Source organism: Macrotis lagotis, chromosome 1 (genome assembly GCF_037893015.1).
Source record: "Macrotis lagotis isolate mMagLag1 chromosome 1, bilby.v1.9.chrom.fasta, whole genome shotgun sequence".
Taxonomy (NCBI): Eukaryota; Metazoa; Chordata; class Mammalia; order Peramelemorphia; family Peramelidae; genus Macrotis; species Macrotis lagotis.
This window is the reverse complement of record NC_133658.1, coordinates 867,765,861-867,826,808: the sequence shown is the minus strand read 5'-3', so window position 1 is coordinate 867,826,808 and position 60,948 is coordinate 867,765,861. Positions and strand designations below refer to the sequence as shown.

The 60,948-nt window shown below is 39.0% G+C and overlaps 2 protein-coding genes across 8 annotated transcripts; one reads left to right on the top strand and one right to left on the bottom strand.

The window, feature by feature from the left end:
• The first annotated feature begins 203 nt into the window (after positions 1-203).
• PNRC2 (proline rich nuclear receptor coactivator 2) lies at positions 204-14,977 on the top strand. 3 transcript variants are annotated; one of them, XM_074218131.1, is made up of 3 exons: positions 204-284; positions 8,278-8,467; positions 8,998-14,977. In XM_074218131.1, exon 3 carries the CDS (start codon positions 9,016-9,018, stop codon positions 9,439-9,441), a length of 426 nt encoding a protein of 141 aa, XP_074074232.1. In that variant the 5' UTR covers positions 204-284; positions 8,278-8,467; positions 8,998-9,015; the 3' UTR covers positions 9,442-14,977. The 3 variants fall into 3 exon arrangements, with proteins under 3 accessions (XP_074074232.1, XP_074074231.1, XP_074074233.1); XM_074218130.1 differs by lacking the exon at positions 204-284 and adding an exon at positions 7,181-7,353; XM_074218132.1 differs by lacking the exon at positions 204-284 and adding an exon at positions 7,508-7,750.
• Positions 7,799-27,184, bottom strand: SRSF10 (serine and arginine rich splicing factor 10). Of its 5 annotated transcripts, XM_074218129.1 has the most exons (7): positions 26,252-26,484; positions 24,776-24,880; positions 21,140-21,243; positions 19,940-20,102; positions 19,621-19,674; positions 19,369-19,470; positions 7,799-13,773 (listed from the first exon to the last, which is right to left on the bottom strand). In XM_074218129.1, exons 1-7 carry the CDS (start codon positions 26,350-26,352, stop codon positions 13,752-13,754), a joined length of 651 nt encoding a protein of 216 aa, XP_074074230.1. In that variant the 5' UTR covers positions 26,353-26,484; the 3' UTR covers positions 7,799-13,751. The 5 variants fall into 5 exon arrangements, with proteins under 5 accessions (XP_074074230.1, XP_074074229.1, XP_074074227.1 ...); XM_074218128.1 differs by lacking the exons at positions 7,799-13,773; positions 26,252-26,484 and adding an exon at positions 26,899-27,184 and having other exon boundaries at positions 13,780-19,470; positions 19,621-19,671; XM_074218126.1 differs by lacking the exons at positions 7,799-13,773; positions 26,252-26,484 and adding an exon at positions 26,893-27,181 and having other exon boundaries at positions 13,780-19,470.
• Positions 27,185-60,948: the final 33,764 nt, after the last annotated feature.

Sequence of the window (60,948 nt, the reverse complement as noted above, 5' to 3'; positions counted from 1 at the left end):
TGTGCCCTCCGGCTCTTTGGTCTTCCTAGATAACAATCATTTAGTATAATAATCATTTAGTAAGTGTCTACAATGTGCCAGATACTGGGGACACAAGACAATAGCAAAAATAATCTCCGCCCTAAGGAAAGTTATCTTCTACTGAGGGTTATAATACAAACAAGCCAAAATGATATAGACCCAAATTTAGATCCATCAGTCTCAGGCATGTAGAGACTTAACACTGGGAAAGAATGGACAATGTCTCCTTGGTAAATGGCAGCTGAGATGAATTCTGTAGGCAGGTAAGAGTCTTTCTCTTCTAATGTTCTCTCTATGGGATTCTGGACTTAATAAAGAGTAGGCCCAGTAATGGTCATAGATGCAATACTCTCCCCTTCTCTATGGTATTAAAGAAGTTCATCACCTTTTTTGGGTTGCAGATGTAGTAGCGTACAGAATTACTTGTTAAATTTTTAGAGCGAGCATTTCTATCTTGGGAACTGATAAATAATACAATTATGGGCCATGATTTTGTTGTTGCTTGACCAGAATTAAGAAAGCAATAAGGAAAGTGTAAATGATACAGATTAACTGTAAAAGTGTGTTGTGGGTTCACCCTCGGGAATACCTGTTGTTGAAAACTGGACCCTTTCTCAGAATAATATTTTTAAATACATAAAATGAATAGTGCTATAAAGGAAATAATTTACATTGAAATTTTGTTGTTTGGTGGTGTCTGATTCTCCATGACTTCATCTTGGGATATTTTAGAGTCTAAGAGGAATGTACTAGAGAAACTAGAGATACTAGAGTGGTATGTCATTTCCTCTTCAGCTTACTTTACAGACCGCTCTAGTATCTCTAGTTTCTCTAGTAGGTTAAATGACTTACCCTAGTAAGTTAAATGACTTACCCAGGGTCACACAATGTCTGAGTCAGGTTTGAATTCAGGAAGATGAGTCTCTTCCTGACTCTGGATCAGTACTATGTCATGTTGAAATATAGTTGTCAAAATATTTTTTAAAAGGCAATTTCACATGCTTCAGGTTAAGAACTTCTGGTTTGGTATCAAACTTTCATTTGATAAATAAAGAAAATAAGTTCTTTAAGAGAAGAGAATATTTTTATTTTTTCTTGTATTTACCATGTTGGCTGTGTAATTAGGAAGACCTGAGTTCAACTGCTATTTCATACAGCACAAGCTGCTCCATCTGGGTGAGCAACTTAATTAATTTGTGACTTAGTTTCCTCATCTGTTCAATTAAGTGGTTTCATTTTCCATAACCTCAAAGATATTTTCCAACTCTAAATCTAAGATCATATGCTCAATAATAAATGTTCATAGAACTGAATTAATTTCATTAGCCATGGTCCTTGCAGTCTTTCATGCTTTAATGTGAATTGCTTCGATCACTCATTACTTAGGTAAGGTAACTTTTAATGGATCAGGTCAAAGAACTGGAAGAACCAGAGCCTGTGTTAGAGCCCTATGCCTAACAATGAACTCCATGGTCCCTTCTTCAGAATGAACTCTTGGACTCGTTGGTATGTGGATCAGGAGAGTTGCATTTTATCAGAGATCCCTCTCCCATGATCAGCACCTCCCTTGCTAGTCCTGTGATCCAGCCTTGTGACTCTGGGGCAAGTCATTTCCTTTTCTAAGCTTTAGTTTCCTCATACATAAATAGGGGGTGGGGGTGGGGGGTGGACCAGAGATGACAAAAACAGCTTTACATATAAGACAGAAGGATCTGAGATTTAGGCTAGTAAGGAACCTCAGGGTCAAATGAGGTGCCTATCCTTATTTTATGGTTGAAGTGAATGGCCATATAGACAAATCAGTAGCTGAGCTATATACATTATACCGATAGAATAGATAATGATATTGTGAAATGAGTAGAATGTTTCACAGGACCAGTGTTTTAGAGAGTTGGGACATGTTAGTTATGGTTATCTAGTTCAAAATCATTTTATAGAGCAAACAGTATCTTGCCTAATGTCACCCAGCTCATGGGGTTCCTATTAAGATCAGGTATTGCTCAAATATCAGATACTTACATATATATATATATATTTAATTTGCTTTTTCTTTCTCTTATGGAGAATAAGAGAATAGAATCTGAGTATTTGAGTCCTGAGCCACTCTCATCAGCAACAACTTTCATGAATCCCTAAGATTTTGACTTGACTCATCCAGGGTTACACATCAATCAGAGGTAAAATTAACCTGATTAAGGATGTTCCAACATCCTACTCTTTGCTTTGAGCAAAGGGGACTTTGAAATAATTTTTTTCTGCTTAGATTTGTGAGGGACCTGAGCTTCCTTTCTAATTTCATGGAGTAAATAACTGCTGCCAAAATATATTTGATGTTACTGTTTGGTCATTTTTCAGTCAAGTCAGAAAACCTATTTGGGGTTTTCTTGGCAAAGAGACTGAAATGCTTTGTCTTTTTCTTCTCCAGTTCATTTTCAAGATGAGGAGCTGAAGCAAATAGGGTTATCCCAACACAGAAATTACAGTGATAAAAACCCAGGCTTTATGATTATGCCCAAGCACAGGTTAGGCCTGAGAGAAAATGATAAACCTGAACAATCATTAGGATTCTAATAAGACTTCTTATAGGCAAAATTATATTGGAGTGTCAGAGAAATAACTATTTTCCATATTGCAATCTTGTACATTCCTCTTAGGCTCTAAAAGTTAAAGAAAAAGTAGACTTTAATAGCATACTTCCTTCAATGTCATAAAAGTTGAACAAACTTAATGAGTCATAATCTCACAAATAGCCTAAGGCCACCAACTTTGTCAAACAAATTATAGGTAAACTAAATTGGTTATAGATTAAACAACATTTAAGGCGTTCACAAATAGGTTGAGAAGGAAGATGTACATGTTGCCAGAGTCAGACAGAGTTGTGATTTTTTTTCCTCTGGCTTCTTATCTAAGGAATGTTTAAGGTCTTAAGTAAAATTTCACAACCCATGAGATGGGTTTTAGCCAGTTCAACAGCTGCTCAATTAGGCCCTGACCTTATCATTATTATTTCATGATTCAGGTTTTGGTCGGATGAGGTCAATGTTAACTGGAGACAACTAAAGGTTGCAGAAGAATGGCCCAGAACCTTGAATAACAGTAATTAATAAAAGGAAATTAAAAATTCCCATTATAGACCCAAGGAGGGGGAAAAAAAAGAGATTCTCTGGAATTAAATGGAATTCCTCTCTTTTCAGGTTTTAAATTTTTTTTTAATTTTAAAAAATATTTTATTTATTTTCTTTTCCAACTACATGTAATGATAGTTTTTACAAATCATTTTTTTTTCAAGGTTTTGAGTTTTACAGTTTTCTCTCTCCCTCCCTTCCCTCCTGCCCTGGCCCTGACAGAAAGCAATCTCAAATAGGCTCTACATTTATAATTAGGTTCTGGGGCAGCTAGATAGCAAAGTGGATAGAGCATTGGCCCTGGAGCCAGGAAGACCTGAATTCAAATGACCTCAGACACTTAGTAATTTTCTAGCTGTGTGAACTTGGGCAAGCCACTTAACCCCATTTGCCTTGCAAAAACCTAAAAAAAACAATTAGGTTCTAAGCTTAATTAGATTTGGTCAATTCAATTAATACTTAATAATCCAAGGAAACAAATTCAATACATTATTTATTTTTTAAGGGTTTTTTTTAAGTCAAATGGGGCTAAATGGCTTGCTCAAGGCCACAACAGCTAGGTAATTATTAAGTGTCTGAGACCGGATTTGAACCCAGGTACCCCTGACTTCAGGGCCAGTGCTTTATCCACTACGCCACCTAGCTGCCCCCATCAATACATTATTATTATTAAGTATATTTAAAGCATTGTGCCTTCCATGAGGATGAGAGTCCATGATTAGAGTTCATGACAGATGAGGATTTAGCTTATGAAGAGAAAATCCACTAGGAAGGACTTTAGTTATCTGAAGGGAAATGAATGAATGGAAAATTTGATCTCAGAAGGCAAAACAAGGAGGTACTTAGTGATCTTAGCAGCAGCACAGCATTTCCAAAAAACTTTAGGGTTCACAAATGCTTTACTTTAACTCATTTGATCTTCATAATAATCCTGGAAGGTGGGGTGCTATTATTATGCTCAATTTTGCAGATGAGGAAACTGAGACACAGAGAGGGAAAAATGACTTTTCTAGGGTCATATGGCCAGCAAATATCTGAGGCAGGTATGTACTCAAGTCTTCTTGATTGTGTATCCAACATTGTCCCTTGCTAACAATAGGAGCAGTACCAAAGTAGAATAGAGTAGCTAGAATAAATATATAAAGAATTTTATAAAATCTCTAAAAATAAGTTATTTCCCAATTAATAAAGGGTCAAAGAATATGAACAGACAGTTTTACAATGAAGAACCATAAAGATAATTTTTAGTCATGAAAATATTCTAAATCATTGATTAGAGAAATGCAAATCAAAACAACCTTGAGTTATTTTATATCTATCAGATTGACTGATTTGATTGAAAGGGAAAACAATAAATGTTGAAGAGGACATAGAAAAAGTTGGCATAATAATTTGTTGTTGGCTGTATTGTGAACGGATCCAACCATTTTTGGAGAGAGATTTGAAATTATGCTCAAACAGTTATTAAATTGCTTACACCTTTTGACCCAGCAATACCACGATTAGGTCTAGTTCCCAAGTTGAATCAGGAAAAAAGGAAAAAAATCCTGTGCTTTAAAGTATTTATAACAGTTCTCTTTGTGGTGGCAGAGAATTGGAAATTGTGGAATAGCTAAACAAATTGTGGCATATGTTCATGATGGAATAATACTCTGCTATGAGAAATGGGAAGCTGAATGATTTTAGAAAAGCATGGAGAACCCTTCATGAAATAAAGATTGATCAACAAATCAACAGCAAAGATCTGATGAAGGAAGATGTGGTTTGAATTCAGAAAAAGAACTCACATACACACACACACACATTTGTATATTTGAAAGGAATAGAATAGCTAATTGTACGTAATGGATTTGCAATTTCAGATACTATCCTCTGGTTTTCTATTCCCACATTGTTGTGGGCATGTTTTATTTCTTAGATATAGATTAAAAAAAAGCATTATGGTAGCTCGGTGGAATGCCCAGTCTTAAGCCAAGAAGATTCATCTTCCTGAGTTGGTGGTGGCAGAGAACTGGAAGTTGCCTTTTATCATTTATTAGCTGTGTGACTGGGCAAGTCGCCTAATCCTGTTTGCCTCAATTTCCTCCTCTTCGAAATGAAGTTGGAGAAGGTTTTGGCAAACCACTTTAGTATCTTTGCCATGAAAACCCCAAATGGGGTCAGGAAGAGTCAAAGACGATTGAAAAATTACTAAAGCACAGCAGAATGGTTTACTTCAGAGTGAATAATAATAGCTGTCATTTACATGCACTTACAGACTTGACATATATTTTACATATATTATACATTATTTGAGTTCCTCCTCCCTGGAGATTCTGCTCAGATCCATACTGGACCCTCTGGCTCCCTTCCAGCTCTGAGATTCAGAGTTTCTCTAAGACCTGTACATAGAAGCTAATAAATGTTTGCTCCCTTCTTCAAATCCTATGAACTGCTTTAATTTCCATATAGCTCCCTAGAGACCTTGGGTCCAATTAAATATTTGTTCAGTTGGATAAGCTTGAATTTCCCAAGACCACATAGCTAGTGAATGACAGAGAGGAAGGTCGTTTAGGTCGGTCCTCATTTTACCAAAGAATAGAGTGAGGTTAAGTGACTTATCCAAAGCCACATAAGTAAGTAAATGGGAGAAAGAAGTATCCTGTATCCTAAGATTCCAGATTCAGGGCTGTCATTGAGGATTCTCGGAAAGTTAGACTGGGTTGGGGATTCTCAGTCAGTTAAAGATCAGACTAAATATGCTGAGAGGTTTAATCCAATGCTGAGAATTTATATATCCACAGACTTTATTGTGGAATGCTGTAAGTGATTAGAGCCTGACTCTGGCAGCTCATAATTTGAGACAAATCACCTCTTTCCTGGGGCCTTATTTTCTCCATCAGTCACATAGGGAACAACAAGTGATTTGGCGATCTTTTCTTATTCAATTTGAAGGAGAAGAGTGAGATTCAGAAAAGAGACCGAGGAGCAGCTGCTCCCTCTTTGTCTCTGCCCTAAGTCTCCTTCTCAGGGCATTTTGCTGTCATTCATCCATCGATCACCCAACAAAGAATTGTTAAGTCCCTTCCATGAGATGGGGGGATACCAAAGCTAAGAAAATGAATTCCTGCCATGGGAAAACTTCTAATGTGGAGGTTTGCATTGATGCATTTTGTCTGTTTTTGACGTGTCGTATGAAGCAGGCACTTCATGAATGGTGTGACTGTATGTAGAATACATAGTGTCCCAAGAGTCTATAAGCTTTAACAACTTGAAGCTGCACTTTGACTTTTGGGACACTATCCATAAAAAAAAAAACCCCAAGATTTGCTGTTTTTATTTTTTAGGGGAGTAAGCACTCCTAGCAGGAGTGTCCAATTTTTTAAATTTAAATTTTCATTTAAAAAAATCCTGAACTCGATCCCCTAAATAAGCACCTTTCCACATAGGAAACATGAGATTGTCATTACATTGTTTTTTTTTTTAAACATTACTTTCAAGGGATTCCTACTTGTCCTTTTTTTGGGGGGGGGGTGATTTTTAAAATATATTTTAAAAACCCCACTATTTTAATGCTCCTGCCATTTTCCTCTCTCCTTGGGGGAAGGGGAAAAAGGAAATAAAGTGCACGTAACAAACAACCAATTCTCAGCCATCTGTGGCCGGGAACTTCTCTTTTGTGGGGGTGGGGAGGCCGCGTTCCCTTCCGCGTCCCTCCCCTCCCCTCCACTCCCCCCCGGAGGGGGGCGGAGTCTCGGTAACGAGTAGGCGGGGCCGAGCCGGCCTGGGAATGACAGACTCTTCCCGTCATGCCCCTCTGCGGGAGCTTTTCAAACTCGCAGCGACAACAACTCTTCCCCCGCCTCCGGCGGCCACGACTAGCAACAGGAGAGCGCTGCGCCTCCGTTGGCTGCTAGAGGCGGCGCCGCGCTCCCATTGGCCTACGGGAAAGCACCTCCTTCTCATTGGCCGGAAGCGGCGTCCCGGCGCGCCCATTGGCTAGGGTGGCTCCGAGTCCCGCCCCGGGGCGGGGGCTCCCGCCATTTTGTCCGGGGTGGCGGAAGGAGGAGGTCGGAGGAAGCGGCGGCTCTGGGCTCGGTGGGAGCAGCCGGTCTTCGCGCCTCGGTCCCGCTGGCTCCGGTCCTGCCCCGTGTGGCCCGCGCGCTCGCCCGCTCGTCCCTTTTTAGCGGAGGGGGTCACCGCCGCCGCCTCGCGGAGCTCGAAGTCGGTAGGTGGAGCCGGGGCCGCCGCCATGTTGCGGGAGGCGGAGGGCGCCTTTGTTGGGGGCCGCGCGGGGCCCGGGGCCTGTGCCCTGGCCTCCCCCCGCTCCCCTCGGGGCGCCCCCAGCCCAGCCCCTTCTCTTCCTCTCCAACAGCCACGACTCGTTTTTATTACTCATTGAGGGAAGAAAAGTTCCCCAACGCCCCCGCCCCTCCCCCGCACTCGCGGAGCAGGAAGTGCCGGACTCCCGGCGGGCGGGAGGCCCAGTCTCAGTCTCCCGGGGAGCCGCTGCGAGCCCCGGCAAAAGGAGGCGTCGTGGAGTGGGATGGAGTGTTTGGACTGAACTCCTGGAAAAGCCCGGGAGTGGGATGCAAAGGGAGGAGCGGGACGGAGCTGCAGCTGCGGTGTGCGGGGTCGGGGGCCCATTCACACTCTCCTCCGGAGCGGACCGGGGCTCTGTAACAGTGATAGACCTTTCCTCGGGCCGCCGCCGTGGCACACATCCGAGCCGGGGCCTTCCGGATCTTATGGCCCAGCCCTCTTATTTACTGAGCAGGGGAAGGAATTTGGCCAAGGTCACACACAGCCAGGGATGAAACAGGCCCTGATTCCTTTTTATATTTGACCCGGCTGCTTCAGAATTTTTTTTCTTTTTAGGTTTTTTGCAATGAAAATGGGGTTAAGTGGCTTGCCCAGGGCCACACAGCTAGGTCATTATGAAGTGTCTTGAGGCTGGTGCTCTAGCCACTGTGCCACCTAGCCACCCCTGCTTCAGAATTTGAACGTAAATAAGCTAAAGTATTGTTTAAAGCCAAGTTCAGCCTTGCTCTCATATAAAATGAGAGCCTCTCTTAAAACTCAAGGTAGTGGTTGCCTCTTAACAGATTAGTCTTTATAAAATATAAACTGCTTTTTTTTTTGTTGTTTGTAGCTGGGACTTCTCCCCCCAACCTGGGTGCCGCAGAGACTTCGATGTTGGACTCAGCAGATCAGCCCATGAAAACTTCCATACTCAGACAAAGAAACAGATCTGGCAGAAAACAATACTTGTTGTCTTGGGTCTGGCAGCAGGGAAGAAGACAGGTGGTGGAAATCTTACAGTCTGCAAAGCAGACTGAAAGGTATGAAGGGAAGCAAACCTGTGGTAAGATGGATTAGGTAATTCGATATTAGATAGATTTGCCTAGTTTTTAACCAGAGAAAGGACTGATCCATTAAGAAAGATGTTTAAACTCTATTTTCTTCATTTTTTTTAGTTTTTTTGCAAGGCAATAGGGTGAAGTGGCTTGCCCAAGGCCACACAGCTAGGTCATTATTAAGTGTCTGAGGCCAGATTTGAACTCAGGAACTCCTGACTCCAGTGCTCTATCCACTGTGCCACCTAGCCACCCCTAAACTGACCATTTTTCACAAGGATTGATCCTTTAGAAAGACATTCTCTGACTATTTTCAAGTATGTAGAAAATAATTTTCTTTTTGGGGGGGGGATCTGAAATCACAAAAGGCTTCTTGAACTTAAGAAATTTAGGTAGCTGATAAATGTAAAGATCATGCAAAATTGGTAATGTGTTTAAAAAATTTCAATTCTTTCTGACTTTGTTGAGTGACCTATTGTATTAATAAAACTGCACTTTTCCTTCCTTCTTTACAGGTGACATAAAAGCTGAAGATGGGTGGTGGAGAAAGATTCAACATTCCAATTTCCCAATCTATAAATGTTAGTAAGAATCAACAACAGCAACTTAATAGACAAAAGAACAAGGATCAAAATCCCCAAATAAAGATTGTTGTTCACAAGAAAAAAGAAAGAGGACATTGCTATAATTCCTCTGCAGCTGCATGGCAAGCTGTACAAAATGGGGCAAAGAATGGGCATTTCTCAAATAATCAAAATTGGAATTCCAGTTTAGCAAATTCCAATTTATTGTTGAAATCCCAAACTAATCAGAACTATGCCGGAGCCAAATTTAGCGAGCCCCCATCACCAAGTGTTTTGCCTAAACCTCCCAGCCACTGGGTTCCAGTTTCCTTGAATCCTTCTGATAAAGAAATCATGACCTTTCAACTGAAAACCTTACTTAAAGTCCAGCTGTGATGTGAGATAATCAGATTGCTGATGTTAAGTGTTGTTTGAGAGGAGGCAGTCAATCTTTGTTCTTAAACATAAGAACTTCACAACTAGTAACTTGTCTTTCATCTATATAGGGCAGCTGAATGATAATAGTGGATAATACTTGATGCAGAATTTCCTCATGCTTATGTATTTGTGTTTGTGTACATTTTAACTTGTGACCAAGGAGATGTATGGCAGCATTAGATGGCTGTTTGAAAGCAATTATTCAGAATGTTTGGACTTCATGTCAGTTGTCTTAAATTGAGCGACTGCTTTAAGATTTGAACTTCAAATCATGGTCTGAATTGTAAAGAAGGATTTATGGTATAGACTTATGGGCTTTTTCTTAATTGGGGAAAGAAATGTATGATGTCTTATGTTTCTAGGCTAAAACAATAGTGTAGGCAACAACAGACTTGTCATTTTTGGAAAACAAGCTAAAATCATTTCTATTTTACTGTGGCTAGGAAAAAAAGACTGGGAGCTTTCTGGAATAGATGGGTGGATAGGACTCCTTTGGCAATGAATGAGTTAAAGGTTGGACAAGGAGAGAGTGATGCTGAAAGGTGTGGTGCTGGAATCAAAGGGATAAGTACAGGAAAGGATTGAGATTGGTAGGGCAGAGAATATATTGCCCTATTTCTGCCCCATCCCTCAGGGGTTCCTGGCTTTACCAAAGGAGATATGCCAGATTTTCTAGAACACCCATCTCAATTGCTCCATGTTCAGAAACTACATGAAACCTATCCTTAGGTACATAATCTGGACAAACAAAAGTACTGTTTTTTTTGTCAGGAGAATGTACCAAAATGTTTCTTAAAAGATCTTTATTCCTTATTTGGCGTGTTAGTTTTCAAAATGCATCAAGGCACTGAAAAAAAGCAGACAAAATTGGTCTGGCCTCAAATAGTAGACTCCTATGAGAGTTCTTAAAGTGGGGTAAGGTTGTAAGTGACCTAGGAAAAGAAAAAGCCATGTAAATACATGTAAAATTTGTATCATATGTAAATTTTTTGTTGGCCTTTCCTTCAAGAGTATTTTTAATACAAAATTGTTGAAGATGAGGTAGGCCATGGACTGAACTGAGATGTGACCTGGTTTTTAAAGGGATCAAAATATTTTTTTAAAAGTAAGCAGTACCCTAGCCCTAAATTGCTTGCCTGATTGCATATACTTGTTTCAGTTCTAAACTGTATTGCAAGAGACTTCTAACTTAGGGCTAATAGGAAAAAACCAGAACTGTGAAAAGCTGCTCAGAGTAGTGCTCTTATTTTGAACACCAAAAAGGATGTTTGGATAAGAATACTATTAAAATAGGCAATTATTTTTTTTAAAGGGTCAACAAGGTGATTTTGATTGAATGACAATCTTTGCCAAAGGGTCCCTTTTCAAGCAAAACAAGGTACTCCCTTTGGCTTTGTTTCTCCCATCAATGCTTCAAACTAAAGATCGATTACAAAATGATGGGCTTTTTTCCCCCCCTTTAAATATAGGTGCATCATTTTGTAAGCTTATGTATGCAATTAGGATCTATATGAGCACTGATTTTTTAAAATTTTAAATAGTAATCTAAAAGGGAAAAAATTTGGATTTTAAAGCAGTAATTTGTCTGAGAAACTTTATACAAAGTGATAGCTCCTTCTATGTCGATAGTTTTCTTCATAAAACTGATTGGCATTTTACTTTTCCCCAAGGAAAAAATAAGAACAGATGTCCAAATACATTTGGTATTTAGTCAACTTTTTGTGAAATACTTGAATATGGATATGAATTTGAAACAAAATTGAAAATAAAAAATTGTTCCCCCAATGAGTTGGTTTTCTTTTTTTAAAAAGTTTTAATGTGCCAGGCATGTGATAGCTTATTCTCAATATTTAGAAATAGAAGTGCCAGTAGTAGGGGTGGGGTTAGGGAAATTTAGGTAGTCAGGAGACTGGGGGTTAGTTGCTCTTGCCAGAATGAGCTGGTTTCTGGAAAAAAATGGGACTAGCCAGTGCTTTCCATTACTGTTGGATGAGATCTTGGATCTAACTTTTAATAGTTGTGACAGGATGGGCAAAATCAGAGAGGACCTAGACACTGGGGCCATTGGTATTGACTATCAGGTTAGGAAGGGGTAGGTGGTTTCTTAGTTTCTTGAATGGAACTGTAAATTTAAAATGGAATGAGGGCTGATTTGGAAAGCCAGCTACTACTGTTGGGTGGAAGCCATGCATCAGTTTTGCAGGTATACCACCTTTCCATGGGGTACTTCTGTCTCTACTAGAACTACCTTTTGGTGTTTGCCCAGAGTTGATTTGACTTCACCTATGTGATATGTAATAGATTGGAGGCCTTAGTACCACTAAGCAAAAATGAATGGGAGTTAGGTTTTTCCCAAAGAGTTCCAACTGGCATAAGATTATTTTGTGGAAGTAGTCATTTCCTATCACATTCAAAAAAATCCCTTCAAAAATCTGCATTGGCATAAAGGATGGTACATTTAGGATAACAGTTAAATGTTTATAAAATGGTTCCTACAAAACAAAGTAGCTTGAAATAATCAACCTAGTCTAGTGGGAAACGCTGGGCCCAGTTGGGAGGCCTGGCTTCCAGCCTTGGCACTGCTGAGTTGAGCACCTTTGGGCTAATTCCATCCCTTCCCTGAATGGGGGAGGAAGAATACAGCTGGGAATGGCTTAGAATCACACCAAACCCAGAGTTGTTAAAGAACTTCAGGATCAGTAGCCATCTTATCTTTGCAACACTCCCGACAAAGATCATTGTCCTCCACCCAACAGCAGAGTAGACTGACCCGAAAACTCTTAAGTTTCCCAGAAAAGTAGAGGATACAACAGTAGAGATGGCTGTCAGTTGGACTGGATCATCTTTCTACAGCTTTAAGTTTTCCTAACATTTGACACATGCTATCCAATTAGATCCTCATGGCAGTTGTTCTGAGGTGTAGGCTATGTAGTATTTCCTCCACAGATGATTTGCTAGTCAAGTCCTGGTCTCATGACTACACTGGCCCTCCAGGATGAGGCAGAGTGGCCCCTTCCCATTTAATGAACATGTGAAATCATGAATAAAAAACCTGAACCTCTCATCCCTCCCCACTTTACAATCTTCAATGGCTACCATTTGGGATAAAATGCTGTCTTGGACTGGTAGCTAAAGCTCTACAGAGCCCACCTTTTCTCCATCTTTTTTCCTGTAGTCTGTACCCTTCCAAACTTGTTCACTGGCTGATGCCCTTACACAGAAACCCATTGTTTGCAAGGGAGCTCCAAGGCTGGAATGCATTCTGGCTCTACCTTTTGGGATCCCTATATCCGTATCAGTTGTCATTTGCTAGTTGCTTTTCTGTCAAGTACTGCATATCCCTTCCCCACCTGGTTGGTTCAAATTGCCAAAATAGGCAAGGCACTTCTCTTAAGAGTGAAGAGACTCATTGCAGCAATCTTCACATTGGTTATGTGGAGATGGACTCAAAGAATTTAAAATAATTTGAGCATCAAGGGCCTGAGCAGCACAAGAGCTGTTACACTGATGGAAGAGGAAATGTCAATCCTTTTGGGATGCAATGTGAGAAGTGGCTTCGTGTTGGGAGTGTGATCAGCCCAGATGATACTAGTGGGGCATCTGCAGATTTTCTTTGCACCCACATCTGGCATGCTTTTGTACAGAATAGGAAGGTACTTCCTTTTGGATTAAACAAGAACCAAACTAGGGAATGACCTATACCTGGCAAGGAGAGGGTAAAAGCCACACAGAGCCCCAGAGTGAGCCTTCAAACTTTTTTGCTGGGGTGCCAGCTATTCTGATTTATTGCTCAGATGTTTCATCTTTCTGTTCTGTTTGGAGTACATAGCCATTCTTTTGCCAGAAATTCAAGCTCCCTGGTTCCAGTCTGGCTGGCAATGACAATGACCCAGCCAAGTGAAGGGCCCCCCCAAATGAGTCTTTGTGTTGAGGCAGCTTCTGACCCAAGGACGACTGTACTATTCCCAGTACCTAGGGAAGGGGCCCTATACAGTAGACACACAAGTAGGTAGGTGCCCAAGAAATGAAAGAGTGGGAATGAGGTTCAACTGAGGCACATCTTTCTCACCATACCAGACACTTCCCCAAGACTTTCAAACTTCAAACAGTAAAAATACTCTCAAGTGCTCATTGCTGTTCAGTTTACTCTTTATTCTCAGACTTTCAGAAGTCCTCCTTATGGTCTGCCAGGTGGGAGATTCTTTGGGCAGGAGTGATTGGTGCAATATTACCCTCCATGAGGTTGAAACCAAGAGCCAAATCAAGTCTCAGGCCACATGTCTTCTACTCCTGAGAAAATGTAAGAGAAATCATGGAATTTTCTCTATAGTACTTTGCAAACAGGAATTGAGGTAGAAAAAAAAAACACAAGTCAGCAAAAACAAGACTGCCAAAGCTTTAGTTCCTGTCCTTTCATTTCAAGAATTATGTTAATTTGGTTTTGATTTCGATCCATCTTCAGCCATGACCTAGTGTAAAGAACCTTGGACTGGGTGGCTCAGAAGGGGCCTGATCCTGAATTCTGGTTCCAACATTTACTAGAAATGACCCTGGGAAAGTCACTTTAACCCCACTGATCCTGTTTCTTTGCTAGCTAATAGATACATCTATTTTTTGCACAAGATTGTTGTGAAGCAAGTATGTTTTCAGTTTTAAAATTATATTTTATGGTGGAGTTTGCTCACAAAAGGTGCAATGCAGTAGCCAGTACAAGGTGAGTGGACTTTGCACCAGGTTGTCTGACACATACTTGAGCATGTATGTATCCAATTCCTCACTAGCCCACCTTTTTAGTGCCTTTGGGTTGCAGGCCCTGTACCAGGCTCACTCTTCTGTTTGCTGCTTCTTCCCTTTTTTTTTTTTTGAAAGTTTGCCTTTGTTCTTTTAAGTATGGAAGGCCAATTCACAATGGTCAGGTCTCATTCCCTCCCATTGGTTTGCCATTTTGCCTTCTGAGGTCACCCAGTTCGATTGTTCCTATCCTCAGCAAGATGACATTTCTTCTACACTTTCTTCCCAGAAGCTGCAATATATCCATCTGTGCTGAATTATTCTCTGCACTGCTTCTTGCCTATTTTTGACACAGGCATCATTCATTCACAATACAGCTCTGGGGCAGCTATAGGACAGTGAAAATTGCTGGGTTTGGGAATCAGGGGCACCTCCTGAGATAAGTTGGGTCCATCAGCATGTTACTTACCTGTTCAGAGCCTCAGCATCCTCATTTATAAAAAGGTATTTACATTATCTATCTGAAGTATTGAAATAATCTTGATTACTGAAAAAAACCAATCTACTTACAAAGAGTGCAATTTCCACCCCAAACCTTTAAACACTATTAGATGATCAATTTAAATGTATAGAAACTTCACTGGATCCACCTCTCATGTGCCTTTTCCTAGAAATCCCTTTCCTTCTGAATTTTACTATTTTTGCCTCATGGAAGGCAAGCAGTATCAAGAGGAAAGCAATGCACTACTATTTCTGACAATATTTTGAAGAGTGTTAAACTCTAGGGGATAGTAGAATCCTATAGAAGTAGAAATTGAATCCCAAATTTACTTTTCTACTACGTGATCTTGGATATGTAATTCAAACTTCTTTGGTCTGTTTTTCATCTATAAGAGGGACATCTAAAGTCTCCTCCAGACTTAAATTCTATGAAAAGGGAAGGAGAAACAGGATTCATGGCTAAGTCCTGTTCAGTCCACCACTAAGTCACAGTTTGAGACTCTAAGCCTCCAGCTCTTCCTCTACTTAAAACTGGTTAAGTGGAGATAAATACAAATTGAACTCCTGCTGAAAAGCCAACAAAGGAGCATAGGTTATGTATTCTGGGTTACTTCTTTTGAGGACACAAAAGTTTACATTTGACAGTGTGTGGTTTGTAAAGTCAACCACATCTGAGCATTACTTCTCCCATTACTACTTCACTGTTGCTGTGAGGAAAGCATTTGAATTTATTTTTAACTAGGGACTTGTATATTAGGATCATTAACAGCATCAAGTTTTATTGACTTTGTTCAAGAACGAGGCTGACTTGTTGATACTTAGCTATAGTTTTCCTCTATATATTACTGGGCCTCAGTTTCCCCATCTATAAAAGTAAAAAGCCTGCCTTTCATCAGTGGTTCCCAAATTGTGTGAGGTATGGAAACAATTTAATGATCTTGATTATCATGCCATACAATAAATGAAACTTTTTATATGCCTAACCTTCTTAACACAAAGTGCACTGCCTGATACATATGTGCTGATCAGTAAATACAAGTTACTGAATTCATAGTAGCTTTAGGTTGCAATTATTTTCTCCATTTAATGGATTCCAAAGTACAACCTATCTTGGGTGCTGTAAAATTTTTCTTGATGTTAAGGACTCTTTATTCTGTAAAAGGTTGTTTTTATTAAATTATCTCCTCTGGCTGAAAAGTTTATGATACTAAATTGGTGAAGCTTAAAAATCTTCCAAAATCATTATTCCTTATTATCAGGAAGAAAACTACTCAAAGCCAAAGACACCTTGCCACTACCACTTTCTATATAACGAGGTGACAGAAAAGTCAAACAAAATGAATTCCCTACTGTAACTTAAAATTAAATTGGTTATAAGCAACTTTCAAATTACTAAGCCTTCTAATCACTTGTGTGTTTTGCCTTTGTCTTCAGGAGTGTAGGTGAAGCCATATTTAAGAGCACTGACAATGGAATATGTGGACAACATAAGGATTTCGGGGATCCTAGATGAAGACCCAGGGACCCAATAGTTATTTTGTTGTACCAGAGAACTTAGTAGAACGTATTCTTCACCAAGTGCCATCTTCCCCACAAACGTATACATGTAAATATCACTAATCACTCAAGTGTAGAATATGGCAACGTCAAAGTAGTGTTTCAATTCCAGGAAATAATCAACTGGAGTAGTAATAGCCCTGCTTCACAACAACGAGGAGTTCAATAAAATTCAATTATAATCAAAATACCCAGATGTTTCTTTCAATGTATTTTTGTAAAAAATAAGAGACTTGTTATTTTGAAGAAAGTCAGATGTTCTAAAAGGGAAGGCCCAGCCATTCTAACCCCTTATCCAATACAGTTTACTAGAAGGACCACAGAGGGGAAGGGAAGCAATCATTTGTGATGGACTTTCCAAGGCCAAGTTCCAGGGCAGATAGGACAAGGAAGGGTGTTGAATTTCAAAGGGATGAGGATCAAGACTTACTTTCAATGAGATTTGCTCTATTTCTTTTTTTAGGAGAAAGGTTATAACAGGAGAACACGACCTAATAAAATAATGAAACCATGGTGAATGAGTAGGGAAGAGTGGAAGGCACGCTGGACTAAAAGGCCATGCCTTCTTTTGTGCAGCTATCTGTCACTTACTTAGCTGTGTGACTGTGCAACTGATCAATCACCTTTCAAGGCCTCAGTTTCCTTTTCTGTAAAAGGAGTCATTTCACTAGCTTGGTTCTTGGCTCTCTTCAAGATCTAGCAGGTGACAACAAAGTGACATGAGAAGACAAATGTGTATTCATGGAATAACTATGAAATACACTGTTGCTTAAGGTAATGTCAAGGTACCAATCAAGAGATGTATCCTTTATAGTCTGTCACATTCAAAATCAAAGATAGTTTGATTAACAGACACTCATTACCAAGCCCATTTCACCATGGTATGTTTTTAAAAAAGAAGCTTCTATTACAGAATCATGGCTTAAAACTGTAATAATTCCAGTTGGTCATGATGTCCTTCATTTTGTTTTTATTATAGCATGTTTGCTTAATTTACAGCAAGCAGAAAATAAGCTGGGTCTTTTTGTTTTGATCCAAACATTGATGTTTTTAAAGGTTGTACACAATATTTGTTAAAAAGAACATATAAAAATACCTTTTTTGAAGCTTCTATAAGAAAGAAAATACAAAGTTTAACCCCACAACTTTCCTCTTTGCTATAACTGCCAGCTACTGCTACAGTTTTAAATAGACTTTTTGTTGTTTTGAAACTATACATCCAGGAAAGTCTACAAAATTAAAGAAACGTGCATATAAATGATTGCATAGCAGAACATGAACATTAACTGCAAACAGTAAAGAAATAAAAGTTAGAAAGACTATCAAATATACAAAGGTTCTAGAATCAATCCCTTAAGTATGTTCCACAAACGTTTTAAAACCATCTTTTTTATTTTTTTATTTTATTTTTTTTTTAAAAAATAGGCCTGGCCTAGATAACTAAAACCAAGAATAAAGTAGGTCTCTACAAAGAAACTTTTTTCCTATCAACATCTCTATGCTTACATTTAACAAGCAATCCAAGGTGTACTGATGCTAGCTCTTGTACGGAAATGAGGTTGGACCTTGTCAAAAATCCACTTTTGTTCGGAAAACAAAAACAAAATGACTTGCCTTTCAGAGAAATACTTGAAATCACTATTAGTCTGATAGCATGTTCACATTTGTTTATAGCTAAGTACTGCATGTAAGATCAACTAAAAACCCAGAAATGTAGCTCTTGCTTAAATCTAAAGCCTCTTTTGCCTCTAATTTATTAATTTTCCATTTTATGGCACCGAAATAACATTCGGTTTTAGGGGTATTATCAGTGAAACTTGCCTCACTAAATAAACTGAAATAAAATCTCCCTCCCTCAAGGAAGACTTGGTGGGAAGATTCTAATACAAATGAACACAACAACTGAATGTCATTGGCATAAAAATTGAGTTCTTTAAACACTATGCACACACACACCCATGCGTGTGCATAACCCCCACACACACATACACACACAAAACCTACTATGAAACAATTTACTTGCCTCTAACAGTAGTAAGAAAACTAAGCAATATTATGGTTAACAACTCTCTAAAATTCAGAATAGCTACAAAAACAGCACACATTTTTTCCTAAAAATATTTCTGCTGCTATTATGACCTCAAATTTTAGCTAACATTACAGATGTTTTCATTTTCCAAAATATTCAGAAACCAGGCAAAAGTAGTCAAAAAAAGACTAATCACTCAATCTCCCTGAAGACTCCCCACACCCATCTCCTCTTCTGTGGGCACCATCTACCTGAGATGGTTCAGTTGACAAGAAAACCTTAACACCACACTGCTCCATGTACTAATGAATGTTATAACCACAGAAATGTCAAATACACACCTTTTCCTCCACCCACCCACCCCACCTCCCCAGGTCCACTGTAAATCTGAAATGCCAAAGCAGTCATTATTATACTGTGGCTAGTTTTCCATTTCGTTATGTTTTAAGGATCAACCTAACTTTCTAGTTTAAACAGTTGTTCTGTCAAATTATACCATTTTTGCTTCATGGATATGAACTTTATTTCTAATAGGACAATGTTGCAAATTATGGTCAACTAACAACTTTTTACCAATATTTCAAGCATAAAAAAAGAGAATCTTTACAAAAATATACAGAGACACCACAATCAAATTGGTAGCTGCCCATGACATTTAACAAACTGGACTCTTAAGAGTGGCTTCTCAACAGTATATCATTTTAATTATAATAACCATTGCCTGCTACAGGGAAAACTGACAAAAGTAAAAGTTTTGGGTTTTTTTTTGCCTTTTTTAAGCACTGTTGCAACATTGTATTCCTGATAATTTAGTAAACTGAACTATGAGTAAATGAATGATACATGCCTAAAAAACATTATAGTTTTGCTGTTAGTGGCCACTGGACTTTGGACTTGTCCATGACCTCGATCTAGATTTTGACCTAGACCTAGACTGTGATCTTGACTGGGATTTGGATCTGGCTGGTTCTTTTTTCCTTGATTCCTTTTCGTATCTTGAGCCTGACTTATAATGTGTTTTGGAATCTGTTTTAGAGGTGCCTCTAGTTTTGGTGTGAGATGCAGACCTAGAACGTGACTTAGCCTTCATTTCTTTCTTGGGCTGGGACTTGGATCGTGATCTTGAATTGGATTTAGACCTCGAAAAAGACCGGTTTCGGTGTTTGAATCTTTCAAAAAAGAGGAGACATTAGATTAGCGTAAAAAGACGGTTTCCTCCTAAATCTGATTATTTTATCATTCTTAGAGTAAATAATTTCTTTCCCCTGACATTGATTCATCATCTCTGCATTGTAATAGATCAGAACAAAACTAATTACCTATCATTGTCTGAATGGCTTCTGCTACGGCGTGGTCTTCCAGTAGGTCTACTGCTAAAAAGGCACATCAGAAAAAGTAAAGAATGAGAAATGTCTACTTATGTAGATGATTAAAATATTGGCTTAAAAAAAGGTAGGCACTTAGAGCCAAATAATTATTTTAATGTCAACAAATCATGCAATATAAGATTCCTACATGTGGTTACAGTAGGGTATACAAAAGTTTTCAGAGTATTTTTAAACTCAACAGTGAAATAGTAAATGTGCTTTGTTTTTCCAAAGGACTGCTACTCAGTTAAAAATCACACATCACACTTACTTTCTAGGACTATAAGATCTTCTGTAGTTGTAATCAAAAGAACGACTCCTGGACCTCCTCCTTTCATAACTTCGGCTTCTGGATCGTCTATATCTGTCATAGTCATCATAGCGAGAGGAGCTGTATACATTTCTCCCTTCCTTAGCTTTCATTTGATTTGGTGCTGTGGGGAAAAAAAAGTTTTGCATTTAATGTCTCAAGTGAGCACTTTCAAATGTTCATTATAAACAACTGATGCTTTTTCATCTTTTCAATATCCTGTAGAAATTAGATGTGAAACCTGCATTCTGAGTAAAAGGTAGGTTTTAACTATTTTACTTTTCCAAAGTAAGGCAGAAAGTTGGCCTCAGAATCAGAAAGAACTGGGCTCAAGGGCAACTCTCTAAGTCTATAACTTACTTAGAAGACAATGACCTTTCTTTGGAAGAGGAAATGTCTTCACCAGGAGTTCCCTATAACAAAGTAATCTCTGGTCTAGTCCCTATCCTTAGATAATATTTTTCATGGCAACTTTTTATTTCCAAAAATCCCAGTTCCTTTCAGCAACTTCAATGTATAGCCTGGCTATTCACTATGCTGTTTCAAGATGTGCCAATTACTTTCAGCAGAATGGCCAGAGAAAAAAAGAGATATGTAAAAACACTGTCCCAAAAGATTTAATATACATGCCAAAGTAAAAGAAAATGACTTCACATGGAGGATGTGGTTATCTTGCTTAATGATCTTTTAGGAATATCAAGACTAAGACTTCTTACATTTGCAAAGGTTAATATACTAAGGACTTCCTGGGGTCTATGAACATAGTAGGAAGTTGGTCAAATGCAGATTATATAGTTATGGGAGACATCTAGCAAAAAACAGCAATACCACACTCAATCTAAAAGTAAAGCCTGCCAACACAAAGAGCTGCCACCAAGTTCTGGCCCTTAGTAATTAACGATACACAGAATGAATTAGCTTAATTCATTGTAATCCATGATCCAATTCTATTTTTTAAAAATTTACATGATCAGTGAGATGAAATTCAAACTTACTGAAAGCAATTAGAAAAGATTTTTTCCCATTAGTTCCAAGTGTCAAGCAGTGTAAGAAAATATTTGTGAAATGAATGAAAATTCTCATCACCAGATGAAGGAATCTCAGTATAAAATAACTATATTTAGAAATGACTTCTCAAAGGGTTGACAGAGTGACACTTACTTTTGCGATCTCCTTGTGCAAACTGGATTTCAATTTGACGTCCACAAATCCATTTTCGGTCCAAATTATGCAGGGCATCTTCAGCATCACGAACATCTTCAAATGTGCTAAATGTTAAGGGGCTTGGGAAAGTTTTGCAAACTTTGATATAGAACAAAAACTTAACTGGCAAAAGTGGCACATTCCATGATCTGTCCATCTTTTTTCCCCCCCTCTAGAAAATCACTTAGGTAATTGATACTTACACTTTAAAATCAAGCCATCTGTTTTTAAAGCCACAAAATCTTAATATATATATATATGCAAACATATATTATTAAGTCATTAAGAGAAAAAATCCATTATTTTCCTAACTCAATCTTTTTAGAATTAAAAAACAAAAGCTTAAAAAAAAGATAGCAGAGAATCTCCCTAACTGAGTTTCAGGAATGTTATTTTACACTTGCTTAGTACCAAATGAAATTTCCTTAAAATTATATCAAAAAGTATCTCCTTGTATGAAAATGTAAAAAAATAGCAAAAGCTCCGGATAATCAATAAATAACAATCCAGCCTGCAAGAGCTGAACTCTAAAACTAAGTATAAGACCTCTATCCTCCCTTTTGGTATTTTAGGCTCCTTCAATGTGCTTAAAACTAGGATTTAATCCACTTATCTATCTTGCAATGACCACAAAATGGCAGTATATAATACCTGCCCTTCCACTGTGTGTATAAAAATGAAATTATTGAGCATGTAAACAGAAGCATATAGTCCTGGCACAAACAATTTTATGTAAGAACCACTACCGTTTTGTGGGATCCTGGAATGGACAGCCAATTCCAGAGTCCTGAGTCTGATATCGAATGGGCTGTTTCATGAAAAAGCAGATGACTTGGGAATGATTTTCTAGTTGGAAATATTTTCAAACAGAACTTCTGTTAAAGTTCAAGGTTTGATGGGGCTTGTTGCTTTCTCCTCAAACCTCTCCATTTTATTAGGAGGCACAAAATGGTAAGAACTATTGGGCTTTCAAATAGCAGTCAATTCTATCACCCAAATACATTTATTTCTATTTGAAAGTCCCCCACTCAGCTGTCATGCCAAAGGCTCCTCTATATTGCTCAAAAGTAGGTCCATGACCTGGAAACTGACTTCCAGATATGACTAAATGAAGATGTAGGACTGAAAAGAATTCTGGCATATTATGGGGACCAAATGGTCTAATTTTCAAGCAATTATTTGCTTTCTTTCCTGACATGTTATAAGGCAATAAGTCCTCAAAAACAAAAATTAGGCCTCTTAATTTGAGGAGCAGGGAAATTATTTTAGAATAAGGCTTACCCCTTGGAGAGCTTTAGGGCAAAAATTTTAGCATAATTAAAAACAGACTTTAATGTATTGTAAGCATATTTATGGAACTCTTTAGCCAGAGGCTGAAGTAATCAAAACCAAAAATGTTAAAGGATAGTTTAAAAAAAAAAAAGAAAGAAAATAAACTCATGAATACAGCCAACTAAAACAGTCTTAAGGCAAATTAAGGATTTTTGTGGCACATCCCTAACCTTTGAAGTGCCCTTCTTCATATCCATTCCTTGGTATGAAAAGGTTAAGACTGGCCAGATCCTGGCTTTATGTAATGGCTCAGTGATAGGGATGCAGGAGGATAAGTAGGTTGGGGGGTAGGGTTAGATATCATCACACCAGTCCTGAATAAAGATGCTTTAGGAACTCTCAAATGCACAACTCATCACCTTTTCTTTTAGAAATTAGACCAGTAATTCACCAGACTATAAATATTTAGCTTTCTTTCCCCCTTCTGGTATTAAGGAAAATATTCTGTTTCTGCCTCAAATATCATCCATTTGAATCAAACTATAGTAAACCATATTTGTTCACATGTAAGCTAACCACCAGGAAAAAGTGGAAGGTCATCCTTGTTGCCAGTGAATCCTATTCTTTGTCATGCCAAAAAGAAATGGTCACACTTGGAAGAAACTGCTTCTGTCCTTCCTGAAGCAGTTTTACTGAATTCACTGGACTCCAAATTTATCCTAGATTATAATGCTGGCTCAATCAGGGTTTGATTCACACACTCCCACCCACCGAGCCACAGGCTTTAAGGGGAAATCATCAGGACAAGCAAGTCCTGACTCAGTGTTCCATGAGATCAGCATGGATCTAGGGCTGGCATTTTTCCTTATGAGACTAAGCAGCTGGTATAAATGAGAGGACGCCATAGAAGTACCATCACATATGACAGGGCTAAGATAAGAGGGGAAATATGGTAGCCACCTGAAAATGGCCAGGCTCTGACATTTCTGACCATGGTCAGTAGAGCTGAGCTGTAGTAGGGAAGAGTGTGTACAGTTCTAGAAACCAATGATAATCGTTGCTATGAAACCTATCAGCAGCAGAAGTGTCATTTCTGGTGGCTTCAAGCCCAGAAAACCATCAATGCTAAGTTTTCAAATGGCTCCTCTTAAAAGGATGGTTTTGTGAAGACTACTTCACTCTGGGGCTTTGTACTCCCCCAAATTGTTTTTTTTTTGTCTGTTGTCCTGGGATATAAATGCTAAAAAACTGTCAAGCCCCAATCTAGTACACATATCTCTCTCTATATATATATTTTCTGAGCTAAAACTCAACTGTGTCATATGGCAGATACATTTATCTTGCAAGCTGAGAAAGAATGCATTTTATACAAGATCACAATCACAATTATCAACAGCCCCCACAATGAAGATACAGGTTTTGTCATTAGACCAAACCAGAATCAGTTTGCAACTTTAACTGCTTACACAAAAACAAAAGGAAAATTGTTATTCCGTAGGATACATCAGGTATGACTCCTTTAATCTTGGCCATCATTCAACTTCATCTTGACCTTTAACTCTTTAAGTGCTTGTCAGAAGGACTTGTCATGAGATGCTTGGTCAAATATGACAGATGGCTTTATCTTTTACTTTGAAAAACAACCTTTTCCCCCTTTTGTAGATAAAGCGAAGCTTTGTCTCCCATTATGGCTTGTCCTTCTTCCAGCTTTTCTTTATTTTTTCTTTTCCCAAACTCTCCCTTCTCTTCAAGCCTGATCCTTAAGAGGTCTTTGGCTTGTCTACTTGCCTTAATTGTTGAACTCTACTCTAAAGGTTCTTTCATGCTTTCTCTTTGGGGTCGCCATAACTGTACAGCTTTACATTCTGAGGCAACAACAGAGGACAGTAAATTAGGGGACAATATTAAAGAAGTTTACCTCATTTTTAAACAATCTGTTTTGATCAAGTGTTTCAAATTATCAAAAGACAAGAAAACCAACCAACATTTTGCTAAGCACAAGAACATTACTTTTAGTTTGACTTACATTAAAAATGTGGTAGCAACCACGGAAGTACAACACACCAAAGCTTAAATCACACATTAGAATTATCGATTTTGAGTTTCAGCAGCATGACTGGAAATTAATTTTTAATACTATTTTTGATTAGATCTCATAGAAATAATAGCAATGTATGAGTTAATTTGCAAAAATTTGATGACACAAAACACTCATTAGATACAGCACAAAAATAAACTACTTTTAGATGTGTTACCTCTTACACAAACTTGAATTTCAAACTTCAACACCCCTCACTACTCAGCCATCTGAAGAAAGGATATTGAACGTAAGCAAATCCTCTTGGACGACGAGTGTAGAAATCAAGTGGCACATACACATCAACTATGGGACCATAACGACCAAATTCCCGGCGCAAGTCTTCAGACCTAGAACACCACCAAAGATACCTCAAATTTTTTTATGTTCTGTTACTATTCACCATTTTTTTAAGCCAAAACTTTCCTTTATGTGTACTCTACGTAGTATTTATATGTAAGCCAACTCTTCTTCCATAGAGACTGGGAAGCCAGAAGAGTGGATTTTCTGCTATTATTTACCAGCTGAATGATATGGTAACCTTTGGTGCTTAAAGCCTCAGTTTCTTCATCTGGGGAACACAGGAAGATTAACATGTTCTTCAAATTCCCCTTTAGCTCTAAAAATGCACAAGAATGAATTGGAACAATATGGAATAGGGACTGGAGCTGAAATTTCCCTTAAAAGGATCATCTTCTGTAAGTTTCAGAGAAATTGCCAGTGAAACTAAAAGGTAAGGGGCAGCTAGGTGGCTCAATGGATAAAGCACCGGCCCTGGAGTCAGGAGTACCTGGGTTCAAATCCGGTCTCAGACACTTAATAATTACCTAATTGTGTGGCCTTGGGCAAGCCACTTAACCCCATTTGCCTTGCAAAAAAAAAAAAAACACCTAAAAAAAAAGAAAACTAAAAGGTAGTGTGACTGGTTCCAGGTCTTCCTGCTCCCTAGATGGCCTAATTCAAAGCATACCTTTAAAATAAAAAGCAAAACAAACAAAAAACTGAGGGTGTTACCAGAGGCATGGAGCAGATGTTTTCTATGAGGTCCTTCTAGTTCTCAAACATCTTTGATGCCATTTTGTAGGAAAATTAAATGACCACTATTCCTAATTTACTAATCAATAAAACCTAGTCATAATTGAAATCAATTTTGCATCTATCCACAACATTAAATAAAAACAAGCCCAGACAATAAAAGCCTTCTAATATTTTCCTTTCTGCTGAACTAAATAAAACTCAATTCCTGGGAAGCATGAAGCATTTTTATTATTTTGAAAATTGTAAAAAAACTCTCGTGGGCGGATATTTAGTGAAGAAAAACTCAACCGTAAACAGTACAGAATGGAAAAGTCCAAATCCCAAATAATAGCTTTCCAAATCTTGATTATTTCCCCTCTCTTTAATTGAAGTCCTGAGCAATCTCAATCAATCTCTGTCTCTCTCTCTCTCTCTATTTTACATAAACCCCTGTAATGCCTTGTGGGGAAGGGAAAAACTACATTTCCTTTTTCTCCCAACTCATGCAGTGCCAACATAAATCACCCTTCCCTCAACCCCCCCAATCTTTTAGAAGAAAACAAGGGACCCTAATAAATTTTAAGCTCTCTTAATATCTCCAAGAGAAGATCTTAAAAAATAAAGGCAGAGTGGATGGAGCATTGACCCTGGAGTCAGGAAGACTTGCGTTCAAATCCAATCTCAGACACTTAGTAATTGCCTACCTGTGTGGCCTTGGGCAAGTCATTTCGCCCCATTGCCTTAAATAAGCAAAAATTAAAAAATAAAACATCAAAAAAAACAAAAGGTAGAGTTCTGCTTCCATTAACACTCAGAGCCATCGTGCAAAGGAGGCTCATTTATGATGCAGACCGACTCCTCGGGGCAGTCTAAACACCGATCTCCTAAGAAAAATGCGGGAAGCCACCTTCCCCCCAAAACTCGGACGGAGGGGTGCGCGCGCGCGCCCAACTGAACACCGAACCGAGGCGCAACAACAGCGGCGCCCCCGCCCCCCGTTATTTCCACGCGAGGCGGCCCCGTGGAGGCACCCCACCCCCAGCCCCACGAGCGCGAGCCAGGGGGCGCGGACGGCGGGGAAGGCGCCCTCGCGGTGCGAGAGGCGGCGTTTTCGGGGCCGAGTGCGGCCTGTGTGGGAGCGAGGGGGCCCGTGCGCGCGCGCCCGCGCGGGAGGCCGGGGGAGGGGGCCGGGCCCGGGGCCTCGCCTGCGGCCTGGCCCCGGCCCGCCCGCCATGTTGCGCCCCGGCCGCGGCCTCCGCCCCCGCCCCCCGCGGGCCCGGCCCCCGCCCCGCGGCCGCCGCCGCCTCCCGCTGCCTCCCGCGGTGCCCCGGGTTCCGCCACTTACACACACCTGGTGTCGTCGGCCACATTCCTCACAAACAGGGACGTGTTGGGCGGGCGCAGGTAGCGGGACATGGCGGTGGCGAGCGGGGCGCGAGGGCGGGCGGGCGCGAGGCGGCGGCGGCGGCGGCACTGGCGCTAACGGGCGAGAGCGAACCGTCCGCGCGCGGCTGCTGCGGCTCCGGTCTCACGCACGCACGCACGCACGCGCCCGCGCCCCCCCAGCGCGCGACGCCCCTCTACGGCAACCGCCTCTTCTCGCGAGATCTCTCCGCCTTCCCCAGCGCCTTTCCCTTCTCCGGAGGCCGCCGCCTCCCGGAGCCCGCGGCGCTTCCTCGGGGGCGCGTGCGCGGCTCCTTCTCCCGCGAGAGCAGGCGGGCGCGCGCCGCCCTCCCCTCCCCCACCCGCCTCGGTCCCCGACTTTCATTCATTCATTGTTCCTTTCTCCGCTCCCTAACCGCCGCCGAATCCCGCCTTCCCCTCCCCCACTTCCTGCCGCGCGGGACGCCTAGCGCCCCGCACCCCGCGGCCCTAACCACCGCCCTGGCCCCGGCTTCCCGCCAAAGCCCGGCTCCCGGGAACAATAGAAGTGGGGCGCTGCCTGCGGAGCTCCAGCCCGGTGCCCCGCGCACACCCGCTCCTGCGTGCGGGGAGGCCCGGGGCGTTCTCCTACTGGGGTTCAGCCCCGACACGAGAGCTTGAGTCCCGCGGGGGGGCCCATCCCATCCCGGCCCGCCCAGGCCGGCCCCAGGCAGCCCCGAGCCGAGAGGGCCGCGGCGTTCCGAGGGCCCCGGCCCAAGTCCGCTACTCGCTCCGCAGCGCGCCCGGCCCGGCCCCCAGGGTCCGCGAGGCAGGCCCCAGCCCAGGCCGGGCCCCCAGGGTCCGCGAGGCAGGCCCCAGCCCAGGCCCGGCCCCCAGGGTCCGCGAGGCAGGCCCCAGCCCAGGCCCGGCCCCCAGGGTCCGCGAGGCAGGCCCCAGCCCAGGCCCGCAGGGTCCGCGAGGCAGGCCCCAGCCCAGGCCCGGCCCGCAGGGTCCGCGAGGCAGGCCCCAGCCCAGGCCCGGCCCGCAGGGTCCTCGAGGCAGGCCCCAACCCAGGCCCGGCCCGCAGGGTCCGCGAGGCAGGCCCCAGCCCAGGCCTGGCCCCCAGGGTCCACGAGGCAGGCCCCAGCCCAGGCCCGGCCCCCAGGGTCCGCGAGGCAGGCCCGAGCCCAGGCCCGGCCCGGCTGCTCCATAAGGAGAGGGAGACAGACATAGAGATAGACATCCATGGAGACCGAGGAGAGACAGGTACAGAGAAGCAGGGCAGAGACCCGAAAGCATCTCCCTGTGGCAAAGGCAGAACGTTAGGGAAGGGATCCAAAGGACTAGTGGCACACCTCGAGATGATGCCCCGGGCGGCGAGGTGGCACAACGGATAGAGCACCAGCTCTGGAGTCAGAGCCTGAATTCAGATGTGACCTCAATTAATAATAGCTGTGTGTCCTTTGGCAAGTCACCTATCCTGGTTTCCTCGTGAAAACAAACAAAAAGAACCTCCTGTTCTAACATACTTATTAGGGCCTCCCCCCATCATTGTGATTTTCTCTATATAGGTAGAAATAGGTACGATTTACTAATCCGTGTGTTGCATACCTCCAGTGGAACGGAAGCTCCTTCACGAATTTCATTTTTGTCTTTGTCATAATTGTTTCTACAGCACAGGACTTGGAATCCCAATCTCAGCACCTAGTTTGCCATGGGCGGCATAGGGCATTGTACTAGGTGCTGAAGTCCCAGCCTAAGGACATTCGGGTCTAGCTAGGAAATACATGTATATTTATAGTTATACATATATCTTGTGTATAATGCTAGATGTAAGTGTTTAGATTCCATAGGGGTTGGACTATATTGGCTGCTAGGTGGTGCCATAGTAGATAGAGCCTGCCTCAGATACTGCTTAGCTGTTGGACCCTGGACAAGTCACTTAACTTCTTATTAGTTTCCTCATCTGCAAAACAGTTGGAGAACATAATGGCAAACCATTCCAGTATCTTTACCAAGAAAAGCTCAAATAGGGTTAAAAAGAGTTGGGCACAATTGCACCACAAGAAAAACCTTAGCATTCTAGCCCAAAGGAGGGATGGGTTGCTGACTGCTTTATTAAAAACTAAGTGCTAAAGTCAGGACATCCAGTCCAATTATTTGTGTCTTGTAGCTGAGCCTTGCTTCAAGTAACAGTTCTAACAAAGACAAAAATGAAATTAGTCAAGGAGCTTATTTTTCCACTAGGGGTATAACAACATATAAATAGATACATAACCAGTAATAAATAATTTGAGAGGAATGAGTACCAACAGTGGAAAAAGGTCACAAAAGCTTTCTGCAGGGTTGTTTTGTGAATACACAGATTGTGTTATGTGTGTGTGTGCGCATGAAATCAGATTTGTGATTTCACTTAACTGGCACCTGCTCTGCAACTTAGACTTATTCAAAAATTGTCACATTTAGAAATAAAGTTATTTGTCCAGGATCACATAATAAGTGTGTTTCAGGGGAAAGACTTGAATCCAGGTCATCCTGGCTTCAAAACCACTACCACCTCTCTCTGGAAGTGACTTATTGAGTTAAGGAAAGAGCTGATCGAGTTCCTGTAATGGAAGATAAGGCAGGAAAAAGGATTCTCTGATAGTTTTGAGCTGAGAAGAAACATGATAATACCTCTCTATCTTGGGAAGATTATTTTTTCACCTGAAGAATGAATTGGAGAAGGGAGTGATTGAAGACAGATCTTCAAGTTCTTCTCTGGCCTTCCTCCCTCAGAACTTAATAAATCACAATTCAACATATTTGTATTAAAAGTGCCTATTGTGTGCAGAACACTGTTAGTCACTGGGGAATAAATTTTATTTCTGTGCTTGAGGTTTACAAAGTGATTCCTTCAAAAGCTTGGGGCAGGTTGTGTGTTGTTATCTTCTTTTTGTAGAAAGGAAAATAAAACTCTAATGGCCAGGGTCATCCAATTAGGAAGTTTGTCAGCCAAATATTGTTTTCTGGGGGTTCTAGCTCTCAGATCACATTTTAGGATGGACTTTGACAAGCTGAGGGAAACCAGAATAGTGGGGTGGTTTTGGAAACAGTGATACGTAGTCAGTGGAGGGAGCTAGAAAGATTCCTCTTAAAGATTGTCAAGGGGAAAAGGGATTAGATTTATTTTGATTTAATTTATTTCCAGTCACATTGACCTAATTGTTATTCCTTAGACTTGGTATTTCTTTTTGGGTTTCCATGCTTCTGTACAAGCTACATGATTCTGAAGATTCCCTGGCAAGATACCAAATGCTGTTGAGGTCCTTTCTCAAGTTGAACTTGCAAACATTCAAACTACTACAGAGAGCACCATTCAGATGGGCTGGTCACATACAAATGGCAAACTTATGTTTGCCTAAAAGATTATTTTATGGAGAAATCACACAAGGAAACTGCCCAATAGAGATCAGAAGAAACAATACAAGGACACTCTCAATGCTTCTCTGAAGAACTCTGGAATTGATTATTAGACCTGGGAGTTTTGCAAGCCTTGTGAACACTGCAACTGGGGAAGCAGGAGTTTGGAGCTACAATAAACTAAAGTCAATTTGGTACATGCATGGAGGAGCAAATTGGAAACTGAGCAGGTTAAAGCTCCCCTGCTAATCATAGTGGCATTTAGCCTCAAATAACTGTGGGGTTTCCAGTCTGGCTAAGATAGGGAGTCCTAGTCTAAAACAGATCCACTCAGTTTCTCAACTTTATCATCAGTTCTGACCTCCTTTCCTTTATTTTCCTCACACAGCAAATTAGTTGCTGTTTTTTCCATCTTTCATATATGAGTTATTGATACTCTTATGCCTCAGCACCTCATCCCTAGTCAACTCTAATAGCCTACTAGCTGGTTTCCCTGCCTCTAGACTCTTTCCCCATTCCAATCCATCCTCTATACAATTGGCAAAGTGATTTTCCTACAGGTCAAATCTGACCATGTTACTGTCCCTCACTCCAGTGACTCTAGGAACAAATAGAAATAGCTTTTTTCATTTAAAAATCTTCACAACCTGACCACACCCTATCTTCCCAGGTTTCATACATATTACTTCTCGCCATTCACCCAATGGTTCAGCCAAATCTATTTATATATTCCATTTCTAGTCTCCGTATTTTTGCATTAGCTGTTCCCCAGTGCTTGGTATACACCCCCTTGTCACCTATGCCTCTTGAAATCCTTGGCTTCTTTCAAGACTCAACTGAAACACTACCACCACTTTTCCTGATACATTTAGTTGAGTCTTCATGCCTCAAATTCTTCCATGGTTATCTTGTATTTGTTTTATATAGACCTCCATACATACATCATCTCTTTTCCTCTTAGATTGTAAACTCTTGGAAGGCAGGGATAATTTTTGCTTTTATCTTTGAATCTCTAACACCTATCACACTCCCTGGGCCTTAGCAGGTGCTTTTCATTGATTAATTCAAAAAGACTTTCAAAATTTCTAAAATGCAAGTTTAATTTCTGAGCTTCTAAGTCATACTCTGAATTTAGTCTATCCTCTCCTGGATCCTGAACCCAGGAATAGTCTACATGATTCTGGAGTACTTTCTTTTGAAAAGTCTCTTTTGAAATATGTTGCCTAAGGCCACTTGGGTAGTACAGGTAACAACAATGGGTTTGTGTGGGACGGGTCTACCCACTTAAATAAAATTCGGAGATTTCTAAAGGTATGAAGAGAAAAGTTTTATTCAATTCTCAAGACTCGGACCTCCCCCTGAGAGAGAGGTACTAAAGCAAGAAATCCAAAATCTATTTATCCTAGCACAATCCCCTCCCTCCCACCCCGCCCCTACTGACCCATCCTCATTAGTGAGGAATGTGGCCTTTACAATCTAGGCATGTAAATTAATCTAAAGAAAAAGCATATAATTCAGCAGAGACAGGTTCTCCCCCTCCAGGACAAGGAATGTAGAAAACATCTGGACTTCAATCCAGGTAAGACAGGGTCAGTTTACTCTTTACATTTTGGTCAAGGTAAACATTAAGTTGCTTGTCAGGGGAGGAGGGGTAGAAGAGACAAAACACACAGCTCAACTATTTCTAATCCATAATATGCTAACTGAAGAAATCTCAAACTTGATCACATTCAACCCCTCCTCTTTCTTTTGATGAGATTTCTTCAAATTTCTGTAACATAAACTCACATTGCTGATCCATCTGGTCATCGTCCTCATTTTCCTTGCAAGTCCACATTAACTCATAGTCATCATTTCCCTTAACAAGTCCCCATTTTGTGCATCTTTACAAGGGATCTAGGTACCATCATTAATCTCACATGAGTCTGAGGCCACCTCTCTCTAAGCTGTATAGTCCAGAATTTATGTACCCTGCTTCTGAATATATCTAGACATTTGCTACTCCTCAGGCAAATATCCTGGCCAGTCAGTCATAAACCCTGAACTGACTTAGTCATATGCCACTGGTATTTCTCTTCTCTGGCTCAGAATTGGTTTTCTAAGTGAATTCTTTCATGTTTGCTCAACCCCTTGAAACCTTTAGCTGGCCACATTTTCCAGAGTCAAGGGGAAGTTACACATGGGCAAGAAATGGTGAAGCTGAACTGGCCCAGTGTCTCTCCTCTCCTCTCTCTTGGAGACATTCAATGTCTTTCTGCATCTTCTGAATCTTTTCCAAAAAGTCCTTTCCAGCTCAGGTGACTAGTCTTCTGGTAAAGAATCTGCTTAACATTTTACTCAGTTCAAAACACATGTTTTCATTACAAGACAAAGAGATTTTAGAACTTAATACAATTTACATTTTTGCCTTATTGCTATATTAGTGCATATACTTCACTTTAACACAATAAACTTCCATTAGTATTTTATTATATTAGCAAACTCCCAATGAGAATTATCATACTGACTTAAGCTTGTAACATACATTCAATAGTCATCTTAGGTCAGAGTACCCAGGTTATAGTTTAAACATAAAACAATCTCAGCCTTTGCTTTTATTATAATAATGGCTCAAACATCCTTAACCAAAATGAAAATTTTCAAAATATTCCCAAATATACCATTGATTTTCCTTCTCCTGATATACTTATATGACTCACATTCCTTTTCTTAAGCTAGGCCTTAAAACTGTAATTAACCTAAGAATTTCCCCTTTCGTCTTCCTTAAATATATGTCCCTTCTAACTAAAATTAAAGAAGCTTAATTCCTATCTTAACATGTAGCTGTTAGCAGGTGTCAGAGCCACACACCTAATACACCTAATCTATCTCTAGCTATTAGATCCAATTCACCTAAAACTTTTTTTTTTTAGTAGCCATAAAGATCCAGGACATCAAAGGAAAATTCCCTTATAGATATAAGTATTGAATATTAGTGTCCAGGCAGAGGTCACGTGGGTAGTTAAATGTTTTAGGCCAGATTTATTCTTCCAGGTGAGACATTATCCAAATGTCATTTTGGGGAACTCAAGTCAAAAGGGTCTAACCTCAGGCCATACTGAGAAGCCATCCCTTTGGCTGCACATCCCTGTCACCTAACATCTTGGCTTCCTTGGCTGCATGAACATGACATTCACCCAGAAGTATTTTCTTTTACTGACTGTCCTGAAAACTGATTAAAAGGCCTGTGATCTAAAATAGTTGTTTTACCTAATTAGATCTTCAAGTGAATCCACTTAATCTAGATGGGGGGGTCACAATCAGATCCCTTCCTTACACTTATATCACATGTACTTACTCTGAGTGTCCCTGTCATCAGAATACATTAAATAGGGTTACTTTCTAAACATTCAAAAAGCAGTCAAGTTCTCCCAGCATCTGGAGTATTCCTTGAGAGATTTTTAGCTGTAAAGGCAGGGCAGTTGTCTGACTTGTTTCCTAGCAGGAGGTCAAATCAGGGAGGGGCTCAAATCTGCAAGGGGCTCATTCAGAATGTTTTAAACTACTTCCAAGGCTGTTTCATTAGCTTCTACCCATTCTGAAAATGTGTCAACAAAAATCAAGAGATACTCAAAACCTGTTGCAGGTGTTTTCATGCAGGTGTTTTTACTGTCTTTATTGCTTTTGAGATAAGAATTTTCTGCCAATTCTCCACCATCCTCCTGCTGCCTTCCTCTCCCCTTTTTATTTAGTGAAGGAATCTTCCATGGGGGTAACAGACAGGAACCTGGTGACAGGGGTGGGGGGATGGGATTTGGGAATTCAGGAGCTAAAAATCTCTAAATTTAACAACAATAATAAGTGTAACACATTAAGAACTGGATTTCACAAAATAATCTTTCCATTATGACATTTATACCTAGACCTACAGATCTAGAGCAAGGTCCAACACATCGATTAAAATTTCAGGGAACCCAGAGGGTCACGACCTTTGACGATTTCCCTCATTAAAGCAATCAATCATTAATTCTAGCTTTGACATCATTACAATAAAATAGTTTACATTTCCAAAAGCAGATCACATGTTTGATAACACCCTTCATCATCTTACATATTGATAAGTCATCTAAGGTTACATAATTTTAATTTCCCAATTATTTTCCAAAGCCCCTCACATTTATTCAACATTATTGGAATGGGTATCTTGCAGTTAAGATATACTGTAAACATTAAATTCTTAACCTACATGAAACATGGGTTTTCATGCTGATATCTCATTCTCTTAAAACGATATAAAACAGGATCTCTTAAAGTTAACCTTATAATTATCTTTTATACACAAACTAATCTTCTGAATTTTTGCTTCATAAGCTTATTTTATCTCTTCTTCCAAATACTTCTATTTTCTTTTTTATTAATTTTTATTAAAGATATTATTTGAGTTTTACAATTCCCCCATCTTACTTCCCCCCCCCCCCCCCACAGAAAGCAATCTGTCAGTCTTTACTTTGTTTCCATGTTGTACCTTGATCCAAATTGGGTGTGATGAGAGAGAAATCATATCCTTAAAGAAGAGACAAGAAGATGGCACTCTCCTTTGCAGACAGCCCGAAATTGTTCCCGATTGTTGCACTGATGGAACAAGTAAGTCCTTCAAGTTTGATCATCACTCCCATGTTGCTGTTAGGGTGTACAGTGTTTTTCTGGTTCTGCTCATCTCACTCAGCATCAGTTCATGCAATCCTTCCAGGCTTCCCTGAAATCCTATCCTTCATGGTTTCTAATAGAACAATAGTGTTCCATGTCATACATATACCACAGTTTGCTAAGCCATTCCCCAATTGAAGGACATTTACTTGATTTCCAATTCTTTGCCACCACAAACAGGGCTGCTATGAATATTTTTGTACAAGTAATGTTTTTACCCTTTTTTTCCCCATCTCTTCAGGATATAGACCCAGTAGTGGTATTGCTCATTCAAAGGGTATACACATTTTTGTTGCCCTTTGGGCGTCAAATACTTCTATTTTCAAAGAAAATAAGACCCTCTATCAATGTTAGTTTTATTTATTACCCATGACAGTGTTACAGTAAATAACAGATAATAAATAAGCTACATTGATCTCACATATCAATATTCCCTTTCATAAACATGAGGTGAAAACCAAGCCTTTCACAAATTTTCTGGGCCAAAAAGACCTTGAGAGACACAACCTTGTTGGCAAAGTGTTCTCTAGTTTTTGTTTTTGCTTTTGCTTTTCTTCATAACAAATCTTTACAAATGTGATAGATGAAACTTCAATTCATTTAGTTTGTTATTACAAAACAATTTTAAAATCTCAAAAAGTATAGCTTAAATTGTTCTTATACAAAGTTTACTAATTGTACACAGCATATTTCAATTACATGTATGTTTTCTTTACTCCCTAAGACTTTAAAAATACAAAGAATTCTTAAGACCAATTGTTGCCAAAAAATACCTTCTTAAACTGACAAGATTTTCTTTATACTTCTCTTAAATTCCAAAAGTCATATTCAAATTAGCTTTAAATCATTTTCTTTTCAAAGCCTAAAGTTTGCAAATTCTTCTTATCTTTATCAATGCAATTCTAACTTCTCAGTGCTCTCACTTATAAGAACTTTCTATCCTCACTGTTCAACATTTCTTAATATTAGAACATTCTATGTTCTGGGAATTGGAAATTCCCCACAATTGAGATATCAAAGTAATATGTACTAATTCTTTACCTTTACTGTTTATCATTACTCCAGATTTTTCCTACAGACATGAACTACATCCTAATCAGTGTAAAATATTACCTTCCCCTTGTTTAGTTATTCTAAAGCTTGATTAAGCCCATAACTCACAAGTCTGGCCTGACTCCCATGACTCTGGAGGGGCCATAAAACATCAGAGAAGAATCCAAACTCAAACATTTTTTTACAAACCCCTTAATTAAATTAATCTGTAGATTAGCACATTATAGAATAAATAATATCACAATAAGATTAACATTTACCTAGCAAGTGCTTTCATATCAAACTTTTCACTTTATGGTGTTTATTACTTCTCTAATCAATTTACTTCCAGACTTATAAAAAGTACCAGTCCAATGCAATTTTTAAATCACTCCAACCTCATATAAACACTTATCTCCCTATAGACATATAGTTCTATACTTGCCTTTTTTTTTTTTCAGTTTTTTTGCAAGGCAATGGGGTTAAGTGACTTGCCCAAGGCCACACAGCTAGGTAATTATTAAGTGCCTGAGGTCGGATTTGAACTCAGATACTCCTGACTCCAGGACCGGTGCTCTATCTACTGTGCCACCTAGCCACCCCTATACTTGCCTTTTCTTACAATGATTTGTAAACCACAAGTTTCCAAAGTTCCCCAAAACCATCTTTTGTATACAAAGTCAAACCTGCTCAAACCTTCTGTCTGCATGCTTTAACCAATTTTCATACTTAACAAATGGTTCAAAAACCCCAATTGTGTCTATATCTGGATTTTTTTCCAGTTCTTTCCAAATCTTTGACTCAGACTACACAGCTCACGGTTTCCCTCAATATACTGTTCCACCATTCCTTTTCATTGATCTTCTTGATTTTACTCCATACTATTCTGAACTAGAATCACATAGCTTATACAGCTGTATAAACCACAGATATGATTCCACTTTTCACAATACATTTTCCATTCCAAGGTTTTAATATTTAACATTTCTTGATTATAACTGCTAAAACCCCAGAGAAGGCAGTCATTCAAAAATCCCTAGCCTAATTAGAATATTCCCTGGCCCCCCTTCAAATAGAGTAAGCAGTCCTAGATCCTTTTTTTGGGGGGGGTTAGTCTTCTATTCTTAAATCCTTACATGTACCATATCATTCTGGAAAAAGATTAATTATTTAGCTTCCCCTATATGGACATATCTTGGTAACCACATTATATACTTTAGGATTAATCTGACTCTCTTGTCTTTCTGAAATTTATTTTACACAATTTTTTCAAATTAAAATAGCATTTCTTTCTATGATTTCTTGTTTAACATATTTGATGAATATTCACTGTCTCTTTCCTGTTTAACTTCAAAATAAGGTCCCTTTTACTTTACTAATTCTTCCTGAAGTAACTCTCTCTCCTGAAAGGGGGAGGGAGAGGGAAACACTCTGGCAGCACAGAATCATGGAGAACAGGGAAGAGAAGGGAACATAAACAAGGAATTGGGGGGCACTTCTCATAATAGTAAAATAACAGGGTGAGCAGTTTGGCCTTAGTCAACTTAACACCAAAATCCATTACCTTTTAAATAAAAAAAAATCCCTCTTGGAAATGCTCAAGAGACAATACAAGGGTGAGGAGGGAGGGATCATATTACCCATTGTAACACAGGCAGAGAGCAGGCTCAAGGGCAGAGCTAGTGAGGGCATTGGATGAATATTGCCTAAAAATAAAGAGCAGCAATTTAAATGAAGCAACCCAAAGAAATTTTTAGGGGAACTTCTCCCCCCATTTAACAAATTAATAGAGGAACTTAACACAAGTAAATAGACAATATCAACACATAAAGACAGACAAAGCACAAGCACAGATCACACAAATGCAACAGAATTTTCCAAACTGACAATTTCAACATATATCAACAGGACAATGGTAAATTCCTGATGGCTCAGGAATGCCCCGAGGGGAGATTTCAGTGTCACATCTGACAATCTCTCCCTCCCAAAGGCAGACTAAATGTGATCCTTCTCCTATACCTTTATTTCCCCATACAAGACAGCAATACTTAATCATTTTCTTCTTACTTTTTCCCCTTCATATTTTAGTCTTATTTACCTTATTTACCCCAGGGGAGCTAGGACTGAGCTCTTCCCATTTTAAATATTGACAGGGACCTCTCAGGATCAAGTGCCCTTAGATCCAAGTCTCTTTCACCCAATATGGCAGGGTGACCGCCAACCCTCAGTCACCCAAATAGTCCTGACCCTCTAGGAATCTAGCAGATTCCAAGATCTTACCTTCTTTTTGGGCCCCTTGCACAAAGTTACTGACTGCTGTCCCCAATGACGGATCAGTTTTCCTGCGAATTTGCTTTTCTCTTCCTACTGAGTCTCTCCGCTTTGGGTCACTTGCACAGAGGGGAAACCAAGACTCCCAGAAAATGGCAAACTGCCGAATTTGGGCAGGGGTGCCTTTTTGCCAAGTTCTGAGAGGGCAATTGTCCCCAATGGACATGCAATCCTGCAAGAGCCCCTAACTGTGTGGGATGAGTCTACCCACTTAAATAAAATTCTGAGATTTCTCAAGGTATGAAGAGAAAAGTTTTATTCATTTCTCAAGAATTGGATCTCCCCCTGAGAGAGAGGTACTACAGCAAGAAATCCAAAATCTATCCTAGCACAATCCCCCCTCCCCATCCTCATTAGTGAGGAATGTGGTCTTTTACAATCTAGACATGTAAATTAATCTAAATAAAAAGCATATAATTCAGCAGAGACAGATTCTCCTCCTCCAGGATAAGGAATGTAGAACTATCTGGACTTCAATACAGATAAGACAGGGTCAGTTTACTCTTTACATTTTGGTCAAGGTAAATATTAAGTTGCTTGACAGAGGAGGAGGAGGGGTAGAAGAGACATAACACAACTCAATTATTTCTAATCTATAATATTCTTTTTTTTTTTTTTTTTTTAGGTTTTTGCAAGGCAAATGGGGTTAAGTGGCTTGCCCAAGGCCACACAGCTAGGTAATTATTTTAGTGTCTGAGACTGGATTTGAACCCAGGTACTCCTGACTCCAGAGCCGGTGCTTTTATCCACTGTGCCACCTGCTGCCCCTAATCTATAATACTCTACTGAAGAAATCTCAGACTTTATCCCATTCAGGTAGATCAGGGAGGGTTCACATCCTACGGATCTTTTCAAGCCTAGCTCAAGACTTTTTTTCAAGGCCCCAATTTAACAAACAAACATCACACTATGGGCAATGCATAGAGTGTGGCAGGTTGGATAAGTTTTTGAGCTTTGAACTCTGGGTTCATATCCCATCTCTGACATAAACTATGTGACTCTTAAGCAAATGTGGCTCAGGAAAATCTCTAGAATATATCCAATCCAAGAAACAAGTATCCCCATCATGCTACAACAACAGAGATGCAATTAAACAAAAGACAGTCCCCTGTTCTTAAGGACTTTATGAATCTAAAGGGGGCATGTTGTGAGGGTAATTTTGATACCTCCTACTCAATTTAACATTTATTCAGTTCATTGTAATTTGAAGGGTTTCAGTGATTGCATAGGTGAATTAGGCAGAAAAGGATTAAGTTTGAGTCAGTTATGTTAATGCTGTTAGGATAAGAGTTATGATTATTAAACCACTATGTATTGATAATTAATTGCATTTTATTTATCAGTAATATTCACACTGTATCATAGATCTGTTTTTTCTTTTTTGTTTTTGCAAGGCAATGGGTTTAAGTGACTCGCCCAAGGTCACACGACTAAGTAAGTATTAAGTGTCTGAGTTCACATTTGAACTCAAGGACTCCAGGGCCAGTGCTCTATTCACTGTACCACCTACCTGCTCCCTGTAGATCTGTTTTAAGGATTTAATCTGCACACCCCTGCCCCTAAGTGCAGTGTTTGAAATAAGATTCATTTGCTTCTCCACCCCTGTGAATGCACCTCCCCTCTCCATTCCTTAGTCACCTTTGCTCCAAAACTACAACTTCCTCAGACCTTAGGATACTGTTTGGTCAAACGCTAATGTCTAATGCCTCATGGAAAGTCCTGAGACATTGTTGACAGTCCTTGCTGGCTTATAACTAAGGACCTGTGAAAGGCCTACTGACAAAATGATTATGATTGATGAACATTGGCCTTAATCAATCATAGTACTCCCTCTGCTTTTGAAGATTAGCCAATCATAGCAGTTTCCATGCCTTTGAAGGAAAGTCTCAAGCATTAGGGTGCCTCTCAGTGAATCTCCAAGATCTTCAAAACCCCTCTGTCCCTGAGCATTGGGTTTCTTAACAATGAGGAAAGTCTTGGAGCTAATGATTAGGGCCCACTTACCTTCCCACTTAATTGGTTGATCATGCTCAGAGGTCTGTCTCAGTGACTTTTGTGGTAGAGTGGAATTTTGTAGCTCATGATATATTATCTACCAAGTTGCATCCAAATATTATGGGGGTTCATGTGTGGTGTATTCTCAATGCTGAGAAAATATCCTCTAGTCAAAAAATGTACTTCATGTCAATTGCATTTCATAGCATTTATTAAAGACTTTTATTGGAAACAGTGGATAGAGTTCTGGGCCTAGAGTGAAGAAAGGTTCATAACTGACCTCAGATACTTCCTAGATTTGTGACCCTGGGCAAGTCATTGATGTTAACTCTGTTTGCCTCAGTTTCCTTAACTGTAAAATAGGGAATAATAATATCAGTTACCTCAAAGAGCTGTTGTTAGGATCACAGAGAATATTTGTAAAACACTCTAGCTCTTATTAAAATGCTATTATTTTTTGTTATCAAACATTTCATCAGGTACTAGGCTAGGCATTGAACAAACAAAAACAATGTTTCTGCTCTCAAAGAGTCTCCTGTTGAAAGAGTCACGTTCATTCTTATAGACATATTTTCATAATAGATTCAAGATGATTTGGGGACAGGAAGAAGGAAAGAATTCAAGGTGCTGGAAGGATCAGGAAAGGTGATCAGAAGATGGGAAGGGAAAACAAAGGGAACAAACTGACTAAGTGCTTATCATAGAACAGCTTTATACATTTTATAAATTTATAAATCTTAGCACTTGCACTGTCTTGAGGCATGCTAGGAAGGCAGACAGATGGAGCAAGGACATTCCAGTCATGAGGACAGAGCAAAGGTAGAGAGATGGGAAATGGAGGATTGTATATGAAGAACACCAAGAAGACTAGTCTGGGCAGACCATGGAGTTTGTGTAAAGGGGATTGAGATGTCATAAGACTGGAAAAGTAGGTTGGGGTCAAGTGGTGAAAGGCTTTAAATATCAATCACACATTTTTGTATTTTATCCTAGAGGCAAGAGAGAGGCATTGGAGTTTATTGAATAGAAGAGTGACACACTGCTAAGCAATGGGTTACCAGAAATGGACAAAAGTATAGGCTGGCTCTGACTTCCTCAATTCATAGCCTCCATTTTCTATTTCCTACTATTGAATATTTGGTTACCATCTATTTACTGTTTCATGTCTACACATTTTGTCTCCCCTGATCAGACTTTAAACTCTAGGAGAATGTATCTCCTAACCTAGTGCTACATATTTAACAGTAGTTCAATAATTTTGTATTGAATAAATGAACTTCATATTCCCAAAATAGTCATGTCTCTCTATTCATGGTGAAGAATTTAGAACCAGCAGTTCTGAACCCAAGGCTTGAGTTTTCTACTCAATATCTGTGGGATTATGGGTGGTCCAATGGAAAGAGTCCTGGACCAGAAGTCAGAGAAACCTGGGTTTATATCCTACCATTGTCAATTTTTACCATTTTAGGAAAGCTAACCGAGGCTCAATTTCCTTCTCTATAAAATGAATTGAACTCTTTGGTTTCGAGGTCCTTTCCAATTATCTACTTCAGTTTGGAGGATCTGAAATTTAGTTTTCTTATTAAAGGAATGTCTATCTATTGAGGGAATGGCTGAATAAGTTTTGGTATATATGTGACATAATGGTTTTTATAGAAGTCTAGGAAAAAAATATGAACTGACAGAGTGAGGTGAGAAGAACCAGAGCAATTTACTAAATAACATCACAAAGGCAAGTAACTTTGAAAGACATAAGAACTCATCATTGCAGTGACCAACCACAGTTCTAGAAGTCTAATTATAAAATAAGGAATCAACTTCTACAGAATGAGACAGATCTTTAAAAGACATGACCAACCTCCGTACCTGGTTTGCTTGACTCTGAATATTTGTTACAAGGATTTTTGGTTTTCTTCTTTTCTTTTTCTTCAGTGGGGGTGGGGAGTAGGGAGGAGAGAAAAAAAGATTTTTGTCAGATAAAAATTTAAATTTAAAAAGGAAATAATTTTCTTATCTGTAAAAATTTTTCTTATTTTTGACTATCTTCCAGGATTAATACAAATAAATTGCTTTGTATTGCTAAAGCTCCTTATCATGGGAGCAGTTATCATATACATCTCAAGATACTTTTGCTCTTCATGCAGATATTAACTGTACCATGTAGAGAAACCAGGACTGAAATCATATAATCTCTTTGAGGCAATAACTCATTGGGGAGTACCTTGACTTCAGCTGAAAGTCAATTAAATAAATACATTTGATTCAATTTCTTTGAATATCTAGCTAGACTATGGGCACTATTTATGAGTAGCTGTCAATGTGTTAAGCTGTCTTTGAAGATCTAAACAGAAATAACACACTCTCTACTCTTAAAAGCATTTCATATGATTGGATGGGGGTAAAGGATATGTTTTTAAATTGCTATCAAATGAGAGAATGAAATGGATATGTGGAAAGGTAAACAATAATGCCTTCCATTTAGAATGTGCTTTCAAGTTTGCAGATAACTTTTTTAACAAATGAAAAAGCTGAGGCACCTAGAGATTCAGGAGTAACTCATTCAAGGTTAAGCAATTATGCAGCAGTGTCTCAGCCAAGTGAGACCATTCCCTTCTCTCTTATGCCATAGTCTTTTGATGCTGTGATAGCCAGGCAAAGTGGTATGAGAAATTTCAGAAAGGGGGCATTTGAGCTTCTCTGTCTTTCTTCTTCCACTTCAGTTTTTAATATAGTTTAACTGTTTCTGAAGCCTTATTAAGTATGTTGATAAATGTTTAACAACTGATTCTCTGGGGAAAAATGTATCCATAAAATATTTTTAAGTTTAACTGTTTTTTCTTACTTTCTTAAGTCTCAACAGTCAAAATAACAAAAACCAAGCCCTGATTTGTAGACTTTGCCTATTTATGAGAGGTAAATGCTCTCATTTACATCAATGAGCTACCTCCAGTCCACCCTGATTATCAGTATAAAATTTCTGCAGACAGCTTTGGGAATGCTCAGGGTCAGCCTTGCATCAAATACTGGTCTTTTCAGAGTTCATGTTCAGAGACCATGCATTTGTTTAAAATAAAAAAAAAACTATCTTATTTTCACATCAGTTTCAATTACATTCATAGCTCTTTCTCTTCTCCTATTCAGATAATCATCTCCTGTAAGAAATAATACTATAGAAAAAAAGGTGTGGGGAAGCAATTCAGTTGAATTATCTGACATATCAACTGAGCCATGTGATATATGTGCTCTTTAAGTGATTTTCTGCTCCAATTGTCCCCAATATTTGCAAAGATGGAAGGAAGTCCATCTTTTCATCACATTTTCAGAATTGAATTTAGTCATTCTAATGACATGATATTCAGGTTTGATGTTGGTTTTTGTTGTTGTGATTACTGCTCTATTTGTCTTGTAGCCATTGTGTATGTTGTTTTGCTGGTTCTTCTGACTTCACTTTGATTCAGTTCTATATTCTTCATATTTATATTTTCTTACAATATTTCATCACATTCATGTACCACCATTTGCTAGTCCATGGAAATCTGCTTTGACTCCAATTTCTTGCCACTACAAAATGTGCAACTATAAATATTTTGGTATCTATGAGTTCTTCTCCCTCTCTTTGACCTTTGGGATATATGCCTAGTAATGTGATCTCTGGGTAAAAGGGTTATTTATTTTTAGCATGATTCTAAATAATCCTAAATATTTTTCCAGAATGGATAGACCTCCTCATTTCTCTGAGAACAGTGTATTAATATGCCTGTCTTCCCACAACACTGATTATTCTCATCTTTTATCATTCTCTAATTACTGTACATGAGGTAGAAACTCAAGGTGTATTGATGTGCATTTCTCTTATTTTGGTGATGGAGTTGATTTTCATATGCTTTTCAATAATTTGCAATTCTTAGTTTGAGATGGGGAATTCTAACTTTGGAACTTTTCTTTGGAATGTTTATGGTGACTTGAACCTTGAAATTCGAATTCTAATTTGGAATTTTGTTATGATTGCTGAGGTATAGTTGTACTGTGTGGCTTTTAGCAAATCTTACAAACTTTTCACCAAATAAGTCTAGTTCCAAAGTGTAATTATCAGAATTATGGAGACACACCTCTGAGAAATTCATGTATAAACTGCCATTCTTCCCACTTCCCACACTTACATGGAATGTCACAGCAGGAAGGGCTTAACAAATTATCTATTTCTTCCTAATTTTACAAATGAAGAAGTGGAGGACCCAAGAGAAATGACTTGCCCTAATTTGCCCAGGCTTACGATTTTTTTAATGCCCCAAGGAATTTTCTATTTTTATTGTTTATACAAGCGGCACCTGTTCTTGAAGAAATTGCGGTTTATTGGGGGTTGGCCATTAGAGAACCACTTTCACTGTGCCATATTCTGTTAAACTGGCAGCAGTATCAGTGCAGATTGAAAACATCTGAATTACAAATATGTAGCTATTTATTTCTTCTGTAGGGGGTTGATTAAGGAAGTCTTCCTGATCAATTTGATGAGCACAGAAATGGAGGAGTATTTTCTTTGGGGTTTTGAGTGAATCTTCCTATGGAGAATATAGGCTTGTCTCTTGGTATCTCCTAAGGATAGCCTTCTTAATAGAAAAAAGGCAGAAAAAGGAAATCTCAGTCTCAATAATCAGACTTGATTTATATAAACTTAGAATATGGATTCCACTTCTTTCATCAAATATTTCTTTCCCAGTGTATTGGGTATATGTCATTATAGATGATATGTCATCTAAGGTAGATAATTAGAAAGACAGATAGATAGATAGATATAAAGAATAGTTCCCCAAAGTGCTGGTTATTGAAGTGGAAAGAAAAGTAACAAATTCGGATTTGTCAGTAGGAAAAATTATTTGTGTTTCTAAGAGCAAAACCAAACCCTCTCTGAGTAAAGATAACGTAGTTAACTCTAGAACTTGACATAATTTCATAATTTAGATAAGCATTGTCATGAAAAAATGTTCATTGCAGTGTTTTAATGGACATAGTTTCCAGAAAATATGTTCTTGCTAATCTTGCTAATGACTCAGTGGTCTTTCTTTCTGAAAATCTAGTCAATAGAATGTGCCAGCCGGAAGCCTGGTTGCATTTGGATTTTAGTTTTAGTTTTAGTTTCCCAACATGAGTACACAAGTCATCAAAGCAGATATAGTACTACTAGTTATTAATGGTATTTGAATGTACTTTCCTTTTCTCTATCTCTTGAAATTCCTACTTATTCATACAGAGGAGAAGGGGTAAAGAGTATTCCTTCAACCCTACTCAAAATGTGAAAAATTCTCTAAATCAGCTTGAGAGGATTATAGGACCTTGACCATTGGATACTGGAACTTTGGTCAACTGATATAACTCAGGAAATAGCTAATGGTTTGTTGAATGAATTAGTGAAGTCCTGTGGAATTATATAATAAAAAGCAAGTTATCCAGCAATTTGAGATTTCAGCATTTCTGATGAGTCCAGACTAAAAAGGAATTTTGGAGGAGTGAAACAGTTAGCAAAATGAGGTTTTTCCAAAAGGAAGAGGGCATTTATTAGTCAATCAGAGGTGAATTCTAAGGAATGACAATTAATGAAAAGACAGTGAAAAAGGACTAATAGAATAGTTCCACCATAAACCTGAGACACAAGCTCTATTGGTGGGAAAAGAGAACACATCTAGAAAATGTGTGTGAAGAGGGGTAGCATCATTATCATAACAATAACAGCAGCAGTAATAACACTAACCACTACCACCACCACCACCACAATGGTAATGATGATGATAATAACAATAACAACAATTATATAGAACCTACTAAGTACTAGTTACTATCATCTCATTTGATCTTCATAATAAACCCTGGGAAGTAGGGGTTATTAATTGTCCCCATTTTACAGATGAGGAAACTGAGTCAAACAGAAGTTAAGTGCCTTGATCAAAGTCACATAGCTAATATATGTTTGAGGCTAAACTTGAAATCAGATCTTCCTTCCTCTAGGTCTAGTGCTATATCCATTGTGTCACTATTATGTAGAGAACATGTGTAACCATGGTACAGAAGTAGGGGAACAGTTCACACCTCTGACTTTGCAGGCCTACTCATGTCTTCTGTTGATGTCAGTGAGCTACTCTTCTTGAACCTTCTTCTTGCTTATTTCTACTGATCATATTTTTCCCATTGGATGCTACTTTGTTGGAAATATAATTTCTGCCTAATACATCTTTAATGGATGGTTACATTTTTTTTCTAGTCATTGAGAGGCATGACTTCACAAGGAATGTAGTTGCAGAGTTTGTCTTTGTTTTTACTTATGACTTTTATTGAGGACCTTTACTAGAGTATTATATCTTTCTTTTGAGAAAAGTAGACTCTGCCATGCTTTCATTGCTTAAAACCCCTAAATTTTATGGTGGTTATGTGCTAAAAAGATTCAAGTATTATCTTTGAATAATGCAGTAGTTCAAAGACTAAAAGGAACCAAGTAGCTCTGAAGAGTCATTCCTAATTATATCAAAAGAAGAGTAGAAGAGAACCTGAGCATGAGCCAAGAGGAGGAGGAAGCTTCTGGAGTAAGAAGAAGATGGGATTGGAGGAGACAAGAATGAAGTGGGCTGGAGGAACAACCCGCCTGTTTGGACAAATGCTGAAAACCTCCCACCAACTGGCTATGGCAGGAGCCAAGGACATACTCTTGATGCTGTACTGGGAGAGTAAAGGAGGGACACCATGTTGAAAGCCATGCTTACTGGAGCAAGGGCATTCTGTAGCTCTTTGGAGCTGTGCCAACTAATCAGAAGTTGAAGGAAAGTACTGAACCTTTATTTGCATCATCTAGATATAAACTTAACTTTCAGTAAAGCTGTGACTTTACTCATAGTCCAAGGACTGCATTATTTGGTGCTGCTTGTGTTTGTAGGTACCATAACAGCCTCTGGGGTGAGGAGAAATGGAATTGAACTTAAGGAAAGATAAAAAAAATGTTGCCTTGCTAATGGGGCTAGGATGATCCTTTAAGGTAAACTTAAAGGCTTACGTGTTTCTAATGTTTGCAGTATTTTTTTCATCAAAGAGGATTTCATTCCTAGATATACTTTATAATGAACATTTAAGACAATTCCCTCAAATGCTATGTTTAGCTAGTTTCTTTCTATGTTTATTTCCTAAGCATAAATATCTAAATTCTAAAGTTTTTCTTAAATTTCATACTTATAATTTCTCTGGTATGAATTTTCCAATGAACAGTGAAGTCTATTCAGTCCTGAATGCCTTGGTTACAGAGACTACATTTATATGGTTTCTTCCATGTTTATTATCTGAGGTTTATAAAAATGTGAGAACTGTCTGAGTCCTCTCTCACAGTCACTGCATATATAGGGTTTCTCTCTTGAGTGGATTTTCTTTTTTCTTTTTCTTATTACTTCTTTTCTCCAAATTATTTATAAAGATAATTTTCAACATTTATTTTTATAAAGTTCTCACCCCTTCCCTATCTCTACCTGACCATAGCAAGTAATCTGATATAGGTTATACATGTACAATTGTGTTATATATATTTCCATAATAGTCACACTGAAAGAAGAATCAGAACAAAAAGGAAAAAAACCATGAGAAGGAAAAAACAAAAGAATGAAAATATTTTAAAATGCTATACTTTTAATCTGCATTCAGATTACATAGTTTCTTTGGATTTGAATGGTATTTTCCATCATAGGTCTTTTGGTTGGTTGGTTGGTTAGTTGGTTGGTTCTTGTCCTATGTTCTCGAAGAAGAACAAAATAAAACACTGTTTTAGAGATGAGTTACAGTATGTCTGACTGTGGTTGATCAGACCAATATGAGAGTGCTCTATCACAAGATGGGCACAAATTGTTCATTTGAATACCCGTGGTTCCTCTAAACTTAAATGTATCTCATATTTCCTTTGAGACACTTCAATTCTGCCTTGCTCATAGAGCATGGTAACCTCTCTGATGAGGACACGCCATGCTGGGTGGTCCTATGCTGCACCATCAATCCCAAAGTTCTTAAGAGAGACTTTAGGGTGTCCCTGTATCATTTCTTCTGATCCCTTTGTGAGATCTTGACCTGTGTGAGTTCTCCATAAAATAGTCTTTTTGGCAAGTGTATACCTGGCATTCAAACAACATGATTAGTTCATCATAATTTTGCTCTCTGTAGTAACATTGGAGTTCTAGGTAGTTTAGCTTGAGAAAAGGTGTCTGGTATCTTCTACCAGGTAATCTTCAGAATCTTCCTTAGGTGATCTTCATAATCTTCCTAAGACAATTGAAATGGGAAATCATTCAGCTTCCTGTCATGGTACTGGTAGACTGTCCAAGTTTTGCAGGCATGAAGCAATGAAATCAGTACAATGGCTCTGTAGGTCTTCAGTTTGGTAGTTAGTTGATACCTCTTCTCTCCCACACCTTCTTTTGGAGCCTCCCAAATACTGAGCTAGCTCTGACAATGTGTGGTTCAACCTCATTATCAATGTGTATTCCCCTGGAAAGTACATTGCCAAGATTTGTGAACATATCCATTTCATTCAAAACATCTCTATTTACTATAACCAATGCTTCCCCATATGGATGATGTGGTGTTGGCTAATGGAGCACCTGTGTCTTCTTGGTGTTAAAATTGTTAGACCAAAATAAGCACAAATAGAATCAATCCATATTTGGTTGCATCTCAGTTTCTGAGGCTGCATTGAGTGCACAGTTTACACATCTGCAAACTGAAGATCATGCACTAATACTCCCTTTACTTTGGTCTTGGCCACTAACCTTTTCAGGTTGAAGAATTTAACATCAGTGCTGATGTTAATCAAACTGAACTTGATGCCATGTTCAACTTCAGTGAAGGCGTTTCATAGCATGACTGAAAACATCATGCTAAAAAGCATGGGAGCAAGAACACATTCTTGTTTCAGTCCATTGGTGACTGGGAAATCTCAAGAACTTCGTCCACCATCCAGAACCTGGGCACGCATGCCACCATGAAATTGACATACAATACTGATGAACTTCTCCGTGCAATCAAATTTTGACGTAATTTTCCATAAACCCTTAAAGACCTTGATCAGATCTACAAATGTTATATACAGACCTCTATTCTGTTCCTGGTATTTCTCCTGGAGTTGTTGGGCAACAAACACCATACTGACTGTTCCTTCACTCTTTCTGAAGCCACACTGGCTCTCAGGGAGGTGACCATTTTCCAGGTGAAGGATAAGCCTATTGAGGACTGTGGCAAGAATCTTACCAGTAATAACTAAAAGATTGTCAAAGCACAATCTATTCCCTTTACCTTTATAGAGATGGATGATGGAGGCATCCTTGAATTCTTGGGGTATAACTTCTTCATGCCACATAAACTGGAAAATTTCAGTCAGCTTTTGGATGAGCAATAGACTACCTCCCCCACTTTGTAGATCTCAGCTGGAATAGAATCAGCACCAGGTGCTCTGCCACATGAAAGGAGTCTAATGGCATTCAAAACCTCTTTTCAGCTGGAACTTCAGCTATAGTTGAATTGGGTTCAATTTAAGGTAACTGTTCAATGGCTTCTGCATTGGTTGTTGACAGTCCGTTAAGAACACTATAGAAAGGGGCAGCTAGATAATGCAGTGGATAGAGCACTAGCCTTGGAGTCAGGAGGACCACAGTTCAAATCTGGCCTCAGATACTTACTACATACTTAGTTGTGTGACCTTAGGCAAGTCATTTAACCCCGTTGCCTTACCAAAAAAGAAGAGCACCATGGAAGCATTCAGTCCACCTCTTTTGGATCATATCCCATTGTTAATCAATGTGACTCCATCAGCACTGAGTATTTGAGATACACTATATATCTTTGACTTATAAATAAGGCATCATAATAGCACTTTGGATGATTGTTAACAGTCTGCATAAAACTGAATTTCATCTACCTTCTTACTGAGCCATAAGTCCTGAATATCTCTAAGCTTCACTTGTGCTGTACATTGATATGGAATTAAATGATGCTTTCTTAGAAATGGATGAATTATTGTGCTATTAAACCCTGTGGAGTTCTCATTTATCATTTAGCAACTTCTGTATTTCCCCCTCATTTTCTTTCTTTCTTTTTTTTTTTTTTAGGATTTTGCAAGGCAAATGGGGTTAAGTGGCTTGCCCAAGGCCACACAGCTAGGTAATTATTAAGTGTCTGAGACCGAATTTGAACCCAGGTACTCCTGACTCCAGGGCCGGTGCTTTATCCACTGAGCCACTTAGCCTCCCCTTCCCCCTCATTTTCACCAAACCAGTCTTGATGTTTGCACAAGCTCTGACCCAGATGAGCAAATGCAGTGCTGTACATCAGGTCTCTGAAAGTTGCCCACTCCTTTTCTGCTCCCATGATGTCAACTGTGGGTTGGCTCAACTTTCCCTCCAAGTTAGCAACAAATTTTTTTGTTCAGAGAAGCACTCTAATCTCTTGACAGTAATTCTTCTGGTAGTTACTTTGCCTTGGGACTGCCACTTAGGTTGGAGAGCATGAGTATGTGATCTGTCCAGAACTCTGTACCACACATTAGCTTTACCACTCTCATATCCTGTCTTTCTCTTCTTACAATTGCATAGTTTATTAAACATCAGTGTTTTCTATAAGGATACATCCAGAAAGTTTTATTGCATTTAGGTAAATGGAAGACAGTGTTTGTGATGAGGTCAGAGGATGCACAAATCTTCAGTAGAAGGTGACCACAGCTGTTGCTGTTTCCATCTCCATTCCTCTCAAAGATTCCCTGCCATGTCTGGCAGTCTGAGTCACCTCTAGCATTCATGGCATTTCCCTTCACTGCAGCCACTCCAGAAAAAAAGTGTCTCCAGCTGCAACTTCAGTAAACTGGCCTTCATTTGCCAACCTTGTTTCACTGAGGGTTGCTATTTGGATGGATACCTGCTGAGTTCTCTTGCAACAAGAGATGTGTGTCTTTCAGGTCTACTAGATCTTGTGTTGTCTATGAATATATGCACATTCCATGAACCAATGGTGAGTGGAATCTTATTTGAAGAAGTGTTTGTACATTTTTTTGCATGTGTTTTGACCACAGGATAGATGTAATCCCTGCCTGTTGTGTTAATCAGGCCAGCAGACAATTTTTAGCATACCTTTTCTAGCCCTTTCTTCACACCAGAAGTGAGCAGTGCTATCCTCAAAAGGGATGCTCAGATACCCAGGGGATACTGAATCCTATGACTACTTCCAGTGAAGAAAGGACCCTATGACCTGAGTCGCCTATGTGCAGGCTTGTGACTACAGCTCCCAGTGTATCCTGCTGCTTCATCACTTTCCTGTCACCATAGGACTTAGAGATTGGAATGGTATGTCTTTTGATTCATATCTGGCTTTAAGTGAGGCAGAGTTGTACAAAGTTCTTAGCCTTTTTCTTCCAAAGTTATCATTGTCCAGTGGCAAGACAGAGTCAAGATAATAGGTGATGGCTCTAGATGCTGTGGATGACCTTGGTGTCTTTGATTGTCTAATCAAGCTCTAAGTATGCTATACTGCGTGTTTCAGCTGTCTTGATGACCTCTGAAAGGAATTGTTATCCACCCATTCTACCAGTGGAAGATATCACTTGCTTAGGATAGACACTCCTCCAACTCAGTTACCCTCAACTTGATTTAGCTCATCTGCTAAAATGGTTTACTGGGGTGTGACTACTGTGCATGCTATAGCTTCTCACAGGTGAGAGCTAGGTGGTTCATCAAAGGTGAAAAGCAGCCCTGAAAAGGGCTTGGAAGCCCTCACACCAGAGGTACCAGTCTTTCTTGAACACACCCTATACCCCACAGGTTTCTTAGAATTTTCTTTGACCACTGCATTGCTGAGAAGATCTAAGTCTGTCATAGTTGATCATCACATAATGTTGCTATTACTGTGTATGATGTTCTCCTTGTTCTGCTCACTTTTTGAGTGAATTTTCTAAAGGACACTAAGGGTTATTTTTTGCTTGGAACTTTTGTCGCACTGATCACAAACATAGCTTCTTCTGTGGGGACCCTCTGATGTTTGTAAAACTGACTGCCACCTGCATCTTCTCTCACTTTGATCATATAATCTATCTATCTATATATGTATATAATCACAGGGTTTCTTTGCTGTATGTATTCTCTGATGAACATTGAGGAAATGTGAATGAAGCCTCTGCCACATTCATCACATTTATAAGGTTTTTTTCACCTGTATAGATCTTCTGATGAGCCCTAAGGCAAGACTTCTAAAGATCAATAACAAAGAGCTAAAAAATACATTGAATTCAGAGCTTCCTCAGTAGGGGCAACTGATAAATCTTCAAAATTGGACTGTTAGCCCAGTCTGTGCTGTCCCAATTGGTAATTGAATCACATGGCCTATTATAGGTAATCAACTCCAGTCACTCACATTCTACTGGTCCCTCTCTAGACCCCTTTACCCTGCCATCTGCTCTACTGTAGCCCCCTCCTATGATCTCCATAAATGACATCTCACATCTCTCTTCTTTTTGTACAGAATGGCTCATTTTTCTGGAATGTACTCCCAACTTATCTCAGTGACAAAAGAATTTCTGACTTGGGCTTCTTGTCTCCACTCTGCTAAGAAAAACTGCCCCAGACACCATCTCAAGGTTTCTGAACTGTTTGCTTATAGCAATCAAGTCACATATCTTCCTGAAGTCTTTAAAATCAATCTTAGGACATAAATTCCAAATTCCAGTTTTGACCTGTTAGTTCCCTGACCTCTCTAATAAAGAATACTTACCCTCCCCTCTGTTATTTGCTTTCTGATATGTAAACCCTTATCTTCTCCTTCTGCTTTCTATAAAAGTCCATTGTATCTCTCCTTCTTGTGCATTTACATCCTATATAATGTTGCTGAAACTGATGCTTTGGGCTCAATGACTTTTATATAGAGTGAAGCCTGCATCCTGAGTAAAATTAAATCACTATACTATCTTTGTGTTGATGATTGTTTGATTGACAGTAATGCCCAACCAACAGACCCTTTGATAATTTTAAAATTTACCTCCACTTCACAGAATTCTTCCCTTCCTTCAAAGCATATAGAACTTAGGTACTGCAACATAAGAACTTTCCTGGCATTATCCTCTCTTCACCAGATGTTAAAGCTCTCTTTCAACATATCATTATTTTCTACATGCTTTGTATTCACTTAACCATGAATATGTTATATATAATATGTTATCTATAAGAATGTAAAACTCCTTGAAGAGGATTTGTTTCTGTATCCCTAATAATTAGAACAAAATGCATGTGGAGCAAATATTTCTTCAATTGATTTGTATGCTCTTATCTACCTTTAATATATTGATTCTCTGCTTATCATTAGCTTGCCAATTTGATGTTTTACAGTAATTACCGATGACTGCTAATGGAAATCAAGAGCCCAATTCAACTAATAAGCTCTAGGGTTCAGGTTGAGCCAATAGGAGCTATTATTCAAAATCCTTCAGAGTTGAATATGGTCAGTGTGTTTTCAGAGCTGGGGTTCTAAGTCACAAGCTACAAATTTACCCATGATCCTCAAATATGGCATTGCATTTCTTCCCTCTGAATTTTTGTGCAAGTGATCCTCCATGTACATGTAGAATATAAAATCTTTTCTCCTCTGCTTCACAGAATTTAGATGCCACCTCCCACACAAGACCTTTTCTGTATTATTCTTCCTTCTCTATTTAAAATGACTTTATATTCATTTTGTATCTACTAATTGATCTATGTGTTGGTTTCTACTGCCCCACTCTGCAATAGAATGTAAGTCCTTTGAAGGCAGGGAAGTGTCTAGAGCCCTTGAAAGATTTTATCATGGGTATAGTTGATGATGATGTTGTTTTTCATTCTCAAACAAGACCATGACATCAGGGAGGTGATGCCATGACAAGTAAGTGAACTGGGACTAAGTCACCAGCCTTACTTTCTCCTCTGGAGCCATCTGGGTCCAGTGGCTAGATATGAATCAGGATGGCTGGAGAAGACCCTGGATGCAAGGCAATTAAGGTAAAGTGATACAGTTAGTGTCAAATGTTTGAACTCCTCCTGATTCCAAGACTGTTGCTCTATCCACTGCATTACTTAGTTACCAGCTTCTTGGCCCACTCACAGCTAGAGAGAAGGGAGCTTGGAACAACAGAGTAGACTTTGACATTTGGATGGATAGATAAATGAAGGTGGGGAGTTCAATACCTATTAAGGCAGCCCCTTTCACTTTAGGTCTCTCAGTCATACAGGGCATGATTGACATCTTTGGGTATTTAACAACTATTATGTGGCAGAGGCATTAGAATTGTTTCTGCTTGGTCTCTGGGGGAACTAGGAGCAAAGGCCAGGGTAGGGAAGGGAGTTGCAAAGTGACCAATTTAGACTGAGTATAAGGAAAAACTACCCAAAAGTATAGAATTATTTCAAAATGAAATGGGTTGTAAATAGATTTTCTCTTCCTGGATGACCTTAGTGACCTTAGTTACCCTTTAACTCAGATATTTTCTTCTCATGTTGTAGCAAGAATTCTTGTTCATGTACTAGTTGGATTAGAAGGTCTTTGGAATCCCCTCCAACTCTGAAATTCTGTGTGATTTTGTACAGCTCATTAACCATACAAGCCTTCTCCAATGGGATATCTTTTCAAAAACACTCATGAAGAATTTGTCAAATTCTTTCCTTTGGCTTGGAGAAAATTTCATGGATGCCAGTTATAGCACTTCGGACATTCATCTTTCATTGATTATATGATTGACCTTTTCCATCTCTCTCTGTCTTTCTATCTTTGATCTCTCTCTCTATAGTTGTTGTTCATTCATTTTTTTCAGTCATGTTCAACTCTTCATGATTTCATGTGAGATTTGTTTTGGAAAAAATGATGGTGTGGTTTTCCATTTCCTTCTCCAGTTCATTTTAAAGATGAGGGAACTAAGGCAAACAGGGTTAAAGGACTTGCCCAAGGTTGTGCATAGGTAAGAATTGGGGGATGCCCATTAATCGGGGAATGGATCAACAAAATTGTGAAATATGAATATAATTAAATGCTGTATACCATAAGAAATGATGTATGTGATGAATACAGAGACACCTGGAAAGATCTCTAGGAATTGATGCAAAATGAAATAAGCATCAAAAAACAATGTACACAGAAACTGCAACAATGTAAATGGAGAGGAATAACTACATATGAAATTTAAAAGTAAATATAACAAAATTAAAAAGATAAAGTGAGTCTCAAATGAAACCATATGAGGATCCCTTCCCCTCCCACCCCGGCCACAATCTACCCTTCACAAAGGTGGAGGGTTCACAGGTATTATATTAGATATTTTCAGACTTTTTTTCAATGTATCAATTATACTGATTTATTTTCATTCTAAAAAAGTACTATTTGTCATATGGGATGGTTTTCAAGTAGGGGAGGAATATATAGGATACTTTAGTGATATAAGTAACAAGAATATTAATAAAAATAATGAAAAGAAAACTTGTTAGATTTGCTTTACAGAGAAGAGAATTTATCCATATCTTTATTTTAATCAAGCATATTTCATAGAAGCCAGAGAGACCTTGAAGGTGAACATGACACTTATAAATGATAAACAATTTTTCAATGAATTATACTTTTCTGTATTTTCCTACTAACTTATTTAGTCCATAAATCATTATCTATAGAAATAGAACAGTTATTTTCCCACTTAAGCTTATAACAGTACTGGGAAGCAGGGTTTGCATTGAAGGCATTTAAATATTTGGCAAAGGACAGGTATCATTTTAATCCTTATGGGAATGCAACCGGAAATATTTTATAAGAAAAACATTCCCATATAATGAAAAATATTTATAGCAGCACTTTTTGTGATAGGTAAGAATTGGGAGGAAAAAGTAGATGATACTCATTAATTGGGGAATGGCTAAACAAAACTGTGATATTTGAAAATAATAGAATACTACTGTTTGCTGTATACTATAAGAAATGATATGTGTGATGAAGAGGCTGAGGGAAATGGTCAATGATAATTAAATTCCATTTAAGTGGTGGTCAAACAATTCACAAATTTTTATCAAAGACCTACTATGTGTGCTAGGAAAAAATCAAGGAATTGAAAAATGGCTTTTTCTCTGAGAGAGCAGATAGTTGATCAGTCAAAACACATCTATTAAACTTCCCATGTGTGCTAGACATTTTTCTGAGAAATGGAAAATGTTATCAGGCAATGTATAAATATGCCAATTTGAGTGGTACTGACTATCAAGGCTATGGAAGTTGATATTTATAGAATCATTGACTACTAGGAATGGTGGGAACATTTGAAAGAAGGATGTTAGCTTGGAAGGGTAAATGACAGAACTAAAAGGGAACTTAGAACAAGGTTTGGAGATAAATAAAACAGAACACAAGATAATGTCTTCCCTGGATTTACCTGCATTGTAGGACATTTGTTACAGAGATTGCTTCAGTTTCAGTGGGCTTTTGAGTTGCCCTGCTAAAAGTCTCATGCCAGTCCCCACCTCCCTTCTATTTTGTCCTTTACACAACTACCAAACTGATATTCCTAAGTGTGGTTCTGACCATGTTTGTCCTTCCTTTTCAAAGAAGACTACAACATCATGCAAGTTAATGCCATGACAAGCACATGAATTGGATTTGCATGAGGGGGTATTGTGCGAAGTCATCAGCCTTAACTTTCTCCTGCAGAACCATCTGGGGCCAGTGGCCAGATATGAATCAGGATGACTAGAGATGGTCTTGGTTTTGAGGCAGTCAGAATTAAGTGACTTGCCTAAGGTCACAAAACTAGTAAAAGTAAAGAGTCTGAGACTAAATTCAAACCCCTGTCCTCCTGACTCCAAGACCAATGCTCCATTCAGAAGTTTCAGCAGCTCCCTATTCCTTTTAGGACAAACTACAAATCTCTCTGTTTGATATTTGAAACCCTTCATATTATGACTCTAACTCATCTTTCTGGGTTGTTTTCAATTTATTCTCCTTCTTGATCTCTCCATTTCAGTCCGCCTGACTGATCTGACCCACATATGATCTCCAATCCCTTGTCTCCATGGACAAGAGGAGATTTGAAGGGAGTTCTCCTGTGTGTGCTAACCACTAAAATCTATTGCTTCCTCTTTTTAAGAGAGAGGCAATTACTTTAATTCTCACTTTATTTTTCTGTAAAATGATGTGGTTGCATTAGATGGGTCTGAAGTGATTTCCAGGTCAAATATTGACTATTCTGAGGGTTCCAGCTTTGATATTCTGTGTTCTTTTTTTTTAAGGTTTTTGCAAGGGAGATGGGGTTAAGTGGCTTGCCCAAGGCCACACAGCTAGGTAATTATTGTGTCTGAGGTTGGATTTGAACTCAGGTACTCCTGACTCCAAGGCCAGCACTGCACCACCTAGTTGCCCCTGATATTCTGTGTTCTAAGAACCCTTCCAGCTCTAATATTCTATAACCTAAGATCTCTCAACTGTGACATTGTGTGCTCTAATGCTCTTCTCAATTCTGACATTCTATGTTCCAAGGGCCCTTCCAACTGATATTCTGACCTTAGTTACCCTTTAACTCAGATATTTTCTTCTCATTACCTTCCCTCTCTCTTCTCCCTGAGCCTTCTCATCCAAAAATAAAATTCTCTGTTTCCCCATCAAGTGACCAGACTCCATTTTAGAGTGCCTGGGAAGAAAAAGCAATAATAGTTGTTCATTCCATTTGGATGGATTAGAATTCACCAACTTTGATATAGACTTCCACTGAAATGCAGGAATTCTAGCCTTTATCATTTGCCTAGCTACTACATCCTAAAATCCTCCAGCCCTTATCATTTGTCTTGCTGCTACATCCTTGGACACTTTTATCTTCACCAGTTGGTCTATCCTTCCCAAGGACCCCTGTACCTTGCTATCTATCTACAGCGAACTCTTATGAGTTGCATCTTTTAATTGAAGTAGATTCCTGGAAGGAAGAGACTGGCTTCCTTTTTCTGTTTCTATCCCTAGTGCTTACGAGAACACAAGGTTTAGAGCCGTGAAAGTACTTAAAAATACTGATTCATTCATTAATTCAATTAGTAATTATATATATGTGTGTATATATATATGTATATATATATATATATATATAATTTCATTTCTTTGAACTTATCATTCAGAGTAGTCATTATGTTTTATGGTCATAAACTTCCCATTAATCAGGTAAAAAGTACACTAAAAAGATTGTAGATTAGAAAATACCTTTATTAATTCAAAACTTAAAATATCACTCTTGGCTTTCATCTATAGGTTTCAGAACTTTTTAATCAATTAAGAGAAATTATTTATTAAGGAATCTGTCAATCAAACAAGCATTTATCAGGTATTTATTCTAGGTATTGTGCTGAATACTGGACGTGCACAGAAAGGTAAAAACACCATTCCTTCCTTAAGGAGCTCATATTTGAATGCAGGAGAAGAATATAAACAATTTCAGCTTGTACAAATAAGTTTTATATGTACAGGATAAATTGGAGGTGATCTCAGGTTAATTTACCTGGGTAGGAGGTGGAAAGGCCTTATCTTTCTATGTTCAAATCAGAATTTTATATTTGGTAGATGTTGGTGTGTATTGCCAAAGTTCTTGGGATGCTTTTTTTTTTATTTAGGTTTTTGAAAGGCAATAGGGTTAAAGTGGCTTGCCCAAGGCCACACAACTAGGTAATTATTAAGTGTCTGAGGTCAGATTTGAACTCAGGTACTCCTGACTCCAGGGCTGGGAATCTATCCACTGTGCTACCAGCCACCCCCTTGGGACACTTCTTTTGCTTGTCAATCACCTGATGAATTTTTGCTAATGTAAATGATGAGTTAAGTGTAAATAGACACTTCGAGTTAAGAAAGAATATGAATTCCATTCTATGTAAAGCTTGGGACTCTATTTGTATTAGCTTCCATGGGTTAGAGATTACAAAATGTTTGGATAGATTGGATCTTATCACATGCTATTTGCAATTCCTATGATTTGGAGAGAGAGAAAATAATCAATGACCAATTAAGAGGCATCAAAGCATAGTAGGAAAAAATCCTAAATTGGGTGTGAGAGGAACTCTGCTTCACAATTTCCTGATATGTGACCCAGGACATGTTATTTAACTCTTCCCCAGTCTCAATTCCCTTAATAAAGTGACAAAGCCTTACTAAGCTCTAGAGTGCTTTTCTACTTTTAAATTATGATTCCTGATGGCTATATTTTCCTTAATGAAGGATTACCTCCAAGTTTAAACATAGTCCACCATATTCAAATAAAATATTAATTATAAGATCAGTTTTGTAAATCAAAGAAGATTGACTTGTTCTCAAACCATTGAAAACTTCAAACTCAGATAAATTATTTAAGATTCATATGGTCATGATGAGGTTCTGCATGACAAGAGAGGAGCCCCACCAAAGGTGCCAATCACCCAATGGAAGTAATTTTTTCCATTCTTGGATCTAATCACTCAACCACACCAAAATGACTGCCTTTGTGATCTCATTTTATCTAAAAAATTAAGCTGAAGCTTCAGATTCTAGGGAAAAAATGAACTTTCCTGAATGAGGACACCAAGTTGTATTCAAAATATGAAGCATTTTTTTTTTTTTTTGGTTTTTGCAAGGCAAATGGGGTTAAGTGGCTTGCCCAAGGCCACACGGCTAGGTAATTATTAAGTGTCTGAGGTCATATTTGAACTCAGGTCCTCCTGATTCCAGGACTGGTGCTCTATCCATTGCGCCACCTAGCCACCCCCAACATGAAGCTTTTCTTGAGAAACACTAGTTATTGAAACAGCACACTTTCCTTGTATGAAAAAAAAGCATTTTCTAAGAATCAAAGTGGATTATTTGTGGATTCTCAAGAAGGGACTATGATGAATGATGAACATCAGGACGAATGGTTAGATAAAATTGAATGAATTTCAGAGAAATAGTTTTTGAAAAACAAATAAACTTTTTTGGGAAATATGAAACAGGAAATTACTAAGAACTTGCCAATAATCTTCTCAAAACTTCAAAAAGACATGGAATACAACATATTACTTGAAATCTATTCTTTGGCTTAACATTTAGGATTCTTCTTGAAAACCTAGGGGCTGTCATTGATGAGCCCAGGAAATGCTTCCATTAAAAATAGCCAACATTCTGGGGTGGCTAGATGGCGTAGTGGATAGAGCACTGACCCTGGAGTCAGGAGTACCTGAGTTCAAATCTGACCTCAGACACTTAATAATTACCTAGCCGTGTGGCCTTGGGCAAGCCACTTAACCCCATTTGCCTTGCAAAAAAAAAAAAAACCAAAACCTAAAAAAAATTAGTCAACATTCAGAGATTGTTCAAAAAAATTGGCAAAGTGGTGCCAGGGGGAAAGGAAGACTAAGTATGCTGGCTGTTGGAAGTTGTTGGAAGCTAAACAGGATTGCTGTAGGCAAGTCAAGTATTAGGGTAAGTCATCACAGTTACCTTATAGATAAGTTAAACAAGACCAATTTTGTTGTCTAAAAACAATGAAACAAAATGAATTCCTGTGAAAATCAATGATAGACAAGATTTGCAGTTATTTAAGATGGGGGGGAATGAA

What these genes read in the sequence shown, in the direction of transcription:
- PNRC2 (XM_074218131.1), top strand. Translation starts at nt 9,016, where the DNA reads ATGGGTGGTGGAGAAAGATTCAACATTCCAATTTCCCAATCTATAAAT.
- SRSF10 (XM_074218125.1), bottom strand. Translation starts at nt 26,352, where the DNA reads ATGGAAGCAGAACTCTACCTTTTGTTTTTTTTGATGTTTTATTTTTTA. An exon ending in AGAGGATTTGCTTACGTTCA is followed by an intron (nt 21,244 to 24,775) that starts ATATCCTTTCTT and finishes AACATTTAGCAC; the next exon opens with ATTTGAAGATGTTCGTGATG. An exon ending in TGCACAAGGAGATCGCAAAA is followed by an intron (nt 20,103 to 21,139) that starts GTAAGTGTCACT and finishes TTTTCCCCACAG; the next exon opens with CACCAAATCAAATGAAAGCT.